Consider the following 72,089-nt stretch of genomic DNA (forward strand, 5'->3'; position numbering starts at 1 on the left):
CAACTGTAGCTACTTTTGTATCTTTTTCAAGAAAGGTTGGCTTAAGTTTGATATTGATGAGCTTATTCAGTAATTCCCACAGTCTGTTGGGTCAGCTTTTCTTGGAATGGGCTTGAATATGGAACTCTTCTAGCCCTTTGGGGAGAAAGCAGTCCAAATCGCTCGCCATAGCCAGTTGAACATGCTCAGAGTAGCAGTCATGTGCTGAAAGAGTTCAGTGTCTGGAGCCTTGCTTTTGGCCAGTGTCTTCAGTACAACTTAGTCTTCTTTCAATACTTCCAGCTATTGATATTATGCAGCTTTCTGAAATACTTGTATATGGACTAATTATTTGAGTATCACTACTCCATATATTTCTTCTTCTTCTTCTTCTTCTTCTTCTTCTTCTTCTTCTTCTTCTTCTTCTTCTTCTTCTTCTTCTTCTTCTTCTTCTTCTATTTGCTGACTATTCAATCTTTGGCTACAGAATCCTTCAATGTTTCAAGTCAAGACTTGAGTTTTTCTTCTTCTCTTTCATCTTCAGAACTAGAAAACATATTCTCCAGTTTTGATTTTCTAGCTCACATTCTTTACACCTTTCTGATTAATACTTGCCTATTGAATTTGCCCTTGATACCTTTTGATTTTCTGTTTAAGCATTTGACCCATTTGTTTTAGCTAATCCCTGTTGAAGAGCAAGTTTCAGAAACTTTCCTGTAATCTTGTTTTCTCTTTTCTTTCATTCCTGCCTTGTTAGTAATCTTTTGTTTTCTTTATGTACAATGTCTGGATGTCATCTCAGACATTTGACTTGGTATATAGTCATTAGTGTTTCACAACTGATATCTATGCTTAACATGATTTTAAACTCAGGAATATTAACTCAAAGTGATGTTTTGGGTCTCACAGGTTTCTTTTATTTCCTTATCTTTGACTTGAACTTGTTCTTACTGATGATCCTGAGCTCCCCATTGTCTCTTTCAAAGAGGTAGTTGATGGCTGATAAACATGGTTGGTAGTTGTGATTCTAAATGAGATGAAAAGAAAAACCCAAGTCTCTTGTTGAAACATTGAAGGATTCTGTGAGCAAAAGATCTGGGGCTATCTATGTGTATAATTACTCTGTTGTTGAAAAGAGCTATTTCAATGAATAAGCCTTGATCCTGCAAAATGTTTGGCCTGAAATCTCCAGTTATTTCTATCACCATTCCTAAAGTTGTATCTTCCAACAGCTGATACTTTGTTTGTTTTTAACTTTCACATTCAAATAACCAGCAATTATCAATGCTTCTTTATTGCATGTTTTATAAACTTCAGACTGGAAACGGCAGCATAATTTTAAAATTTCAGTCTTTTGTTTTAAAGGTCGGTGTGTAAATTTAAATAATTTGAAGAGTAAATGAAGGCTATGATCAGGTGAAGCCCTGGTTAAAATAGGAACAAATAACTATTTTAAATGAATTAATACACATTAAATTGGCATGCAGATGATTTAGGCTAAATGGTTGACCAGGTGTACATATAAACAAAACCATAGTGAAATTTTAATAAGTATTGAAAAATTTAGCATACATAATTAAATAAGGATGCCTGAGGGAAACTCAAGCTGGTATTCTATATTTACTATAATTAAACCAGTTCTTACATCATTCTAATCAGATGGAAAGAAGCAAATTAGATGTCATATTTTCCTTTTTCTGAAGTTAATAGTACAATCTCTGGAGTCAACATAAAAAACTTTAATAACAAAAATTGTAAATGAAAATTATGAAATAATTTTAAATTTAATTGAATATTAGAAAAATGATAACATTTTTATTAATTTCTAAGTAATAGGTAGTCTCTCCTTATCCTTTCACCTGTCAATGATATAGCTAGATATCAGCTAAGAAATAAAAATTATGGAATTTTTTTAATTATAGAGAAAAAATGCAATCTATGTGCCCTATAATTATTATTTTTAAATGTTGGCTTTATTTTATTCTAGAAAAATACCTCAAATATTACTGTGTCCTCCATTATTACAAATTTTACCCTGTTGACTTTCACTCTATCTCTATGAATTATTATGCTGTTTTCAGTTTAGTCTTTCCTGGCCATAAAAATTTAACTTTTGTTTTGTTTTTTGTAGGAACCACCATTACATTTCTGCTGGTGCTTCTTTTTGTCAGATATATGTCTCAATAGAAAACTGTAAGTATGATTTATTGGGTTGCACATGTGAAACAAATCATTCATGTTGGAATTCTAAATATCTTAGTAAGCAACAATAAGGTCTATTCAGCACTGAATCAAAACAAACCACAAGACAAATATATGTGGTACTTAGCTTGCTCTCAAGAACTATCAGACCATGATGATAGAAGAAGGAAATATTCATATATTTGTGTATTGTTTTAATTAACTTTCCACTATTGTTGTCCAAAGTAGTCTCTCTAAATTTACACAAGTAACAAACATTCTAATTTACATAAATATGTTCACAAAAAAACCCTTTTGTAACTTATATTGCACAAGACAAATAACCTATAATATCTGTCAGTGTTACAATCATCCCAATTAAATGAGTGACCTCATTTATTAATAGAGGGACACCAAAGGAGGGTGATTTATGCTAACTGAATTTTCAATAATGTTTAAAAATAGATTTTCAAGTTTTATAAAAGGAAAATGTTTGTATATTTTTGCAAAAATCTTCCATGATAACTTAGATGTTTCAAACATTACATTTTGCACTTATTTTGAATAAAGGTAAATCATTAAATATATATATATACAAATATCTTTGGCTTTGGCTTTTCCTCTTTTCCCCTGTACAAGAATGGAGGGTGAAGCGGTGAGGAGCCAACATGTATTTTTAAATGGTGGCAGTTAGAATAATTATTATTCGACTGGAAGAAAAGTGTACAACCAGGGAACATGATAGAAAGAGCATTGCAATGTCTAACAAATACAAGAAAGAAAGAACTCTTTGCTCTGTACCATAGTGAAATAAAGTCAGGACTGAATGAAAATAGATGTTCTGTTCAAAAAATCCCTGGGCAACCCTGGAATGGTAAGTACGGAATTATACTCACCTTTAAGTCAATTATAGAGTTTCACTACAGCTGGCTACCTAATTGGTCTGGTTTTAATACTGCTGTTACTTCCCTCAGGATGTGCAGAATTTGATAAATGGAAACTCAGAGCTTTTATTAAATTTTAATTGTATTTTATTAAGCTACATAAAAAAGACATTTTTGTAGTTTTATTATTTTCAGGGTGATTTGCCAAGAGAAAGACTTCAATGGTTTAAATACTAATTATTCAAAGATAAATTAAGCTCTACAAAAGGAAAAATGGGTTCTCTGAGAGTTGGACATGCCCAGGAATAATGGGTACCATTTGATATAACAACCCATGCTGATCCTTTAAAAAGCAGTTGAAACAAGAAAAATACTCAATTCACTAAAGGCCAAAGGAATAAATAGAACTATAACAAAGACAAATGAATATTCATTCATTCAACAAATGTTTATTAATTGCCTACTCTATGTACCGGTAACTTTTGATCACTGTGTATAAACTTAATGTACACATACTTCTGTCCCTGTAGGAATGAGGGGGTAGGTGATGGAGAAAAGTCAATCAATAGTACTTTAAGTACAGTATTGTAAAGTCTTGTAGTTTTATAGACTTGTAAAGAGAGGAACATCTAACAAACATTGGAATGGTTAAGTAGTTTCAGGGGAGTTTCTGTAGATACAGTTCTATTTGAAGTAAGTTTTGATGCAATAAACAACCCCCCCCCCCCTCAACTCACCAAACAAAATCAGTGCCATTGAGTTGATCCCAACACAGAGTGACTCCATATTGGGTTTTGGAGGCAATAGATCTTCATAAGGGCAGCTAGCTTAAGAGGTAGTTCAATATAAAAGAAGTAAAAGTATTCTGGGCACAGTGTAATAAAGCAAAGAAATAGCATGACCTAGATAATTAGGCAAGTCTAGGTATCAAAAAGTCTTATTTGCTAAACAAAGGAGTTTAAATGTCACCCTAAAATTTATATGGGGCCACTAGAGAATTGTTCTATCTTCCTTAAGGTTAAACTTACATAAAGTCTAATATACAGGAAAAACAGGTAATCCAGGACAGATAAACTCTTCTGGACCAATAATGAGAGTAGGGATATTAGGAGGGTAAGGGAAAGGCTGGGGGAGAAAGAGGGAACTGATCACATTGATCTACATATAATCCCCTCACTAGAGGACGGATAACAGAAAAGTGGGTGAAGGGAGATATCAGTCAGTATAAGACATGAAAAAATAATAATTTATAAATTATCAAGGATTCCAAAGGGAGGGAGGGGGGAAATGATGAACTGCTGACAAGGGCTCAAGTAAAAAGAAAAGGTTTTGAAAATGATGATGGCAACATGTTCAAATATCCTTGACACAGTGGATGGATGGATAGATTGTGATAAGAGTTGTACAAGCCCCCAATTAAAATGATTTTTTAAAAGTCTAATATATTAATATGATGATTCTTAGTAGAACAAGAATTTAGTATTTTACATATTTCTACTAAATTTGAACCATTAAAATGCAAATAGAACTATGTAGTACCACTTGATTTTATAGTAGTTATCTTCTATGTGTTTCAGCGACATTTATTACTCACCAAACAGATATGTATACTGATGCTTTCTCCAACCCTTTCATTTTGGCAAGTCTATGTGACTAGTTTGGGCCAAATGACTTGGTCTAAGGATATAAGATTTGTCTAGGACTCAAGCCTTTTTCTCTCCCTCTTGCTATGTAAACATTAACCCAGACATATTGAATGATACAACCTCAACATTGTTAAGCCTGATTCTCTTAATAATTATGTAGAACAAATTTCCCTTAAGCCCTTCTTTATCAACCACCCAAATACCTGGACAAGTAATGTGAAATGTGGGGAGAGAAAGTAACTGCAATATTATTTAAATTAATTTGAAAGTGTCAAGAACTCTTGGAAAAATGGAGGTAAAAGAGAATAGAACTTGTCCATGGACTTTTTGAAGTCTTCTCAAATATCCTACTCACTTTCTTTATTCTTTGAAGACTTCAGCCTCTGCCCCTCTCTAACTACAGGCCTATCATGTTTCTTGGTCGTTTCAACAACTTGGGTGTTTGCTCTTCTCATATTTTAGTCAATCAGTTATTTGACTTTCTCTCACAAAAATTATCTAGTCCTCAACCCTACCTCAATCATCTGTGCCCATGATTATATGTACTTACATATCATTGCCAATAATTTCTATGTCAAGTCTCTTACCTTCTGACGCTATCTCTTATCTTTGAGTGAACGCTATATTATTATTCTAATTCCTAATTTCCTCAATTTGTCTGGGACTTACAGCTATTGATCCAGCTTTACACATGTCTTACCTTCCTTGTGCTTCTCCTCCTGACCTAGCAAAAATTCTATGATCACCAGTGTGATCATTCTCTTTCAAATTCTTGCTACTCCTGTTCCTTTCTTGTTTTCTTTTGCATCCCTGGAAAAAGCTCCTGTCTACTTCTCTTCAGCTCTGCCTCTGTGCAAGTGAGCGCTTGGACATGAAAGCTACTGGAAACAAAAAAAATAAAATAAAATAGCATATTTGTTTCCCTCGCCCACGTGCTCTCTCATTCTTATGAATTACTGTGTTAAAATTTCCCCTCTTTTCTCAAACCTCCAAGATGTGGCTTTTGTTGTTATGTGGATCAAGTTGGTTCTTGTTGAAGGTCTTCCTCTTTCTTATTGTTCTACTACTGTATCCAGCATGATGTCCTTCTCTAGGAAGTGGTCTTGCCTGACCAAATATATGTCCAAGTATGGGTACCCTGTCCAAAGTATGTGAGATGCAGTCTTGCCATCCTTCCCTCCAAGGAGCATTCTGGCTATACTTCTGAGACAGATCTTTTGGCCATCCATGGTACTTTCAATATTCTTCACCAACATTATAACTATAATACACCGGTTCTTCTTTTGTCTTCCTTATTCTCATTCATCGTTGATGGACTTGCTTGAAACTTCCTTTATTCTACCACTCATCCGCATGTATGCCATACATTCTGTATTCAATCCTATTGGTATATAAATTATTTGCTAAATTATCCACAATAAATGTCTTCACATTTGCACTTGATTTAAATCATTTATTATCCACTTGCATAACACTAGAAATTATCCACTTTTAAATAAATTAATGTAAACTCTAGTTTACTTAGTCAGGTTTCCAAATCAGATAGATCTTTGAATTGTGGCCTATGATTGGTGTCGTATAGCTCAAAAGGACAGATTCTAATGTCACAATTTTCTATAGTGCGTGGCCTGGATCACCAAGAGCTGAATAGAAACTAATTCAAAATGGACGAACTAAGAACATAATACCAGGCATATTCTCCCTCTAGGAGTTCGTATCAGTAATATTAAGCATTTTTCCTTGCCTGGTTTAACTACCAACCTACATGAAATCGTATTCTCTGAGACAAAACATGTTCCCCTAGTCTTTTCCCCACAACCGCTGGGCTTTGGTTTCCATTAAAGTTCAGTGAGAACTCTTGTAGGAATGTTTGTTGACTTGGACTGACCGTAAAGCAATGTTATACGCAGGAATTAATTTTTCTGTTCCTTCCCCCATCAACATGAAAACGGACCACAGCTGAGATACATCCTCCTCCGTCAAAGGGGTTACTAAAATATACAAATAAGAGGGTGATATATGTTGGCCATATTCCCTGAGCCTCCTATATCTTCTTATCATCACTGTCCTATGTCTATTCAAGCAAATCTTCTAACATTTTATTTATACTATTTCTCTCCTATTCCTCTGCAACAATTAGTATTCTGTGTCACGATGACTAACTCATTTATCCAAATACTAAACAAAGGACTAGCATAGATGTTGATTTGATGATATTTTGTAAATGGAATAAACATCTCCAATCAGGATACATATTGTGATTCTTACTGAGTAGGTAGTGTGTATCCAACCAAAGAAGTTTCCCTGAGGAGAAGAAATCTGCCCCAGCATCACACCATCATTACTTGAGATTCCAGCCCATCAGCCTTTCAGATCTCAGACTTTGAAACCCCATGTGATAAGTAGGTTTACTGTGTCCAACTGGCCAATAGGAAAATGCGAGATTAATAAAGTCACAGTTTGATTTGGAGGGAAAAAAGACAAATGGCTTGGGAAGCCCCACCTCTCTTTCTTGCTCTCTAGTAACCTCGCTAGTGTGTGGCTGTTAGCTCTCTGCGTCAACTTGTGAGCTAAACTACCCATAGGACTGGGAATCTGTGAGCCATGTCGCTACTGCTTAAGGTTCCTACGACATCTACTTCACTATGCTGCTAGTGTATACATCACTTGAGCTTGGGCCTGTTGGACCCTGTCATTGTGATGAAGGTTGGTGACCTGCTACCTTGCTGTTTGCTGCCTGTGGCCGGACTGCCTACATTGTCCTAGGGAAGACTCAGCTGTCTGCTTCCTTGACCTTGGACCCAGTAGCCTTCTTGAGGTGAAGGACCTAGTATATTAACTGTTCCACGAAAGTGAGTTGAACTGAGCCCTCTGTATTTCTCTGCGGATTAATTAGCTATTATATTCCTTCATGCTGTATATATATATATATATATATATATATATATATATATATATATATATATATATATATATATATATATATATATATATTACCCTCCTTTTGTTTCTCTAGAGAACCCTGTCTAGCATAACTGGCACCAGGAATGGGTCTAAAGAAACAAGATCATAAATATGGGCTTCTCAAATTGGCTTTCCATTTTGATTTGGATTAGCAGGGCAGATAATGCGATCTCTAGATGAATCTGCCACTCTTACTACAGTGGATGGTATTAATGCATAGTGTGAAGTAGAAAGCTAATATCCAAAATATCATCACCAAAAGATGAAGTTTTGTTGAGAGGAGAGGCTCTGAATAATCATGTGTTTCATATTTTCAAGCAGTTTTGTCAGGAGGAGAAGTATAGGGAAGCTGGTTGGCTGGTCCTCCTTACAATAGAAAAGGTGATCAAGGAAAGGGATAATCTCAGAACCTCAGAAGCACTTCTCAAATGTCAAATAACAGACCTAAAAGCTTCTGCATGTGCTACAATGGAGAGTCGTCTCTCCTCTAGTAATAGAGCTGACATTGCTGAAAACCAAATCCAGGGTCTCATCAAATGAGTAGCTGAATTACAGCATCAGCTGAATTATGTCTGATATTAAAGTAAGGTCATTAATCAGAAAGAATTGGGACCCTGAAACATGGAATGAGAACATATGGGCTGATGATCCAGACAAGGAGGACATGAGCCTCTAGAGTCGATTGAGCCACCGCAATCAATAGATCCACCCCTCCCACCTGAGGGAATTAACCAACTCTCAGTAATACAACCTACACATGAGCAGATTAACCAAATTATTCAATCTGAAATACCAAGTGGGGCTGCACCTAGAGCATTGCCTGGGGGAGAGGTCTTATAAGATACCGCTGTGAGCCCCAGGAAACACCCCCACTAGCCATTATATCCTCTAGACCTGTAACTAGAATTAAGTCTCAGAAAGTACCTAAAGGTTTGGTTCAAATGATGACTCAGGAAGAAGTGCTGTATACTCATAACCATCTGCTCAAAATTTCTAATATGTACAATCAGAAGCCTGGGGAATCTCCCTGGGAATGGTTACAAGGGTGTGGGGTACTGGTGGAAGGAATGTTACATTAACCAGTCTGCATTTCCTGATATGGGGCATCTAAGCAAAAATTCTTCCTTCAATGTCTCTGCGAGAGAGCCTAAGAGAGGATAAAATTCCTTATTTGGTTGTTTCACTGAAGTTGGTCTGCCAGATGGCCTAGATTAGACTAACTTGAGGTACCTGACCTACATTGGTATATCTTAGAAAAAGATCCAACAGTTTAGGGAAATTGGTATGTTGGAATGGATCTATCAGAATAATCCCATAGACCCAAAAGGAGAGTGCCTGAGGATATACACTTCACCACAAACATCAAGAACAAGTTTATGAAGTGGGCCCCAACATCTCTTAAGAGTCCTGTAATTGCTATTTTATGCACACAAGGATTAATAGTGGGAACTTCCCTAAGTGAACTTCAACATTTGCCCACAATGGGGCTGATTGGGCTCCATGGTGGTAGAGGGCAGGTGTCAGCATTGAAGCAACAGAGACAGGGTGGACGTGGTTATTGTAATGGACAGCACGATTTCCGTATTAATCAAAGCAACCTCTCTAAAGTGGACTTATGTCATTGACAGTGTGAAAAACATGTGAAACCTACTAAATATTTATGTGATCTATATAGCCAGAAGAATGCTAGATCAGGCAAACAGCAGAATAGAAAGTCATTACCACTCAATCAATTCCCAGACCTGAGCCAGTGTACAGACCCACAGCCCCTTGAATGAGGGGAAAGCCAGGTCCCTTTGAAGGAGGACCCTGCTACATCACTGAAGGTCTATACTGTTAGTCTTTCTTCCAGCCTTCCCCAGAGGGACCTGCGGCCTTTCACAAGAGTGACTGTTCACTGGGGGAAAGAAAATATTCAAACTTTTCAGGCATTACTGCACATTGGCTCTGAACTGACTCTCAGTTCAGGAGACCCAAAGTATTTGAAAGGCCTGCAGGTCAGAGTGGGGCATATGGAGGTCAAGTTATCAATGAAGTTTTAGCTCAGGTGTGCTTTACCATGGGTCCAGTGGGCCCCTGAACCCATCCTGTGGTACTGGCAACCCCTCCCCCCATATTGGATCCCTGAAATGTGGAATAAGGGCTATTATAGTAGGTAAGGCCAGTGGACACCATTAGAACTGCCATTGCCTAGGAAAATATAAACCAAAAGCAGTATCACATTCCTGGATAGATTGTAGAGATAGATCAGTGCCACCTTCAAAGACTAGAAGGATGCAGGGCTGGTGATTCCTACCACATACCCGTTTAACTCACCTATTTGGCCTGTAAAGAACACAGATGGAACCTGGAGAATGACAGTGGACTATCGTAAACTTAACCAGGTGGTGACTCCAATTGCAGCTACATTCCAGATAGGATTTTATTAATTGAACAAATTAATATTTCTCCTGTTATTTGGTATGCAGTTTTTGATCTGACCAATGCCTTGTTCTCAATACCACCAGAAGTAGTTTGCCTTCAGCTGGCAACTTTCACAACTCTCCCCAGGGGTACATCAACTCTTCCACCCTGTGCCCATAATTTAGTCTGAAGGGGCCTTGATTGCCTGTCTCTTCTGCAAAATGTCACACTAATCCATTATATTGATGATATTATGCTGATTGGACCCACTAAGGAGGATGTATCAAAGGTTCTAGGTACATTGATATAACATCTGTGTACAAGAGGTTGGGAAATTAACCCAATGAAGATTCAGGCACCCTCCATCTCAGTAATATTTCTAGGGGTCTAGTGTTGTGGGACGTGTTGAGACATTCCTACTGAAGTGAAGAATAAGCTATTGCATCTGCCCCACTCCCCCAACAACTGAAGAGGAGGTATAATACCTAGTGGGCCTCTTTGGATTTTAGAGACAACATATTCCTCATTTGGCTATTCTACTTTGACCTATTTATCAAGTGACACGAAAGGCTTCTGATTTTGAGTGGGGCACAGAACAAGAAAGGTTCAGGCTGCTGTGCAAGCTGCTTTGCCACTGGGACCATATGGTCCTGCTGACCCAATGGTGTTAGAGGTGTCAGTTGTAGGTAGAGATGCAGTGTGGAGTCTTTGGCAGACCCCCTATTGCTGAATCACAGTGTAGACCATTGGGATTTTGGAGTAAAGTTCTGCCATCCTCTGTAGGCAACTACTCCTCTTTTGAAAAACAGGTGTTGGCCTGTTACCGGGCCTTAGTGGAGACTGAAGGTCTCACCATGGGTCACCAAGTCACCATGAGGCCTGAGCTGCCCATCATGAACTGAGTATTGTCTGACCAACAAAGTCATAAAGTTGGATGTGCACAGCAATACTTCATTGTTAAATGGCAGTGGCACATATGAGATTAGACTGGAGCTGGGCCTGAAGGTACAGGTAAGCTGCATGAAGAAGTGGCCCAAATGTCCAAAGTCTCCATTCATGTCACACTACCTTTCATCTAGTCTGCACCTATGGCCTCCTGGGGAGTTCCTTATGATAATTTAACTGAAGAACAGAAAATTCATGCTTGGTTTACTGATGGCTCTGCTCAATATGCAGGTGCCACTCATAAGTGAACAGCAACAGCTCACCAGCCCCTTTCTGGGATCTCCCTGAAGGACAGTGGTGAAGGGGAATCCTCCCAAATGGCAGATAATTGAGCGGTGCATTTTGGCCATTCAGTTTGCCTGGAAGTAGAAATGACCAGATGTGAGTTTGTGTACTGATTCATGGGCTGTGGCTAATAGCTTGACTAGATCGTCAGGGAATTAGAAGGAATATGGTTGGAAAATTGGTGACAAGGAGGTGTGGGGAAGAGGTATGTGGACAGACCTCTCTGAATGGGCCAGGAAAGTAAAAATAATTATGTCTCACATGAACGCTCACCAAAGAATTACCTCTGAAGAGGAGGACTTTAACAATCAAGTGGGTAAGTTGACACGTACTGTGGAGACTGGTCCTCCTCTTTCCTCTGCCACTCCTGTCATTGCCCAATGGGCACAGAAGCAAAGTGGACATGGTGGCAGGGATGGAGGTTATGAATGGGCACAACAACAGGGATTCCACTCACCAAAGCTGAGTTGACCACTGCCAATGCTGAGTGCTGCATCTGCCAGCAGCGGAAGCAAACATTGAGTCCAAGATATGGGACCATTCCTCTTGCAGAGATTAATTGGCAACCTGGTAACAGGTTGATTACATAGAATCACTTCCATCATGGACGGGGCAGCACTATATTCTTAGTGGATATGGATTTGCCTTCCCTGCATGCAAGGCTTCTGCCAAAACTACCATTCGTGGACTTACAGAATGCCTCATCCACTGGCTTGGCATCCCACATAGCATTGCTTCAGATCAAGGAACTCACTTCACAGCAAATGAAGTGCAGCAATGGGCCCATTCCCATGGAATCCACTGGTTATATCATGTTCCTCATCATCCTGAAGCAACTGGCTTCAAAGAACAATGGAATGAGCTCTTGAAGACATGATTATGACGCCAACTAGGTAGCAACAACTTGCGGGGCCGGGGCAATGTTCTCTAGAAGACTGTATATGCTCTAAACCAGAGGCCAATACATGGTGCTGTGTCTCCAATAGCCAGGATTCATGGGTCCCGGAACCACGGGGTAGAAACTGGCATGGCACCACTCACTATTACTCCTAGTGATCCCCTTGCAGCATTTTGGCTTCCTGTCCCAGCATCCCTGTGTTCCTCAGGCCTGGAGGTCCTGGTCCCAAAGGAAGGAACTCTCCCACCTGGAAACACAGCACTGTTTCCACTGAACTGGCAGCTGAGAATGCCCCCTGGCCACTTTCAGCTTCTCATGCCTTTGGATCAACAGATCAGGAAAGGTGCCACTGTACTGAGTGGTGTGATTGATCCTGATTACCAAGGAGAAATTGGACTGGTGCTACATAATGGAGGTAAAGAAGAATATGCATGGAATCTATGAGATCCTGTAGGCCGTCTCTTAGTACTACCATGCCATGTGATTAAAGTAAATAGTAAACTATAGCAACCCAATCCTGATAGGATGCTTAATGACCCAGACACCTCAGGAATGAAGATCTGGGTCACCCCGGGCAAAGAACCACATCCAGCTGAGGTTCTGGCCGAGGGCAAGGGTCATACAGAATGGGTAGTATAAGAAAGTAGTTCTACCTATCAGTTATGACCACGTGTTCAATTACACACACGAGATTTGTGATTGCCGGTTTACTTTCTTTATATGTGCTTACTGAAAATCTTTCCTTTGTTAATGTATGATGCACCAGATACAATTGGATTCAGTGTGTTTTCATTTATATGTATGATAGATGTATGTTAAGTGTGAGTGTGATTTCATTAATATCTGGAAATTATATATGGCTAAAGAATTGTGTACAGATGCCAACTTGGTAAAAGGTGGACTATGATAGACAGGTTTATTGTGCCAACTTGGCCAATAGGAACATGTGGGATTAATAAACTCACTGATTGATTGGAGGGCAAAGAGATAAATGACTCAGCAAGCCCCACCTCTCTCTCTCTCTTTCTCTCTGGAGATCAGATCAGCATGTGGCTGCTAGTTCTCTGCCTCAACTTGTGAGTTACACTACCTGTATGACATTCAACCTGTAGATCTTGTTGCTAGAGTGTGAGGTTCCTTTGAGACCTCCTTTGTCATACTGCTGGTGTATATATCACTTGAGCTTGGGACTGTCAGACCCTGTCATCTTGCTGAATGTCGGTGATCTACCCTGCTGTTTGCTGACCATGGCCAAACTGCATGCAGTGCCCAATGGAAGACTCAGCTGTCTGTATCCTTGACCTTCGACCCAGCGGTCTTCTTGAGTTGAAGGACTTCAATAAGTATATTAACTGTTCCTTGGAAGTGAGCTGAATTGTGACCTCTGTACTGCTGTGTGGACTAATTAGCTGTTATATTCCTTTGTGCTGTATATATCAATATATACATCAATATATATATGTCATACATATATACACACACACACACACACACACACACACAAATGCCCCGGTTTTGTGTCCCTAGAGAACCCTAATACACTCCATAATAATGTGAGCCATTTATTTAAAATAACTCAATCTTTCTCTGTATATATATAGACAAGTATAATATATATTATATAATAAATACATCATATTGTATATGAATATAATATAATTATATTCAATGTAACAAATAGATGGTATATTTATATATAATGTATAATAAAAGCACTATATTTATTGAATTATAATGCAATATAATACTATTATACTACGTTCATTAAAATAGTAAAATGCCGACTCATAGCTACCCTACAGGGCAGGTATAAGTGTGCCTGTGGGCTTCTGAGGCAGTAACTCTTTACAGGAATAAAAAGCCTCGTCTTTGTCCCACAGTTAGTACTAGGATTCCAGTGTGTTCCTGAAGAAAATGTCTTTAGACATGCCTTCTTTGTCCTCAGTGGACGAATGCAGACTGCTTCTCCCAGTATTACAGTTGTCTTGGTCAACTCGATATTGTTCCCATTGAGTTGGCTCCAACCCACAGGTAACCTTTGCCCCACCAAAGTACAGAGTTTCTGGAGCTTCTGCATGCTTGCAATGGCTTTTATGCTTAAACCCATTCTTGTGAACCTTGCGTGAAACAATATTAAGGGTCGTCCACTCTTTTTGCTTATCCTGGACTCACCAAGCCCAGTGTCCTTCTCTAGAAACTGTTTGGTTGCTTCTGATTAAGTGACCAAAGAAAGGGACACCAAACCTCACTGAAGACAATTCTTGCTGAACTTAAAACAAGATAAAATTATTTTTTTCTTTTGGTAGTCTATGGTATTCTCAATATTCCACACCTATAACACAACTGAAATGCATATATTCTTCTCTGGTCTTCCTTATTAATTATCCATCTTTCATGTATCTTTGATGCAATTGAAAATACCAAGACTTGGGTCAAGCACACCTGAGTCCTCAAAGTAACATCTTTGTTATTTAATACATTAAATAGGCCTCATGATGCAATTTCCCCAATGCAACATATTTTTGTATCCTTTATTTGCTGCTTCTATGAATAATGATTGTGGATCCAAGTCAAACAAAAATCCTTGACAACTTGAATCTTTATTCATGTATCACGATGTTATCTATGAATCTACTTGTAAGGATTGTTAGTCTTCACATGGAGTTGTAACCTGTATGGAAGGCTGTATTATATAATGGTCATAAGCAAGAATGACAAGTCTTTGATTTTCAGCAAACAAAGTTGTATCATCCGCCTACTGCAGGGTGTTACTGAGCCCTCGTGCAATTGGGAGGTCTATTGTTCTGCGTGTAGTCCGACTCCTCAGGGTTAGTTGCCCAACAGACACATTGAATAAGTATGGTGAAGGACTATATAACCTGATGCATACCTTTTCTGATTTTAAATCACACAAAGTATCTCCTTGTTTTATTAATAAACCTTTCTCCAATTGAGTGCTGCTTTCTTGTTCATAAAGCTCATTTTCTCTCGTTGTTTATTTAGCATACAGAATGAATAAGTATGGTAAAAAGATATCCTCATACACACTTTTCTGATTTGGGACCATGTAGTCCCTTATGTTTTTTCCCCAAACATCTGCCTCTTGGTCTATGTACAGATTTCCACATGAGCACAATAAGTATTCTGGAAATCCCATTCTCCTCTATGTTATTTACAATTTGTTATAATACACACAATTAAATGCATAGTTAACTGAATACAAGTAAAAATCTTTCTGATAAACTCTGCTTTTGACCAAGGTCTGTCTGCGGTCAGCTATGCTATCCCTACTCTTGAGAGCTCTTGTGAATCTGGCTTGAATTTCAGGCAGCTCACTGTCTCTGTACTGCTGCAATCTTGGTGGATTTTCTCAAAAGACACAATACAGTCACAGGGACTTCATATGAACAAATTTTAAGAAACTAGTAAGATGGATTAATAAAAGAAAAGGATGGAAAGGTTGCTCTGAGGATAATTGTTTTTTGTACCAAGATATTTCAACTGCTCATTCTTTATTGATAATTGAGTTGTTCTTCAAGAGTCTTGCCAATCTTATATCATCCATTTGGTACTCCTTTATTTTGCCCTTTCTGAATTTCTCCCTATTTTCAATATCAAGGAACAATGAAAATGGACACAATTTGAGTCCCTGGAGGATGCCAAAGTCCAGTTTTGACATGTCATAAATCAAAAAGCTCTTTGGAATAGTTAGACAGATGGAAACACTGCCTTTAAAGATGTAGGAACCTAAATGGAGAATATATTGTGAAACAGTAGCTTCACATTTTCATAATTTGTTTAATAAAATTTTCTATTATTTTGTACCAATATTTTTTGTTTATATAAGGGAAGCTTACTTTCATAAACACAATTCTGATTCATAGGATCCCTATAGAGCAAAATAAAATTGCCCCATATGGAAATCAAGCCTATAATTATTCATGAGTACAGAATTCCAGGAATATTTATTGTAAATGATGGATTCAAAGCAGAGTACCCGGTGGCTTCTCAGCACTTATTTTTGATTAGCAACTCATCATTTAAAAAAACAACTGACCCACCATTGCCCGTGTGTGTATGTGTATGTGATGGGTATTGGTTTTATAAGTTTTGTTGAAGTTGGCTTAGACTCATAGCAACCTCTTTTATAAGAAAGTAAGCATTACATAAAATTATACTTATATTTGCATACAGGATAAGACAGGTATCTGAAGGATAGTCAAGAAAAGGTTAACAATGTTTATCTCTGGTTGGAAAATTTTTAGTTCCTTATACTTTTCTTTTCTGAATTTTATTCCCAGCACATCATTTATTACCATAGTACAAAATTATTTGGTTTTGTTTATTCCCTCCACTAAAATATAAGCTGCATGTGAACAGGGACTTGCTGTTGTTGCTGTCATTGTTGTTGTTTTTGGCCACTATTTTATACCCAGTAGCTCCATGGGAGAAAGACTTGTCCCTTCTACTCCAATGAGCAGTTAAAGGCTCAGAAATCTACAGGGGGGCACTGGATCACTGTAAGTCAGCCTTGACTCTATGGTAGATAGATAGATAGATAGATAGATAGATAGATAGATAGATAGATAGATAGATAGATAGATAGATAGATAGATAGATAAGAGAGATTGTATGCTTTTAATGGTACCTGGAACATAATAAGGTCATGGTAAATATTTATTGAAAGAAAACAAGTAATTTAAAATCGCCTAGTTCTGCACCTTCCTCAAAATTGTTCCTAAGTTTGAGGCCGTTGTTTCAGCACTGTGTCAACACATCTCATGGGGAGTCTCTTCTATTACTGACCTTCTCTATCTAGAATCGTGTCTTTCTCCAATGACAAGTTCATCAAAATGGCATAGCCAAAGTTAACCACATGAAACTCCTCACTCTTAAGGAGTATTCTTAGTGTACTTTCTCTAAGATTGAAATAAATAAAATAATGTATACACATAAACATACATAAAATGGAGCTTGAAAACCATTATATTTTAATTCCATTTCTCTATAAACTTTTTAAGCCCCCTGATATGACACCTGGTGGCATAGTGATACTGAAATTATGTGATCAGCTGCTAATGGAAAAGTTTGAATCTACCTGAAGTTCTTCGGGACAAAGATGTGCCAGTCAGCTTCGATATAGTTTCACAGCCTTATAAACCACACAGACTAGTTTTATTCTGTCCTATAGGGTCACTGGAGTGTGAATTAGCTTCACATTAACAGAGTTTACATTTGTATATTATTGATGTGTGACTGGGATCTCTAGAGAAAATGTACACTGTACTCAATATGAATCTAAAAAATTGGAATTTAAAAAATGAAATGAAACCCATGTATCTTATGCAGTAGTAAGCTGAAAGGTCAGGGATCAGACACTTTGAATCAGACAATCACAGGGTTTTGTATACCAGAAAGACAAAGTCAAGAGGAATGGCCTCATATTCATTGTCAAAGGAATGTTTCATGATCTATATAGAAACCTAATGTTGTATGTGACAGGTTAATGTCTATATATATGTTTACAAAGACCCCTTGTGATATCAGACAGAGAGCGTTGTATATTTTTTTATGACAGATGTTGTTAGGTTAATATGTCATATCTTACCATGTGATCTTCTTGTTGGCCCATTTTAAAGTTGTCTCAGTGGTAATGGTTAACGACTACAGGGGACGTACATTTGCCATAAGCCTCTGATGATTCTGGAGAAGCCATGGTATCATGCAGAGTGCATTGGTAATTTTTTTTTTTTGTAGATACAGTTAGGTTAAAATTTCACACTTTGTCATTTGATCTCCCTTTTGACTCATTTTAAATTTGTTCTAGTTTTTAATTTTCTGATTTCTTTTCAGTGAAGTTTTTCTCTTTTTTACTTTGTTGTTATTGTTGTTGTTATTATTTGATTGTGTTCTATATAGCAAATCCAGGATAGAAAAATCTGCAGAAACGGTAACTGGATTATGATTTCTTGGGATTATTTCAGGGATGGTTGGGGGAAATGGGGAGCTAATAAGAATGCATATAAGAAAGAAAAATATGTACTAAAATCGTGATGATAATTATATAGCTCTTTTTAATTTGATTGAATTATTGAATTATATAGTATGTAAATTATATGCCAATTGAACTGCTAAAATTATGCACCAAATGATAAAGGCATTGATAAAGAAATTAAATAATTCTCCCAACTTCGGTAGTCTGAAGTTGATCAAATGTGAAGATTCATTCATAAATATTAGTGATGAGACTCTGAAACTGGGAATCAAAGAAGACAACAATGACTTCTTTGTTGCCAATACCTTTCTTCAGCAACTTAAATAGCATCTATACACATTGTGACAGTTTGGCTTCTGTGCCAACCTGGCACCTGTAAGAAGATATAGGTGGAGTCCAGCCTATCAATGAGGGTGCAGTCTGGTGATACCTCTTTGGAGATGTGGTCTTTTTATAAGAGAAAAATGAGAAGAACTGAGTCTTCTCTTGCCATTTGCCTTCCTGGTTGCCTGGGTTCTGATTTTCACATCAGGGGCGGGCAGCCCATGTGGCCTGCTGACCATGGGAACTTTCAGCATCCTGCCATGTTTTTACCAAACTTGAATCTACACAACTTTGAACTCACTGGCCTGTGATCACCCGATTTCCAGCTTCAGCTAACTACATCATCCCCTGGTGGATGTGTGTCCGAAGGCCTCCAGCTAGCATCTGACTCATGGACAAGAGTTGGATTGAGCAGGGGGGTTTCCTTGATATAAAATTATTTGGGGGCTCTAAGGGGTTTTCATATATATATATATATATATATATATATATATATATATATATATATATATATATATATATATATATATAAAGTGTCATTGTTTGCTTTTTCCTTTCTTTAGAAAACTAACCCTAGCACACATATGACCATTACCAGATGTAATACCCGGGCATCAAATGGACTACATCGATGGGAAGACCAGGAGTCCTGGTGGTTTGGTGGCTTATGCATTGGGCTAATCTCAATGTGTAGGAGCCCTGCTGGTGTAGTGGTTATGCATTGGGCTGCTAAACCCAATGTCAGCGGTTCAAAACCACCAGCAAGTCTCTTTGGGAGAAAACTGGGATTTTGACTGTGATAAAACATTACAGTCTCAGCAAGATACAGGGCACTTAAAGGTCAGTGTGAGTTGATGTGAACTCAATGGCAGTTTTTGGTTTTGACTTTGAATCACAATGTGATAAGGATGCTATAAATGAGGCATTTTAAGTTATAGAATAACACAAGGATAAAGGGAATATGAAAAATATTGGAGAAAGGAGGAGTCATTGGTATCCAAACTCCACTCTTCTTCAAACCCATCCCCTACGGTATTCTGGGAGTGGATACAGTTGGCCAGCATATAAAGACTCTCATAAACAATGATTTGCGTCCATTCGGTTTCTGTCAACACAATGAATTTCAGGAGAAGTCAAAAGTGTAAACGTTAAGTATAGATGTTAGGATGCCTTCTCTATAAATATATCATATACTGAAACAGACCTGTTTTCTGATCAGCTTTCACATAGGAAGCAATTGTTGATCCACAAAGGTCCATTGTTACTAAAGTTGTTAAATAAATAAATCGATTTTACTTATTTGAAGCTGAGTTTTCTAGAGAAGCAAAACCAGTTACATATATATATATATATATACAAAAAATAGTTTTATAACAAGAAAGAAATCAAGGAAGTACTCTAGTTCCGTCCAACTCAAGTTCACAGGTCAGATGCTGGGGAGCCTTCTGACTCACATTGCTCTGAACACGATGCTGCCACGGAAGAAACAAGAAGATGACGCTGGGAAATGGCAGGCCGGTGGATACAGAGTTGTGTGGATGCAATGTCGGCAAGCACTCACTGACAGTTTCCAGAGTCAGCCTGACACATGGACGGCTGGCCCCTAGCCAAATGCAGAAGCCAGCCAAGAAGGAAGAGGAAGAGGGGCAAGAGAGAAAGAGGCAAGTTCTCCATCGTGCCTTTCTTACAAAATGGCCACACCACCAAGAAGGTATCATCAGGCTGAAATTGGATTGATTGCTTGTGCTCCATCCCAACACTCATACAAATAGTTATTATGGAGCTAAGTATGACACTTTAATAGACAGATAACCTCTCAAAACCTCTCCAAATAAGTAAATACTTACTACCATGGGTTCAGTTGTTTGGGTTATGATATTGATATCGAGCCACATGTTCAAAGATACTATTCCTGTGTTCAGTCCCCACACACTCATATTTAAGATGCTCTTTTACTTGGTTTCTTATCATAATATTTGCTCTGCAAGAAAATGTGTATAAAGAAGAATTAAGAGGAAAACTTGCTCTCTTTTCTCATCCTCCAAGTCAATAGAAACATTAGCAAAAGATAAAAATAATTCCATTTAATTGTGCTAGTTTTAATTTAACAGCAGGTCCCCTTATGTATTTTGCTCATTTATCCCTTTGTTTTCTTCCATTTTTTACTTGAGCTACTTAAAGAAGGGAGTGTTAAGAATTGTACAAGCCCCCAATAAAATGATTTTTTAAAAATGAAGGGAGTGTTCTTACTCATCTCTGTTTTCTCAGTACTGAGAATATTTAGGAGAAAAATGCTTAACAAATATCATGGATGAGTCTAGGTGAATGTGGACTATCTGAAGCACATGTTCAGTCCTGCTGCACAGTTTTAATGCTGTAAACCTTTAAGTTGAAAGTGGATTGAATAATCGTCTCATGGAGCTGCTGAGGGTGTTAAACTACCAAATGTAAAGAAGTTAGCAGCTGACCATTTAATGACTGTGCCATCAGGACTATGTCAAACTCACTGCCACAGAGTTGACAGTCGCTCATGGTGAGCCTACGGCACAGTGTAACACTGTCCTTGTGGTATCTGACAGCTTTACAAATCTGAACAGGACTGGAAAACCTCATCTTTCTCCAATAGAGCAGCTGGTGGTTTCAAACTGCTGACCCTGCAATTACCAATCATAAACCACTACACCACCAGGGCTCCTATAAAACCTAAAATAATTATAAAAACAATAATAATATCAGTAAAATAAGTATTTATTTCACAAATAATTTTAATATGTTATTCTATTATTATGAAAGGTATTGTTCTTTTATTATGAGAGGGGTTTTAATACCAAAATTCCTTGATCCTAGGGTTTAAGATCATTATAAGAATGCATTTGGGGTGTAGAGTTGTAAAGGCAAAAATCATGAGTAACTGGAAGAGGGAATAAGGAAAATGTGGTGCACAGACATGTATGAAAAATAATACATCTATTAATTAGGAATGACTAGATGTATGTCTGGCAAAATAGTTATTAAAAGCAGCGCTGAGAGGAAAACTAAAAGGCACAAGATTTATAACTCAATACCATATGGGAAAATTCAAAATGCAAACAAGTACATCTACATATTGCACAAAGTTTCATGAATATTTAAGATATATATCAAGCAAAGTAGACTGGGTTCCACTTGCATAAGGAGAAAGAGGGTAAAGATGTAGAATGAAGGGGGAAAAGAGCAAGAGCTGGCTTTGCAGACACTTATGTAGCATCAAATCCCTTCGCATGTTTCAAAATTGTACATTTTTATCTATGAGAAAGTGTAACCACTTAAATAGACAATTTAAAAACAATATGACTTATGGTAGGTATTTAAAATAATTGTAGGTCTGAGAGAATTAAATTTAAAAATAAATTTGTTTTTAACATTTTAAAATTTGCCCAAAGTCTTACCATCATTGCTTTCAAAGCACATTCTTGGGGTACTCCTTGCAAAATAGTTTTGTTTGTACTTTCGGCAATCCTTGGTACTTTCTACATCCTCCAAAAGCCCCATAATTCAAATGAATCAATTTTTCTCCAGTTTTCCCTATTCAATGTCCACTTTCCACAACCATACAAGGTGGCTGAATATACCATGGCTTCGGTCAGACACACCTTAGAACTTAAAGTAACACCCTTGCTATTCAACACTTCAAAGATTTACCCAACACAATACATTATTTTATTTATTGGCAGATGCTTCTGTGAGCATTGATTATAGATCCAAGCAAGATGAAATTCTTGATGATTCCAATCTTTTCTCCATTTGTTGTGATGTTACCTATTGTGAGAATTGTTGTTGTTTGCATTGAAATATATACTGAAGGCTGCAAACTTGATCTTCATCACCAAGTGCTTTAAGTCTTCCTCATTTTCAGCAGGCAAGGCTGTGTAATCTGCATGTTACATATTGGTCCTAAGACTTCCTCTACGCATGGTACTACATTCTGTTTCAAAAATTCAATTTCTCTGATTATTTTCTCAGGTCAACGATTGATCAAGTGAGAATTTCAATGATAGATAGATAATTTTTTTCCAGAAAATCTGAGATTTGTCAGTGGAATTTGGTTAGAAATTAAGAGCTAATGGAATTTTTTCCTGAACTTTTTGAAACTGTTTTTTGGTAATTACTTTCCTAGGAGACCTAGATATAAAATGCAATTTTCATCATTTAAAGAATTTTATTTATATGTCTCCTTCAATATGTTATAATTTTAAAACCTTAAGATTGATGTCACTATGAGTCGCATTGACTCGATAGCAGTAAGGAATTTATATTTACTTCATCATATTACAAAATCCAGGATCTAACATATTATATTTTAAATATACTCAGTTTTTTATTCTCCTCAGAATCAGAAGGGAGAGCAAGGAACAGAGTGACGAACTTCCCAAACCCAGAGGAAGGAAGTAAAGATGAGTACAGGAGGCTGGTTTCTCGAGTGGGGGGCCTCTAGGCACTTAATTATGGAAGTCCGGCTTGGTGACTCTTGGAAGTGGAGCTGAGTGAATTTAGGCTAAGTCTCACTGACTTGCTGCCTCGGGTTATTTAATTAAGGGAACTGGGTTTGTTGACCTATGGAGCTTTGGCTGGATACCTTGGGGTTGAGCCTTATAACAGAGTAGTGAGCCCTTTGGGCTTGTTAGCACTTGACTGAACTTTGTAAGGTGCCCTGATCAACCACTCAAACTTGTGCATTTCTGCTGGCATTACAACTTTTTAACTTCTTTAACAGGCCCTTTAATTATATTGAATTACATTTATATATAGTTAATAAATTGATTATATTTTTTCTGTGAGTTCTCCATATAGCTTTCATGAGTATTAAAACTGATATATCAATTGTAGAACACTAATTAAGTCTTCAGAGGCACAGTAGTGAATTTGAACATACCAGTGATCATGAGGATAATTCAGGACCAGGCAACATATCATAACGTCAACATGAGTGGAACTGACAGCTATCAATCTATCATGAATATGAACAAGTTCAAAGGAGCTTATTAACTAAGATGGACAAGGAAGAAAGCTCTGGAACATTAGTTCCCAAAATTAGTAGATCTGTCACAATGATTGAATTTTCCCAATGGTCATGGGCCTGGTGTAAGACCTGGCAGCATTTCATTGCCTTTTCCATAGCCCACCAGGAAAGACTGACTGAACAATACCTAAGAGTAAGTGTAGACTGGAATTACATAATTTTTATGCCAATGTTTTTCAACCATTATCTTTAGAATGTCAGTATTTCAAATTACAAATATATGAATCAAGGAAACAAAATAAATAAATCTGATTATCTTAATTTTTAGCAATTGAAATAAAAATCAGACACAACTTAACTTTGGAATGGAATCGGATCATGGGATTTTTTTTATCACTTGCTTTATTGGCCCTGCTTCCTTATAATATAGGAATGAAAAGAAAGTTATGGAAGAATGAATGCTTGGAAAGTATAATAAAAGAAAATAAAGTTGTTTCTATTTAGCATAGTTACATATTTGTGTCCAAAGTGATAGTGCTTTGAATCTCTTATATACATATAAAACCTAAATAATGCATCATGAAGACCAGAGAAGAAATACTTCATTTTAACTGTGTTGTTGGTGAAGAATGTAGAAAGTCCCAGGCATTGTCAAGCAAATCTGTTTTGCAAGCAGCCCCACCAGCAGTCTCCTTACAAGCAAGTGGAGTAAGAGTTCCCCTGGCCTACTGTGGACATGTCAGGGGAGGGAACAGTTCCTGGAGAAAGCCTCATGATTGGTAACACACACCATCAGCACACAGAACAAGGGAAGATTCTCCAAGAGCGGGGTTGACACGCGGGCTGCGGCATAATAACGATTGTGAGGAGGTGCAGGTCCGGGCAGTGGCTTGCTTTCTTTTGGTAGAGGGGCGGTATAGAGCCAGCTATGTGACGCCTAACCACACTACGTTTGCCTTATGATAGTGTCAGTGACTATTAAAATATTTTAGTTATCAAAGAAACATTTTAAGTTTATCTTTTTAATTTGATATATTCTATCCTATATGATAATAATATATAGCTGAGCAAATGACTTTGGGGACTATGTCTGAAGTGTTCTGGCGACATAAAGGAGGAGACTCCAACCCTGGGCCAGTCTACGAGGCAACCTATGAGACCGCCTACCAGACACACTAGTATCCTATTCTGACACCAACTACTCCAATTCTCGCTCGGTTTGATCATTGAAACCACTGAGGAAACTGGCTCAGCCACATTGATTCAAAACCTAAGTAGGCCAGCAGCTCGCTAGACAAGTCATAGACACCCTCCTGCCGGAAGGACTTCATTTTCTTTGTTCCCCAGACTGAGGCGTCCATGGCTCTGTCTCATGGTCTTAATCTGTCTCAGGGTCTCAGTGCTGTAGTTTCTGGTGCCTCTGGTGCCTCTGCTGCTCCGGCCACTCATTTCTCTTCCTTCTTGATGATTGCGGGATTTTCTGTTCCCATTTCTATGATGATCATTTTTACCCACAAGAGTAGGAAAACTGACCCAGTCATGAGTTAAAGTTCTGTATGCCTTATTTGCATGATCCAGCTCAGTCACTTGGAGTTACAAAGATTAAGGATAAAAGATCCATACCAAGTAGTTTTAAGTCACTGAAATAAGCCTAGTATTATGAGCATTAAGGAAATAGGTGGTTGGTTTTTAAAATCTTTTTCTCTCCTAAATTGTGTTGTGTGGGGTAGGCGCCATACAGTCACTTCTGGCTCATTTAGCCTGAGAAAAAAATAGACTTCTTTAATGGCTACAACAATAACCTAAACGTAAGACTTTCTCTTTTACTGTCCTTCTACATTAATTAGTGTGATTTATTTTCCAGGAACTAGTGCCTCCTCAAAACATGTTCAAAATAAGTAAGATGAAATTTCCCCATCCTCTTTTCTAAAGAGCAGTCTTGTATTTCTTCTAAGACATATTCGTTCATATTTCTGAAAGACCATAACATATATATTCAGTACTCCTCAATAGCATTATCATTCAAATGCATCAATTTTTCTCAGAACTTCCTTATGTATTGTCCAAGTTTCATAAATATATAATACCACTGAAAATATTATGACTTATATCAGGCACACCTTACTCTTCAAACTAATATCTTTGCTCCTTAGAACTTTAAAGAAGCCCTTTGCGGATTTGTCTAATGCACTAAAACCTACTCCCACCGAGTGGATGCTGACTCATAGCAACCCTATCGGCCAAAGTAGAACTGCCCCCCGGTGAGTTCCAAGACTGTAACTCTTTATGGGAATAGAAGCCCATTCTTTCCCCCAAGGAGAAGCTGGTGGTTTTGAATTACTTATCTTGCAGTTAGCAGCCAACACATAACCACTATACCACCAAGCCTTATACAATATGTTGTCTAATTGGCCGCTTCCATATATACTTAGTGTGGATCTAAATAAACTGAAATCTGTAACAACATCCAGCCTTACTCCATTCCTTGGCCCAGTAGATTTGCTATTTTTTGTTTTGTTTTGTTTTATGCTCAGTTAGAATGTATACTGAGGACTGAAGCCTTTGATCTTCATCGATAAGTTCTTCAAGACATCTACTTTTTCAGCAAACAAGGTAGTGCCATCTGTGTATTGTGTATTGTTGTTCATGATACTTCCTACAAGCCTGAGACCATGTTCTTCTTCAGCTAAGCCAGGTGCTCATATTTTTAGCTCAGTATGCAGATCGAATAATTATGATGAAAAGATACAGCTTTGACACACACACCTCCTGAATTCATACCATGCAGTAAGCTCGTGTTCTGCCTTTTGTTCTGCCTGCCTTTTGATATATGTACATACTCTGAACACAACTGAATATCCCAGAATTCTCATTTGTTCTCAATGTTATCCATAGTATGGTAAGATCCACGCAGTTAAATGCTATTGTTAGTCAATAAAACACAACGAAGCATCGTTCCATTAGACTCTTATTTCAGCCATGATCGACCTAATATCAATATTGATAACCTCCTTTCAATGTCTTCTTCTGAATGAGCTTGGATTTCTGGCAGCTCTCTGTTGATGTATTATTACAATGATTTTTGCAATAGTATCAGCAAATTTTATGGCTTATGATATTAACAACAATGTATAGTATTTTTGCATTCCCTTGGGTCGCTTTTCACTGGTCACAAATATATATTTGTTCCAGTGAGTTGGCCGGGGAGCTGTCTTCCAAATTTCTTGGCACACATGAGTTAGCGTTTGTATTGTTACATTGATGTGTTGACGCATTTCTCACGGCGTTCTGGCACCATTCGTTCTTTTGCACCAATGCCTCAGGGAGCTTGGACTTCTTCCCTCCCTGCCAACTCTTCTTGATCATGCTGCCTCTTGAAGTGATTGAAAGTCAACCAATTCTTTTTGGTACAATATTCCTTCTGTCTTCTATATTATCACCTGTATCGTCAAAATTTTGCCCATATAGACCTTCAATATTTTAGCTTGATCCTTGGTGTTTTTCTCTTTAATGCTTTCAGCTTAAACATTGCCCTTATTCCCTTTTGGTTTTCCAACCCCATTGATTTGCATAGTTCATAAACGTAGTTTACACCATCTTCTAGAGGTTCTCTGACAATTTCTCTTCAGCTCTTTTGCTTCAGCATTACATCCATTGGCTTTAGCTACTCTACTCTCCATAGTCAATTTCAGACCATTCTCTGGCATTTATTTCAGTCTTTCCTTTCCCTCCCCTGATTTTTAAATGACAGCTTGCTTTCTTTTGTATGATGTTCTTGCTGTCAAACCACAATAACTCTGATCCCTCCTAAATATTATTATAATGATTATCCATGATTTTTTGCATTGACCTGATAACATTTTTCTTAGTGTATTATCAATTATATTATAATATTAAAAGTAAGTGATTAATATAATTTTCAAACTACATTATTAAAAATGAATATTCTGTTGCATTTAATTTTAAATATTATCTGTGTTAGTCTGGGTAGACTAGAGAAACAAATCCATAGAAACTCATGTCGATAAGAGGTTTATATACAAAAGAAATTGAATATTGAGAAAATATCCCAGCCTAGTCCAGATCAAGTCCATAAGTCCAGTATTAGCCCTGGGTCCAATATCAATTTGTAGAGTCCTCTTCAGACTCACAAAACACATGCAATGACAAGAGGAACATAGGCCAGTGGGTGGGAAGTCTTATGAATCCACTGGTATTGTAAGCATCTCAGCAGTGGCAGGGGTCCACATGGCTTCTCCAGCACTCAGGGCTGCATCAGGGTAGGTCCATGTGGCTTCTCCTGCATCCACGGCATGGAGTCTATCAGTGTAGTGCCATGTGTCTTGTCAGTATAGTGTCTCCAGGGGAGTGAGTAGAGAGTCTCTCCCACCTCCAGAAAGGCAATACCAAAGTTTTCCTAGAATTCTCAGAGGGAGGTCATTGCCCACAGAGGCCTCATTGGCTGTGACCTGATTGACAGACTAGACTCCATTCCTTCACTCTTAATTCTCTCAAGTCCCGAATGACTCCAGATTAAGTAGCTACCATATTATCTAAGCAATCACATTGACTTGGATTAATTTATCTCCTCTTTATACATCAATTGTCCCTCGACTCCCCAGTTTATGATCAAGGTCAATTTAAAATCTTTGGGGTGGCTATTGTAGTTAGATGTCATTGACTGTTTTCCGACTCCTGTGACCATTTGTACAACAGAGCGAAACACCATCAGTCTTGGGTCATATTTTTGAGCCCATTTTTGTGGCTGTTCTGTCAATGCATCTCCTATAGTTTTTTTTTAACCTCTTGATGGTTATTCTACCAAACATGATGTGTCTTTCTAGTGATTTTCCTTTTTCATGATGTTCAAAGTGAGACCCTTGAGGTCTCACCATCCTTATTTCTGGAAAAAAATATCTGGATATATTTTTTCTAAGAAGGAAATTAATTACAGAATCTAGAAATAAATATAAAGAACCCAGGTAGTGTTCTAGTTACACGTTGCAAGGTCAGCAGTTCAAAGCCACCCACTGATCTGTAGGAGAAGGTTGAGTTTTCAACTCTCATAAGAAGTTATGGTCTCAAACACAAAGAGGTAGTTTTACTCTGTCCTGTAGGGTCATATGAGTCAGAATAGACTTGATTGTAGTGAAAGATTGATTTGCTTGTGTTTTTGGTTGTTGAGTAAGTTAGTTTATTGTGCCAACCTGGCCGATAAACACATGTGGGGTTAATTGAAGGGCGGAGGGATAAATGGCTCAGTGATCCTAGCCTTTGCAGTTCTTGGGCCTCTTGCTTTGTGATTGTCGCACCAGGATGAAGCTACCTTAGCAGTTCCCTGCTTCAGCTGGCAAGGCTGACTTCCTGCAAGACATCGCCAAGGAGAAGCCACATGGACCTACCCCAATTCAGCCTTGGGTGCTGGAGCAGCTGTGTGGAGAGACCCCAGCCAGTGCTGAGATGCTTACACATTCACTGACTCAGCTTTCCTCCTGCAGTCAGCATTGGGTCTGTTTTGTGAGTGGAGGAGGACTTTCTGGATTGGTGTTGGACATATGGGTTAATGAGTTAATGTTGGACTTGTGGGCTTGGGGAGCAGTGGGTTGGGATGTTTTCTTGATGTGCATTTAACCTTTATAAAGAATTCTCTCTTATACATGAGTTTCTGTGGATTTGTTTCTCTGAAGTACCCAGACTAATACACTTGTGTTACAATATATAATATTTCTATGGGCAAATTATTGAATGATGCAGAAAGCATCAATAGCAAATGGAAAGAATACACAGTCCCTGTTTTAGACACAATTAAACAACATTCACTCATTCCATGTGGTAGCATGTGATAAAGCACCAGTGTACTTCAGGAAGAAGTGTAAGCTGCACTGAAAGTATAAAGATACAACAAGGTGAAAGAAGATGCAAAATAAAACAAGGCTTTGGGAGTTGAGGAAAAGCATTTATGATGGTATTGCTTGTTATTTCCTTGAAGGAGCCTTTGCGGCCCAATGACTAAGGCAACCAACCGGTGGCTAGCCTAAAAGTGGATTGTTTGACCCACGCGCCACTCCTTGTGAGAAGGACGCTTACAGAGAGATGTAGAACCTTGCAAACTTTCGGGGGAGTTGGAATCAACTCCATTAATTGCAGTGGGTTAGGTTTTGTGGTATCAGCTTGCACTGCAATACAAGCTACATGAAGGCAAAGGCACATTTTATTTTTGTTTATTGCTATATTCTCAGTATCTATGACATTATATTTGGCATGTAGCTGCAGCTTATCATAAGTATTCTAGGTGAACTAGTGATTGAGTAAAAATTTGTATAAATTTGATGTTAAAAAATCTGGACATTTTATGTCTACATTAAAATTAAACAATAGCCTCTGGCACAAAACTTTATAATTTCATTCCATTTCTGCCTGTATTAATTTGTTTTTTCTTAATAATTTTTTAATTCTGGCTAATTAATGAGTTCATTTTGTTTATAATGGTAAAATCATTAAATTTTTCAACTTGTAGAGAATTAGAGATGAATTTTGTTTTATATGAACAAAATGTACCAATAGCTTATTTGTGATTTCAACAGTTTTGCACTTAATAAGATGGCAAGCCATAAACATTGCTGATTTGTTTTCATTATTTCTTAATGTCAGTCACATATTTTCTTTCAAGCAATTAGTGACAGAGAAGGGGAAAAATAGAAGAAAAAGCAAAGTTTTATAATTTTAGGATATTTTTAAACTATTATGCTAAAACTATAAATTTATTCTAATCCTAAATCAGAGTACCGTGATGATTTTTATTAAATAACATGAAGTGGTCACACACATGTGCATATATATTTATACATGTATGAGATTACATACATAAGTAGAAAAACAAAAACAAACCATCCTTGCTGCTCTTGAGTCAATGCTGACCCAGAAGGACCTCTGTGGGTCCTAAGCCTGTAGATGTTGTCTATGGGAGTAGAAAGCTCAGTCTTTCTCCCAAAAGTAGAAAAATAGATGTATTAAATTTGAGAGTCTTGATTTTATTTTTAGTTTGCTTACGCATTTGAAGGGATTTGAGAGTTTTTTTGATTAATCATTTATCTAAAACTGGCTACTCAGTATGTATTTCTGCATCTGAATATATAGCTTCATTTTCTCCCTTTGTTTATGCATAACTCAATTTCTCTATTTTAAGATAAATGTTTAGAGCTGTTTTATTTGTGCCATATAGTTGTGATACACATGTATATATTCACATATAAAACATGTCTGTAACATTATTGACAGTTTTTTTAACAACATTATTGACAGTTTTAACAATGTGACAATCACATTATTTTCACCTGCTTCTTCTGTTTCTATTGACTTAGCATCCCTTCCCTCTAGGGTAAAGGTTGACCATATAGGTGATTGTTAATGGACCATATTGTTTAATGGTGATACTGTTTATTTTATAAGTCAATAGTCATATTTTTCACTCTATCAGGTTTGAAGTAAGGCACAGTTAAATGATAGTCAAGCTACAAAGTAAGGAATTGTGATCACAGTAATTATGTCCCAAAATATGTTTAAAAACCTACTGTTTAATAAAAGTGCAAAACTATAGGTGCTCCTGTCATCTTACTACCAGCTATATTTTAATTAAACCTACTTAATTTATTCATTTCAAAAAATTACAAGTATCCCTGCTTTCTGAAAGTTCTCTTCATATCATTTTGCTTATGTGGAAGATTCATATTACTACCTCTTTTGGTTAGCAGAAGAAATCAAATAAGGTATTTTTTCTTTCAATAAAAAGCTCAAAAACCAAAACAAGTATTAAATATTAATTTTCTATAATTATTAAATAGGTAGTGTTCAAAAATGGCATTGTCAAACTCCCCTGTAAACCATATTCAGTCTGTGCCTGGAGCCTATGCAGCTTTGAACAGCGTCTGTCAGTGCAACTCAATTTCTTTATGTGGTGTTGCGTATGATTTGGTAGGTTATTTTTTACATCTGGGGGTGTTCAAAAACAATTTCCCTGCATGAATTAGTGTTAGTTGCTTCTCTTTGGGCCATTTTCACTTACAGAAGTTGTCATGGCAATGCTGTACTTTCAGATAGCAGGGGAAGCCTGTAACCTTAAGGAATTTTTAACAGTTGGGTCATAATTGAAAACACTCATAAGTCAACTTCATTTTACTGGCAACATATTTTGAATTCAGTGTATTTATGCTTCATTCTTCATCCAAAGAGTACTAGATGATAAAGTATCTTGTTAGAATGCTAGGAATGGGAGTTTATTTTTGTGTTGTTTTCCCTAATGGTAAACGGAATTCTCTTAACAGTCCACTCTGCAGTGACCCCGATCTATTTCTCAGTTCTCATTGATGGGCATCATAGCCCCAAAGCGTCATAGCAGTAGCCCTGGAAGCACTCTGACACCAACCTTGGGGAGTCATCCAGGAATGACAGCACCCATGGGGGGACGAATGGGGAAACTAAAAGCGAGTAAACAGATGTCAAGCACTCCTGATCCCTCTTACCAACAGCTGTCAGTCACAGCATAAGCACAAGCCTCCCCCGAGAACAAAGACTCGCCCTCTCTGGGCCTTGTCATCCTCAGGGAGGACTCACAGCAGGCTGGAGGGCAGCCTCACTACTGGAGAAAACCAGGCTTGGGGGACACCTAGCAATATGAATGGCATTAAACAACGTAACAAAAATAGCTGGTCAATCTCTTCACTGGATAGTTGTTTGGCACACATGACTCCAGTGGATAGGAGAACAATGGTGATCTCAAGAGAATTACCTTCCAGCTTGTAGCAGACTCCCAGTTTAGTCTAAAGCCTGTGCCCTTTGCTTTGCATTGTCAAAAACATCAGAGTTGGTTGCTGTCTTCTGCTGACTGAGACATGCCTTGTTTTGCTTCCTTTTCACAAATAGGATTACAGTGCTATTTGTTTCCTTACTTAAGGCTTGCTTTTTGTTATTGTTGTTCTTGCTTTATCCTCAAATGTTTGATTGACAATACCCTGGGAGATGTCAGTTTCTGTGGCAATCATGTATCAACAGAGTTGTGAAGACTCCCAGGTGTCCACATAGCTGTCAATATACCAGAAAGATGTGTAGCTCCCTTGTCCACCACTTTAACACCAAGTGATGTCCTTTTGATGAACAGAGAAGAGAGAAGACATGAAGTGGTGTAAGAGAAAGTGGGAAGAAAGTTAAGTGTATTAACAGCTTCCATCTGAAACCAGTATGTGTGGAATGTCAATTTAATAATAGAATTGACAGCTCTTCTCTGGTGTCCCTCTGCCACAATAGTTTCTTTGATAATTTATAAAATAGGCTCTTTGTAGATGGTAGTGAGTGGCACGCATACATTTGTGAATGCCCTACATAACTAACATTCTCCCGTATGCCTCAGTTCTAGGATCTGCCCCCAAATTTTTTTCAAACTAACCCCAAGGACTGGTGCATGAAGACCCAGTGAACTCACTCTGCCCCCAGTACCCTACGCAATGTTGGAAATCAACCCTCGTCCTGTCAGAAGGCAGAAGCCACAACTAGCTTAGAAAATACTCATATCAAATTCATCTAATCACTTATTAAATTAGTGATGAAATTAGTAGAAATGAACTGCATCATTTCAGGATATATTTGGCCTTAAAACGGATATATGGGCCATTTGAATGAGTGGAACTTATCAACATTGTAGAAACCCAGGATTAAATGAAGATGAAAAAGAGAGCAAGAAATAGCCCTCACTATAGAAAATAAAGACTGGTGCAGAGAGTCTCAGAACTACTCATTTCCAGATTCTTGGACTTAGATCTATTTTATTGTTTGTCTTTTGCAATTATAATACAAATAGTTAGGGAATCAAACTGAAAAGGACAAGAAAATGCACAAAATGCCTTCCCAAAATTCCAAAATGGAATTTCTTCTCAAAGATCAGCCATGAACTTTACTTCTTGGGAAATTATTTCCTTTTATTTCCTTTAGGTAATGTCATCATAAAGCTTCATTCATCAATGAGCAAATTAACAAAGCAATTGATTTAAAATGGCAAGCATGCAAAATTTATAAATTATTGTTCTCATATGCAATTGCTTTGAACAGACCAATGAGTTTTTCACTGCACTAAAACTGAAAATTGTATAACTAGAATCCATCCACATCCCTTTTTTAGAACAAATGTTTAGTGGTTCATTGATTTTTTTCAATGATCATGACACTTTCCATAAAAGAATAACTAGGTTACAGCAAATTAAGTTATTATAACATACATGAATTTTATTTGCAGATAATGGATACAAATGAGAAAATATAGTAGTTTATATTAGAAGTAATTTTTTCTATTGTAATATTTATTCATTTTATTCAGTAATATTGAACATTTTACTATGCATACACCTCATTTTAATTGTGATTGAAATAAAAAGGAATTCAAAGTAATTATATGATGCATTTATAAAGTTCTAAAACCATGATGAAACTTAAACTCCATTATTTTACATTTCAAAATTTGAAAAACTCAAGTTATAAAGTTAATGGATTGCTTAATTTGGGTACAAAAATCTCAATACACAACAGGTTGGTGAGAAATTGTCAAATCATTAAAGTCTTGCATTACTAATGTCGTCTTATACTGTGTGTTTTAAAGTACATTGTTGTTGCCAGGTGTCTTCGAGTCAGTTCTTACCTGTGCACAACAGAATGAAACGCTGCACGGTCCTGCTCCATTCTCCCCCTCCTTCCTAGGCTCCAGTCGATTCTAGCTACCATGAGTCAACCCCTCTTCCTCTGTTTCACGTCCTCTCCATTTCACCGACATGGTGTTCTTCTCCAGGGACTGGCCTCCCCCACCCTGGCAACATGTACAGAAAAAATGGGACAAAGTCTCACCATCTTTGCCTTTCAGCAGCACTCTGGCCACACTTCTTCCAAGACATATTTGTCTGTTTTTCTAACAGACTGTCTTTCAGTATTCTTCTCCAATACCACAATTCAAAGATATCCACTATTCAATGTCCAAATTTCACACCCTGAGGAGGAAATTGAATACACCATGGCTGTTCTCAAAAGTCATACCATTATTTTCCACTTAAGGGTACTCATGGGGAATCTGTACTATTCAGTATTTCCTGAAGTGGGCAAAACTATACCCTGTGGGATCTTTATGACACAGGGGGACTGAAAAAACAGAGATCTCTACTTTGTCCTAGATTATGGGCTATAGTACACATGTGTTTAATTGCTTGGGAGATGCTCAGTAATTTTTTTTAATGAGGCAGAAAACCAAGTAAGTTTGGGGACCCATGTTGTACATAGACCAACAGGCAGTCATTCAAACAGAATGAGGTATACTACACAGTGTAAAATCAAGAAAGTTGTCCATCAGTGCTGTTTTTTTTTTCTCCATTTCACTGCCATCATGTTAATTCCAATTAACAGTGAGCCTGTAACATTGAGCTTGTGGGCTTCCAACTCTGTAGACCTTTAAAGGTATAGAAAGTGTCCTCTCTCTTGAATAGCAGCTGGTGGTCTCAAACTGCTGATCTTGCAGTTAGCAATCCAATGAGCCAGGGCACTTCATTTTCACCATTCTTACTCAATAATTCCAGAAGTTCAACTGTTAGAAGAAGAATGTAACATCTGGACTGAGGGAACACTCATTAACAATCTGTGGTATGTAGATGACACAACCTTGCTTGCTATAAGCAAGGAATATGTGAAACACTTGTTGATGAAGATAAAAAATTACAGTCATCATTATGTATTACAACTCAGTATAAAGAAAATGAAAATCTTCACTACTAGAACAATAGGAAACATTCTGATTGATGTTGTCAAGTATTTTTTTTTACTTGAATCCACAATCAATGATCATGGAAGGAGCAGTCAATATGTCAAAGAACAGATTGCATTGGGAAAATCTGCTACCCAAAAGTTCTCTAAATTTCTAAAGGACAACGATGTCAATAAAACTGCAGTCCCAGGTGAGACTGACCTATTGTACTTCTAATGACTTCTTATATAGGCATGTGGAAACTGGAAAGTGGAGAGGATTGGATGCTTTAAATTATATTTTGGCAAAAAGAAATTAAGTATCGAAAATGCCACAGACTGTCCGAAATACAAACACATCTGTCTTGGGGAAAGCAGAGCCAGTGTGTTCCTTAGAACAGAGGATAATTGGACTTCCTCTCACATGCCTTAGACTAGTTATCAGGTGAGAACAGTTCCTACCAAAGAGCACCATGCTTAACCAAAAAGAAGTCCAGGGCAAAAGAGGGATTTCTGAGCCAGACAGATTGACACAGGGAGGTGCATCAGTTAGGAGGGTGGCACAAAGCCTGACAGTGTGTCCTTTTGTTGTACAGAAAACTGACTCAATGGAACCTAGCAGCAATGTGTTTGTCATGGGCATTTTTAGCAGTAATAGTCTGAATATACGTGGATAACATAACTTAAATGCTTATAGATAAACAATGGATTTATATCTGCCTTTACTTATATCTAAATGCACACCTGAATCTATATTATATGTAGCTGATGTATATGAGAGGCTATAAAGCAACACCTGGCAATTTAGTTCTAAAAATTAACCAATGATAACTATGGATCACAACAGAATATTGTTTGATATAGTGCTAGAAGATGAGTCCCTACCCTGAAAGGGACACTACCAAGAAAGTGGCTGTCACAGTCGGCTGCAGTAAAGCGACAATGATGAAAATAGCACAGGGCCAGGCAGCATTTTGTTTGGTTGCACATGGTCTCACCACGACTTAGATCTCTCTCCATAGGAATTAACAACAGTAGTCTGTTTATTATGTAACATTATGATATAATGGTTGCAAAAGATGGACCAAATTATGTAAGAAATTCAAACATAATTTCTCCAATATTTCAAAGTCAGTCCCATGTCATTACTTTTATTGCAAAATTAGCATTGTCATTGAGGAAAATGTTGAACCATCTTGAAGCACTTTAATGGATACTGTTCTGGTTTTTAAATATAAATGATTAAAAGTATACAAAATATATAAAATGTCTATTAAGTAGATTCGAATATGTGTACATTTTGTAATAATTGTATTTACTTTAAATGGAAACATTTTTAACATTGAAAATCAAGATCAATTGGTTGATAGAATTTTTGTGGGAAATTCATTAATAAAATTCTAAGACCTTTTCTGGAAGCAGGATGTTGGTTTATGGTATTGATAATATTAAAAAGCATATCCTGAAATCCGAGTTGAGTACCCTCTTCATTACTGCCAAATCTTGATATTTCTAGATAACATAACATAGGTTTCTGCATTTTTGAAAATGATCTCAGTTTGAGAATTTAAATTCGGATTATGCAACAGATTTTTTTGTTTGTAGCACTATAGGAAGATCGCTTGGTCCAAAGTTGCTTGCTGACCACATTGTAATTAAGCATTACAATCTGTGTTCATTGCTTTGCTCAATTAACTTCACTTAGTTTAAATATATAATGGAATTGGAAGTGATAGTTAGAATGTGTTTAAAATCTTGGAGTGTCATAAGCCGAGCTTACAAAATTCTAGTACATAAAAATGTACTTATCATTGTTGAATGATGATTACATCCTTCACACGCCTATTTGTCTATCAGACCAGAGTTTTAAGAGGAGCGGACAGAAATTGACTATAGTTGATTTAAACTAAAAAGTTATATACAGAGAGATGACAGATAGATAGATGACAGATAGATATAGACATAGATTTAGAGGTTAGCAACCCACCATCAATCAGTAGATTAGTGCCAACACCAAAGTCACTGCCACTGGCATCTGGCCTGTCACCTTGCCCACCACTCCAAGCTCATCCTCTGGAGCTAACACTGGGTCGTTTTAGAGAACTGGATGCAGTGTTGCTGTTGCTGTAGCTGCTTTCTCTAACACAGATCCCTCTCTGAGCCATCATCTAACAGGATTCTGACTGCTCTCTGAGTCACTTTATTAATTGATTCCATGTCAAATTCTAGGGAGGACCAAATCTGATTTTCAAAATCTAGAGAGCATGTTTGTATCTTCACTTATAAGGGGGTGCATTGTAAGGGGGTTATTTCTGGTGAGTTATTATCCCAAATATAAGAAGGCTTCAATAATTGGTGACTAGTAAATAACAAAGGTCCACTATTAGTATAAAACAAAAAGTGTAAAACTGTAGAATGAATATAATATTTTAAAAGAGCTAACCTCTTTAAGAAAAAATACATAACAATATTGGTATTGAATATAAAACCCAAATTCAAAGTGATTTTCAACATGAAGCATGATCCTAAATGATATACTCACAATATGTATTTAGGATCCAAAGACGTTTTCATTTTCGTTTGGTATTAGCAAGGAATGTATACCATTGTGTGGTACAAAATTGCCTTGAAAGAAATGCAATATCCAAAGCCTCTACTCTTCCTCTGAGCAATAGAAGTTACAATCTTTAGCAAACAAGTCTTTGGATTTTATTTTAAATACTTGTGAAACCATCCCACCATTCTTTTACACAGTTTATTTGTTGACTTTTCTGGTGATCTAAGTAAGTGTTCAAAACAAATTGTTTTTCCATTTAATAATTCATACACAATTTACTTTTTAATATTGACTGCAATCCCCACCAAAGAACAGAACTCTCACCATTTCCTTCTTGTTTTTTCTCACAGGCTATTAAAATATTACTTTGAAGGTTTTTTGTATTTTGCTTCACTTTGTAGAATTCTTTCAACATTCAGTCAGAATTTTTCTTGATGCTGCTACATTCAGTGAGGTGTGCATTTGATTCTGTTTAGGTTCAATATGGGTTGTAGACAACTCAGTGGTATGTTTCAGTAGTGTTGATACAATTCCTATATTAGTTTTAATTTCCTTGATTTAGAGCGCAAAGAGCCCTCATGGCACAGTGGATAAACTCATGATTGTCAATAAATAGGTCAAAAGTTCAAATCCACCAGCCGCTCTAGAGAAGAAAGATGTTTCAGTCTGTGTCTGTAAAGATGGCAACCTTACATACCCTGTGCACAGTTCTGCTCCATCCTATACAAGCATTATGATTCAGAATTAACTTGTAGCAAAGGGTTTATGTAAACCACAATTCCAGATAAATTTCATGATTAAAAAAAAAAAAAAAGAACAAACAAATCTGTCATTGAAGTAAAGCCAGAGTGCTTCTTATAGGCAAGGATGGCAACAGTTTGTCTTAAACAGTTTGACATATTGCCAGGAGAGACCAGTCCCTGGAGAACAGTGGTTCTCAACCTTCCTAATGAAGCAGCCTTTAACAGTTCCTCATGTAGTGGTGATCCCCCAACCATAACATTATTTTGTTGCTACTTCATTACTGTAATTTTGCTACTGTTATGAATTGGGTGACCCTGTGAAAGGGTCATTTGACCCCCAAAGGGGTCGCGACCCACAGGTTGAGAATCACTGTTGGAGACAGTCATACCGCTTGCTAACGTTGAGGAGCAGTGAAAAGAAGGAAGGTCCTCAAGATGATGCTTAGATTCAGTGGCTGTAACAATGGACTCAAGCAGAAAAACCATTCTCAGGATGGTGTGTAGAGCCTACTGTGTTTCACATTCTTGTGCACCGGGCTGTGCTGTATCTGAGAGCACATGTTGGAGGTATCCAACCGCAATGCTGTTTAGATTTCCCTTTCAAGAATCTCATTCTTTAGAGATCAGAATCCCCTAAATAGTCAATTCCAATATTCCTGATTAAGTCATTGGCATCCTAATTTGTAAATTACTTTATAAATTATTGTTGTTGTTGCTGCTGTTGTTGAGTGCCATCTAGTCAGCTCCTACTCATACTGACGGTACGCACAACAGAACAGAACCCTGTCTGCTGCTGCACCACCTCCCCATTGTTCTTATGTGTGAGCCCATTGTTGCAGTCACTAAGTGAAGTTAGTTTCAAGAGACACTTTCCCAAAATTGAGAGTACTTTTCAGTTTGAGGACTGCACGTTAAAAATGAATTTCTGAAATGTGAGAGGTGAGGCTAACAATGAGGTAACTGAATTCTTTTTAACTTGAGGTTATTGAGTCTGCCTTGATATTTCTAGTTTTAAAAGAAAAATATATTAAATGATAATGGTCTAAATCCATGGAAATTTCCAGGAGCAATTGGCTGTGCCATACATTTCATGCATTTCATGAGTGTGAGGAGTCAGTGTATAAAGGACATTAGTGTTATTACAATGGCCGGGAACAAACCCTTTTATGTGTGTGCGAAGTGCTGAGAATGTGGCATGTAGAATGCTTAAGTTCCCATCATCATAGCCTTGATACAGGATTGAAACGGATCACGAACTATATATTCCCAGTGAATGATGCTGCCAAGTCAAGCATATGTGGAGATAGAAAAGCTCCCGTAAATGTGATACACAACATTAAGTGTAAATGTAACCATGGCTTCCTATTTCACTGATGCTTTTCAATATTCTTCTCAAGTGTTACTCCAGTATCATGCATCAAAAATTCAGACAGAAAAGCTATATAATAGGTAAATCTTCTTTGTCAAAATCATCACACACAAAAAGGCACTTCCTTCCTGGATTATAAAAACAATAGTTTAGGATATTAGAGCAGATGGATTTGCCTTTCACACAGTGACCGACCACCCTTTCCCCTCACAGCGTCACAATATTCGCTTGTGAGATGATGATCTTTCACTGTGTCAAAGTCAAGGCTTATTTAAGGAAAGTCAGGCATCCAGTTTGATGGAATAAAAATATATAGTTACCTCAATGCTTTTTCACCAAATTGATACAATGGCTGCCCGAGCAAATCCGTTCACAGAGAGGAAGTGGTGTAAAATTTTCCCTGTAACTTAATATCCTTTGGGCCTTTACTTCATTATCGTCTATCTGTATTTGATGGAGCCAAGAAAGGCTTTCTGTTTTCAATGGGCTCACGATTAGATTCAACCAACTTTGGCAATCAAAGATAATCATCCTATCCCAAGTTCTATACCTTTTATTGTTTCTGCAATGTCCCTTTTGGCAATAAGGCAATGAGAGATTGGGTGGTGGACAACATTGGGGTGTATTTTGTGACTGTTATGGAGAAGAAACGTAGTGCACACTTACGTCATATGAGAACTGCAATCACACGTGACTGTACTTGCAATCATTTTTCCAATTCTGGTCAGCATTATTCACTGTGTCCTTCCTTTTTTATGTGTTTCATTTACTAAGAAGTTTAAAATGATCTGGATTTAGAAAAAGCCATTCAGATTGCAAAGAAGTCTGCAGAGTTCTCTGAATTGTTCTGTACAGCCAGAGTGTGGAAAATGATCTCCTAAGCCCTTGTCAGTTTTTATAACGGAGAGGTTACTTAGAGTATTATTTTATACTGAGGAGGTCTTTTGCCTTATTAAAAAAATAACATTTTATACTTAGAAGACCATTTGCTTTATTAAAACAAATCTTTTTCTCGTGAAAATGATGCTTTCAATATACATAGTATTCTGTATTGTGTATTTATTGAAAAAATTCACCATTTGTGTAGGAAGAAAGCAGTAGTAGTAATTCTATGTGTTCTGCGAAGTTAGGTAACACCAATAAGCTCTAGTCAGTAAGTTGTGCTTTCTCATTTATATTCTCCTACCCTGTCACAACCTGGTGTGGGGATCAAATATAATTGTGTCAAGTCTTTAAGCAATACATTGTAACACAAAGACCAGTTAATGGTAACATTTGATTCTCAAAGGTCCTTTATTATGTCCACTTTCAGTGAAGACACTATGAACTCACAGGTACACAGATACATGTTAACTTGATTAACCAGGTGATTCAAAGGAGAGTTCTAGAATTTTCATATTTCTGCCCTTCCCTCCAGTGCTTTCCCTTCATCCAGCATTCTTTTTAAAACTTCCAAATACTCTCTTGAGGGATAGCTCAGCTCCAGGATTGGGCCAGGTGTTAAATTCAGCCCTAGGCCGCATGCATTATATTCCAGAGACCCTTAGGTTTGACAAATTATAGCTTTCATTCCCCATTTCTCTGAAACAACTGTTTCAAAATAAAGTATCTCATAACAAATTACAACCTCATAGAGTAAGATTTGATCAAGAAAGTAAACTTGCCTTTCCAGTCTATTTCTGAACCATGAGGTAAAAGGGTGGAGTAGCTAATGTTGATTGTATCTTTTGACTTTTGCTCATTTTGGTTAATGTTTTAGACATTAAAACAATGCTGCTAAGGTTTTGGGGGGTAGAGAAAATATAACTGGGACTTGAATAAATTATCGCATAAATTCCATGTGTTTGGATTTACATAGCACCTTTGCCTTGAGAATGAGGGTACTTGCTCTATTTCTTACTATCCAACCCACCCAACAGAAGCATATAATACTTCCCACAGGGTCCCTAGGCCAGGGGGGCTCAGGAGAAATCCCTACTAGCCAGACAAGTTGGCCTTTATTTTTGGTATTGCTCTGGGCATCTCACATGACATTCCCAAATAAGGTATTGCACCACAAGCCTGCTATGATTGCTAGTAATGACTTAACTGCTAAGGAATTATAACAGTATGAATAACAGTGGTTTGCACTGTGAATGCCCTAGCTACTCTAAAAATGCCAGAGAAACAAATACAAAATGTGTCTCATCTGCCAGTTAGAAAAGAGTAAAATCAGAAGACTGCAGCTGCTGCTAATCTGTAAACATTGATTGTTCATTCAACAGCAGGAAGCAAAGCAAGTGTAAAATGAGTGAAGGCATGAGCAATTCTGATCTGTACACTGACGATTCCTTTCTGGGTGTAAGAAGACAATAACAATAATATTCAACTACAAGATATCTGGATGGGAACCATTTTTACCTGAAACTGGTTAAACACGAAATTCAAATACATTCTGTAATGATCACATTACTGCTCTCCTGGGGCGTATTGACTTTCCCACATTCTCTTAGCCAACTTGATTGATTAATGGACAAGGGTGGTACATTAGCTTTATGTTCTTCATTATGTTAATGTCATGTTTACTTCTAAAAAGGGATTTGAACCTGTTTTCAAAATTAAATATAATTCTCTTTAACTGTTTTAAAAACATCAAACTCTAATGAAAAGATTTGTATATTTAAAATCATGTGGGTTCAAAATTAGTTAAAAAGTCCAACCACACAAGGTACAGTAAATATTACTACAACATAGAAACATTTACAGTAATTGATTTATTTAATTATAGCCCTCTAGAATCATAACCTATAGTTGAAGAACAGCTTACATAACTTAGACTCTAGAATCATGATCCATAGTTAAAAATTATAGATTATTTTTAACCTCAGTAAACCATGACAACTATGTAAACTATGTCTTATGACAGCTAATTTAGCAGTCATTTAATTAACAGGAGGAGAAAAACTACTATATATATATATTTATATATATATATAATATTTCCAGTTTAGAGAATGAATTAACAATGTGTTCTTCTATAAAGATTCATTCTTCTGTAACTTAAAATTGATCATATCATCCAGTACAGGCCTCTTTCATGCTGGATCAAGTAACTTTTAGCTCATAATTATGAGTAAATTCAGTATGCCATTAATACAGGGCAAACAATATTGTTCTGCCAGCTATTTTTAAGCACATTTGGGCTCTAGAATAAAAATTTGGGGATACTTTACATTTTATCATAAGCATTTGTCACAGGCATTTATCTAATCCAGTTACTTTTTCCACATGAAATGACTCAATATCATTGAATGACTTAATTTTGTGGTTTCCTGGGATACCTTTCTGCATAAAATGATTTTTCATTTTACTTTGTACCTAAACTCGGGCAGCGTGTAATTTTGGTAAGCCAGATCAATAAAAACTATAAAGTGTCTAATAATAATATGTGTCTTTCATAATCTTTCACGATTGCAGTTACTTCTTCATATTTATTGGCAACTAGCCCACTAGATGGGTCATAGGCCTGTGGATTTACTTCTGCATCTGTTAAAACTGAGTTTACTCACTCTTCTTCTTCTATAGGTTTGAATATTCAGTTGTTCCCTCATGGGACAAGAAATAATTTACAATGTGGATTCTTGAATGATTGCCAGAAAGGAAAGGACTCTGAGAATTGTGATTTTCCAGGTTCCCATACCATGTGGTTAACCCAAGTACAAGCTGAAAGTTAGAGCTTGGCCTGACATGAACATAAAATTAAACATACAGATGACAATCATTAACTAACTGCATAGTTGTCTTCTAAGGCAGGGGTGGGAGGTTGTGTAAAACAATCTATGACATCCATTTTGGCCTTATTATCAGATAATTAATACTAATATTGACAATAAATATTTCAGAACATTGAAGTCATACAAAAGTTATATCACAAAACATATTTTTCAATTTTTTATATTAGTCACTGCATTTCCAAATTATTTGTTATTCTTTAAATTAGATCAGGGGTAGACTGTGATTCAATCAAGGCCCATGGTTTACTTAAAGATTTTTCAATAAAATAATCAAAAAATACTATAGGTTATGAACATTATATAATTCAAAAGTAAGCCCATACATGTTACTGCATTTGAGAAATTGGAGGAAATGTAGGAAGTACTCAATGATAGTTTCCTCTTGCTTACCTGCAAATTCCAAATACACATACATTTACATATATTCCTCACTTATTGACATTATTAGGTTCCCAAAGTCCATTTATTATGTGAGGTCAGCGTTATGAGAAAAAAAGAGGATGACCAAATTAGGATGAAACACCACCAGTGCCTAACTGCCAAACCACTGAGAATCATGGCTCAGGCAGATAAACATTTCACCTTAATAACGATAGCTAGCTGTGTTAGCCTGGGTTGACTAGAGAAACAAATTCACAGAGACTCATATGTGTATAGGAAAGAGCTTTATGTACAAGAGGAATTGAAAGCTGAGTAAAAGTCTCAACCCAGTCCAAATCAAATCCTTAAGTCTGATGTTAGCCCATACGTCTGATACCAATCTATAAAGTCCTCTTCAGACTCAAAAAACACATGCAATGATACCAATTGAAAGAAGATCACAGGCCAGTGGGTTGGAAGTTTCTGGATCTAGTGGTGTTGTGAGCACCTCAGCGCTGGCGGGGTCTCTATATGGCTTTCTGACTCGGGGCACTAGCACAGTTCCAGGCGTCTTGTCAGTAGAGTCTCCAAGGAAGTGAGCAGAGTCTCTCTCACCTCCAAGGAGGTAAAACCAGATTTCCCAGAATTCTCAGGAGAAAGCCAGGCCCACAGAGTGGCCTCATTGGCTATGATTTGAATGGTAGACGTGATTCCACCCCTGCACTCTTAATCCTCTCAAGTCCCAAATTGATACCAGATTATGTAACCACCACACTAGCATTGCACTCACCTAATACCCTGGAGTTTGTTGATGCCAAACATGTTGTAATATACTAAATCGTCAGGTATCAGACTTCTTTCCTATCATTGTAAATACAAAATGTTGGATAATGAAATTGCTGACCAGTGAGATACAGAGAAGAGGAAGGTGGTCTCAAGAAATGTGGTGGTCTAGAGGAATTTTGTTGTGTGTGAGGAAAGCTCTGAGTTTTCTGTAGGTGGAGAATGGCTGATCTTTGTTTATTATACATATGGAGACCCTTTAGACTTATACTATTGAATGAAATATATTTTAAAAAGTCACAAAGAAAATATTCTACCTTCTACTTTTTTAGAGTAGCAATTAGTGCCTTAAAAGCTCAAGAATAGCCACCTTAAATCACTTCTTGGTCTCTCTCAGCCAGAGGGAAAAGTAATGAGGAAAATTGGAAGACATGTAGAAATATTTTATCCATGTAATCATAGGTCATACAAAGAGCCATTTCCATGACACGGAGACCAGAACTAGATGGTTCCTAGCTAACACTACCGATTTCTCTGTAAAGGATCATATTAGAAGATCCTAGATAGAGCAGAGAAAAAATGTGGACTAGAACTCAAATAATAAAAAAGAACAGGTTTATGCGTCATATAGAGATTGATGGAAGCCCTGAGAATATTTTGCGTTGCTACACTTCCCACTCAGTGGTAGAAAAATCAACCCTGTGATAACAACAGGACAGCATTTACACAAGAACTAGTTACAGATGATTAGGAAGCAAGGAGGGCTGGAACTGGGAATCACAGAGTGGAAGTGGGATAAGTGATGGAAGAAGAGCAAAGGATGAGTTGAAACAAAATATGTACAAAATATGTACTAAGTGTAAAACTGATGATTTTCTCTGTAACTTATAGCCAATTAACAATAAAACATTAATAAAACACACAGTGAAAATAGCCTGTGTCATGATAATCGACTACAGGACAAACATATATTGCACTATTGATTTCCTTTTAAATGCATAATTGGCCTGTAGGTGGCTTTACTATTGTTATAATCATCATCTTATTAACAAAGAAAAAGATACTTAACAAATTTGGATGATGTTTGGAAAGTTAGGAAAGCTAAATTAGAATCCGATCACATATAGACTCAAATATCTAAAAAGCTTTATGAGAATGCCATTTTTATGAGACAAATTTGTCACTGAGGATATGATAAAAATAATTTAATTGCATGGTAGAGATTCATGTTATTCAAAATACACCTTTGGATTCTGATATATTTCTAGAGACCGGCACGTGAAGACAATTGTTCAGGTATTTTGGTTGAAATGGTGAACGAGTGAAAGACTCCCGCTTTTCCGCTGGGGAGATGGAGCATGAGCAAATGGAGACGTACGTAACGAATATATTTCTGGTGAAAATGGAAACTCAATTGGGGGAACTTCAGTTAGAATCATTTTGACTGACTCAGAAGACATTTCTGCTGAGCTTATGCTGAGAACTGAAAGTCTTCCAGATCACCCAGCAATTCTTGGATGGAGTTGAATTTGTCATATACAAGTACTCTTAGTAAAGGTCGCTGTGGCTAAAACGCAGATGCTCAGCTATCAAAGATAAAGCATCTGGGGTCTTAAAGTCTCAAAATTAAACAAGCAGTCATCTAGTAGGGAAGAAAAAATGCCCACATCAAAGAAGCACACCAGCCTGTGTGATCATGAGGTGTCGATGGAAATAGTTATCAGTGGTTCAAAAACAATCAACCAAATCAACATGAAGGAGCGTGGATATAGTGAAGACCCCAAACTCAGCTGTAAGATAATTGGGGGTGCCCTCTTAGAAGGGCCATATGGAAGGGATGATAAATCCAGGTACAGTATAACACTTATGAACCACATAACTATCCTCTAGTTCTTTAATATTTCCTCCCCTTATTATTATGTTTTTTGTTTTACTTCATTGATCTGTTAGATTTGTGTATGTTCATTTCTATAATTAAGATCATTTGATACATGAAAGCCAAAGTAGATAACCCTTCAGAAAATGAAAGAAGTGAGGAGTTTTAGAATTTGAAGTTGGTAAATTTAACAGCATGCACTCTTTTAGCATAAGCCCAGGTAATTTAAGTGAGAGAACTGACAAGGTTTGAAGCAGTGAATAAAATAACTACGTATGTTTCCCACTCTTAGAGGATCTGTGATGGTAAGAATGAGAGTTCTTAAGAATTCTTCTAGCATGAAAGCTGTTGGAGAATTAAAAGTCTCAAAATGTATGTTGGCAGTAACATGAATGCAAATAATGAAAGGTCATATAGAGTCAAATAGCTTGAGTAAAAGTAATGAACACTAAAATGATTTGTTCAAAATGTTGCCATAAAAAAGAATTTCCAGAGCACAGGGCACAAATGAAGGGGAAGGAAGAGAGAGTGGAGCACATCCTGGCCCACCAAGCCTTGAAGATGATAACCCCGCTCAGAGCAGCCAATGCACAGAGAAGACCATATGGCCGGCCCCACTCTGAGACAAGACATCCCTCACTGATCCACAGAACTACAGAGGACAAAATTGGAGACAGTGTGGGGTTTGTGCCTGATCTGACCCCATCACACCGAGGCAAAACACTAAGGGCTTGCAACAGACGAGCAAGGGGAGCAGAGCAAGGAAGTGCAGAAGGAATACCAAAAATAGACCTTGGGGCCACGGTGTGGCACCCCATCAGACTGGACCAGAAAACACTCCTAAAGGTAAACAAATATAACTTGAACTATTTACAGGCTTTTCTTTTCTTGTCATTGTTTTTGTTGTTGTTGTTGCTTTATTTTGTTTTCTTGTGTTGCTTTGTCTTGTTTTTGTGCATATTATTATCTCTGCAGGTCTATCTGGATAAGATAGGAGGGATAAACAATCTGGAGGAGAAAAGAATGGGACCAACAGTCCCTGGGGGAACATGGGAGAGGGAGAGGTGGTGGAAAGAATGTGGGTGTTAACAAACCCAGGGACAAGGGAACAACAAGTGATCCAAAATCAATGGTGAGGAGGGTGTAGGAGGCCTGGTAGAGTATGATCAAGGGCAATGTAACCAAGAAGAATTACTGAAACCCAAATGAAGGCTGAGCATGATAGTGGGTCAAGAGGAAAGTAAATGGAAATAGAGGGAAGAAGTAGGAGGCAAAGGGCATTTACACAGGTTTAAATACAGGCATGTACACATAAAAATATATTTATATTTATAGGTTTAGTATTATATTTATTATTTGTATTTTATATATTATAGTTTTTATATTTATAGGTTTTGTATTAAGGTAGCAGGTGGACATTGGCCCTCCACTCAAGTACTCCCTCAATGCAAGAACACCTTGTTCTATTAAACTGGCATTCCATAAAACTCACCTTCCTGACATGATCACTGATGACAAAGCGGGTGCATGGGCAAAAATGATGAAGAGGTCTGATGGTGCCCGGCAATCAAAAGGTGTAGTGTCTGGGATCTTAAAGGCTTGAAGATAAATGAGAGACCATCTAGCTGAGAAGAAATGAAATTGGCATGGAGGAAACAAACCAGCCTGTGAGATAATGAGGTGTAGATGGGATTAGGTATCAGGCATCAAAGAACAAAAATTCATATCATTGTGAATGAGTAGGAGTACAACATGGAGACCCAAAGCCCATCTCTAGGCAACTGGACATCCCCTTTTAGAAGAGTCATAGGGAGGTGATGAGCCAGTCAGGGTGCTATATAGCATGGATGAAACACACAAATTTCCTCTAGTTCTTTAATGTTTCCTCCTTGTTCCCCTTGCCCCCACACAATCATGATCCCAATTCTACCTTACAAATCCCGCTAGACCAGAGGATGTATACTGGTATAGATAAGAATTGGAAACACAAGGAATTCAGGAAGATAAAGCCCTCAGGATCAATAATCAGAGTAGCGATAACAGGAGGGGAAGAGAGAGGTGGGGTAAAAAGGGTGAACCAATCACAAGCATCTACTTATAGATCCTTATAACCCCTATTTATAACTCCTACGTATGACCCCCTCCTTGGGGATGGACAACAGAAAAATGTGTGAAGGGAGGTATCAGACAGTGTAAGGCATGAAAAACAATGATAGTTTATAAATTATCAAGGCTTCTTAAGGAGAGGGGCAGTCAGGGAGGCGGGGAGCAAGGAGCTCAAGGGGTCAAGTGGAAAGAAAATGTATTGAGAATGATAAGGGCAACAAATTACAAATGTGCTTGAAACAATGGATGGATGTATGGATTGTGATAAGAGTTGTATGAACCCCAAATAAAATTATATTTTAAAAAAGAATTGCCTTAAGTTTACAGAAGAAGATGATTAAATATTTTGTAGGATTTTTAAAGTTTGTGTTTTAAATAAATATAATGTGAGTAATAAGACAGAATTATGGGATCAAAAGACAAAATTCAACTTTATTTCAATTCACAATAAGTTTGTATAAGGAGGAACTGAAGACTGAAAACATAAAGGTTGATAAGTTCTGGAGAAGCCTCTAGGAAAGTCTGCATTTAACACCAGAAATTATACCTGGAAATAAGTGGACAATAAGGACATTTGGAAGACTAATTAGAGATTGATCTGTCAAGAAAGAGGGAGTCCTTAACAGAAGAGTGAGTAATTTATTTCTAGATAGTGAACTGTAGAGATCACTAAAAACATATTTAAAACTACATGAATTATATTTACTACATCAGTAAATATCAATATCTGTACCTAAAACCAGTCATTGAGGCTGAATGTGGAACAAACCATCAGTTGCTCATATGTAAGTTCAAGTTGAGGCTCAAGGATATTAAAACAAGTTCAGGAAACTCAATTTATTACTTTGATCATATAGTACTTGAATTTCAATATCAGATTTGACACATTGAAAACAAATGACAAAAAACCTGATGACGTGTTGGATGACATCAAGAACATCATCTATGAAAGAAGTGGAACCATAAAAAGATAGCAAAGGGAGAAAGGATCAAAGTGGATGTCAGAAGAGACTGAAACGCTCTCTTAATTGTGGACTATCTAAGGCAAAAGACAGAAATGATGAAGCCAAAGAGCTGAACAGGAAATTCCAAAGAGCTGGTCTGAAAGACTAAATTTTTATATGGTTGCAATAAGCAACCATCTAGCGTTAGAAAAATCAAAAGGGAAGGACACACTCAGCGTTTCTTAAATAACTTAAAAATGAAATCCCTGCCTAGAGTGGTAATACTGAAAGATGCTGTGAGCAAAATATTGACTGATGTAGGAAGCATCCAAAGAAAATGGCAAGAATGCATCTAGTCATTGTACCAAGAAGATAGTCAACATTCCACCCTTTCAGGAGGCAGCATGTGAACCAGAAGCAATGATATTATAGGAATAAGTTTAAAAGCTGCATTGAAAGCATTACCCAAAAACAAGACTCCAAAAATTGATGGAATACCAATTTAAATGTTTCAACAAGATGATGGAGCCCTGGAAGCACTCATTTGTCTATGCCAGGAAATTTGAAAAACAGCTACTTAGTCAACTCACTAGAAGAGGTCCATATTTGTAACCATTACAAGGAAAAATTACCCCAAATAATGAGAAAATTATGGGACAATAGCACTGATGTCACATGCGCACAAAATTTTGCTGAAGGCCATCTGATGACTTTGGCAGTAGTACCTAGACGGGCAGCTGCCAGAAGTTCAAGCCAGATTCAGAAGAGGATGTGGGACAAGAGGTAGCATTATTGATGTCAGATGGATCTTGGCTGACAGCAGAGAACACCAGAAAGTTGTTTCCTTGGATTGTGTTGACTATGAAAAGGCATTCGACAACAAACTATGGGCAGTCTTCAAAGGAATGAGAATGCCAGCACACTTAATTGTGTTCATGATGAACTTGTCCGTGATCAGTAGATAGTTGCACAAAGTGAAGAAGAGAATACTGGGGGTGTGTATCAGGGTTGTGTCCTCTCACAATACGTACTCAATCTTGATACTAAACAAATAATCAGAGAAGCTCGATTATATGAAGAAGAATACAGCATCAGGATCAAAGGAAGGCTTCTTAACAACTTATAATAAGCAGATGACACAACTAAGCTTGCTGAAAGTGAGGAGGATTTGAAGGACTAGCTGATGAAGAATTGTAGCCTTCAGTTTGGGTTGCAGCTCAAGGTAAGGAAGACCAGCATCTTTAAAACTGGACAATCAGCACTCTTAAAAGCAACAGTGAGGAGATGAACATCTGCCTTATGTAGAGTAAATCTGTCGCACAGGCCGCATGAAAGTGTTGAAAACCGAAAGTGTTACTGTAAGGAATAGGTGTGCCTGATCCAAGCCATATATTTTTAATTGCCTCATATTTATGTAAAAGTTAGACATTTCATAAGGGAGACTGGAGAAAACTTGATGCATTTGAATTTTGGTGCCGGAAGAGAATCTCGAAAGTACCATGGACTTCCAAAAGAACTAACAAATCTGTTTCGGAAAATGTACAGCCAGAATACTCATCAGAGCTAATTATGGCGAGAGTTTGTCTCATGTACTTTGGACATGTTATCAGGAGAGACCAATCCCTGGAAAAGAACATCATGGCTGCTAAGGTAGAGGGTTAGGGATAAAGAGGAAGCCCTTCAGCAAGATGGATCAACAGTTGCTTCAACAATAGCAACGATTGTGACGATGGATCAAGCCTGGGCAGGGTTTCCTTCGGCCATGCACAGGGTCACTGGGATTCTGGACCAACTTGATGGTGCCTACCACAACAACCGCAGCATCAGTAGATCGAGGTGACTGAAATCATGTGAAGCAGGTAGGGAGGGAAAAAATGGAGAGTACAGTGGGAATGGTGAGGATTTTTTTATTTATCAATACTTTGGTAGTTTTTGTTTATTGTTTTGCTTGCTTTTAGGATATTTTAAGTGGAAAAATCAAACTAAACCAAACACAAACAAACAAAAAACAATCAACAGAGAAAAGGAAGCTTACGGGTAAAGCCAAACCAGAGGAAGGATACGAATGAATAAAATTCTTCAGACTACACATGGAGTAGACATTCCTCTTGACATGGCAGGAGATTAGTGGGAGAAAGATAAGGTCCTCTGATTCTTTAACTAACAATTATTTTTAATTGCATTTGATGCAAGTCTTTATTATATAGAGTACTTGTTTAAATATTTGCTGAGAGAAAAAAAGGGTATGAAGTAATTTAAGGGATTGAGGAAATGGTATGGAATTATTAAACATATATAATTTCATTTGAGGTTTGTAAACATAAATTTAACATCAGATCAGTTGACATAGAAGAAGATCTGTTGTCTTCAGTCATGCATAACTCCTAAGAACACAGATCAGTGAAAGGCTGCTTTAACTATGATGGAAAGTGGGCCAGCAGTAGGTCAGAGAGAGAAGAAAGGGAAGACAAGACACTATCAACATACAGAGAAGAGTAGTGCACAGTGGTCTCACAGAGCTAAGGAATCTCAATTGAGTAATGAGGGTAGTGAGAAATGAGGGGTGAAGTGTGGGAAAGATAGGTTTGAAAAGTCAAAAACAGGGTCAATTGCATGTTGAGTGACTAACGGCAAGGCTAGCAGTTCAAAACCATCAGGTGCCCCAATGGAGAACAATGAGGTTTAAGATTTATAATCTTGAAAGCCCACATAGGCAATTCGACCTTATCCTTACAAGGTCACTATGAGTCAGAATCCACTGGATGGCAGTGAGTTTTTTGAGAAGTGCTAAAACTTAGCTGGTATTACACTACATCACATCAGTAAGTGAGCATGGAAGTTAAAATGTGGTAGTAAAGTGGTATTTTGAAATGCATATTTTTGAGGTGGGTCTGATAGAGCTAAAGCCATAATCCGGAGGGAATAATCATAGTAATACAGATTAAAATGCTGGATCGATCAATGTTGAATATCCAACAATGATAACTTGAGTAGTCATGAAGATATCAAGGTAAGTCAATCACTCACTAACTCACTGCCATGGGATTGATCCTTCCCACAGCAACCCAAGACTGTAACTCTGCAGTAGAAAACCCCATTTTTACCCCCTCGATGCATGTACAAAAGATAATAATGAATGAGTTGCTTTGTATTTTCACTTAAAAGGTTAAAGGGGGAATTATTTCTATTTTAGAATTGTTTCATCTTTTCTGTGGATGAAAAGGTAGCTGCTACTGAAGAAGAACTACTTTTCTCTGTTTAACATCTAACTAAGCATGATAAAGTGAATATTAATGTGTATATAAAATGCCTACAAGAACTCCTCTACTAGAACTCATGAGAATCATTGACATGTGGATCATTCCAAATAGATTTAGTATAATTCTCAGATATACATTCTCCCTTCACTCATTGACTAGCTCATCTAGCATTTTACTTTTAGTGCAATAGTAAAAAATCTATCACCCAACTATTGTGTGCACAAAACTGGCAGGAATGAATGTTAAAGTGCTTGGTGTGAGTAGCAGCACCTGCAAGGGGTCAACTTGACTGTATCATGATTCTCTGTGGTTTCTCAATTATGTCGTTGTGTAAGGTGGTAGCTTTGCATACAATCATCTTCCATTTTCAGATGTGGGGATATCATTCTCCATTTTCTCATCATTCCAATTGTCTTCTAAAGACCTCATCTTTGGAACCTAGCAATGTCTATATGTAAGGAAATATTGTAATCTGATATTGTCATGCTGTGTATACATTTAGTTGTCTAATTAAAAATGTCAAGCAGTGAAGTTTTCTTAAAATGTAGAATGACATTAGAGTCTAAAATAAACATTAGTCTCTAGAGTATACAGTAGATACTTTTTAAAAAGTAAACCAAGGCAAGTAACTCCATGCAATGCAGTCAATAAAGTTGAATCAGAGAGTTTAGAAAACAGATTAGAGGAGAGTATGTTATTTGAGGAGTAAATTGTAACCACATAATTAGCAGTTCATATTTGGGCCTAAAAATGTGATGCAGAATAGTATGAAGGTTGGCCCAGAGATGAAGTGATATAAAACAGTTAATGCTGAAGAATCAAATAGGTACAACAATATTGTATAAGGGACCTTCAGAGCATTCCTTAAGAAGAGTCCATGATATTTTCTTTTTTATTTAATCTTTGAGGGTGTTAGGTGGTATCTCATAGTTGTTTTAATTTGCATTTTATGTTTTAAATCATTTTATTGGGACTCATACCACTCATCACAATCCATACATACATCAATTGTGTAAAGCATACTTATATATTCGTTGACCTCATCATTCTCAAAATTTGCTTTCCACTTGGGTTCCTGGAATCAGTTCTTCATTTTCCTTTTTCCCTTCCCCCTCCCTCCCTGCTCCCCCCTCATGAAACTTTAATAATTTATAAATTATTATTTTATCTTATCTTACACTGCCCAGCGTCTTCCTTCACCCACTTTCCTGTTGCCCATCCCCCAGAGAGGAGGTTATATGTAGATCCCCAAGATTGGTTCCCCCTTTCCCTCCCGGTATCACCACTGGTCCTGGGGGTTCATCTGTCCTAGATTACCTGTGTTTCCAGTTCCCATCTGTACCGCTGTGCATTCTCTGGTCTAACCAGGTTTGCAAGGTAGAATTGGGATCATGATAGTTGAGAGGAGGAAGCATTTAAGAACTAGAGGAGGTTGTGAGTTTCATTATTGCTGCACTGAACCCTGAGCGACATATCTTCTCCCCACTACCCATCTGCAAGGGATGTCCAGTTGTCTACAGATGGGCAATGGGTCCCCATCACACACTCCTCTCATTCACGATGATATGATTCCTCTCCCCTTCTTTGGTGCTTGAAATCTGGTCCCCTTGCCCCTTCTGGATCACACATGTTGGTGGGCTGCTTCTATGTGGGCTCTCTTGCTTCTGGGCTAGATGGCCACTTGTTTGCCTTCAAGCCTTTAAGATCCCATACACTATATCTTTTGATAGCCAAGCATCATCAGCTATCTTCACCACGTTTGCTTATGCACATGTCTGTCTTCAGTGATAATGTCAGAAAGGTAGGTATCATGGAATGACCATTTAGCTGAGCAAGGCGCTCTTGTATTAAGGGAATGCACTCGAGGAAGCACAATGTCCACCTGCTACCCTATTACTAAACCTATAAATATATGCACATAGGTCTATTTCCCCCACAATCATAAATATATTGACATATGTACATGTCTGTATTTAGGTTTCTATGTATGCTTTTTGCCTCCTACTCCTTTCCTCTATTTCCTTACACTTTCCTCCTGTCCCACTTACCTTGTTCAGCCTTCATTCTGGTTTCAGTAATTCCTCTCAGTTACCTTGCCCTTGGTCACTCCCTACAAGTCCTTCCATCCCCTCCCTGACACTGGTTTTGAACCACTCTCTGTTCCCTTGTCCCTGGGTTGACCAACACCTCCTCCCTTCCCCTACCTCCCACACTCTCATGTCCCTCTGAGAACTTTGGTCCCGTTATTTTCTTCTCTCATTGTTTGTCCAGCCTATCTTATCTAGGTGGACCTGTAGATATAGTAATATGTGCATAAAATTGCAGATGACTTTGACAACACCAAAGTGGCACATAAGAACATGGCGTTGATAGCAGCAGCACTGACAAGGTAACCAACAAAAAAGCCACTGATACACAAAATTTAAAAGAGAAAAAAAGCCTGTTAGTAGTTCAAGGTCTGTTTTTGACCTTTAGGAGTGTTTTCCGGAAGAGTTTGATGGGGTGCCACATCCTGGCCCCAAAGTCCATCTTTTATACTCCCTTGGGACCTCCTTGCTCTGCTTCCTCAACTGTTCTGTTGCACGCCCACAGTGTTCTGCCTCAGTGTGGTGGGGTTAGCTCAGTCACACATCCCACATGGTGTCTCCTGTGCTGTGTCATGTAGGGCCATGGGTCAGTTCAGGATGATGCTTCTCATCATGGGGCCGGCTATATGGTCCTCTCTGTACATTGGACCCTCCAAACTGGGCTATCATCCTCTGAGCTTGGTGGGTCCAGGTGTGCTCCGCTCCGTTCTTCCTCCTTGCTTTGCTTCAGCTTCCTTCTGGATGTGGTGTGGTAGGTCAGTTCCTTTCTGACACCAGATGATCTATTTTCGTTTTCTGTGGTACCCCCATGGTGGGGGTCTGGCTGATTCTGGTTAGGGCTGGCGTATGGTCCTGTCTCTTTGTGAATTCCTCCACATGTTAGGTTGACCTCCTCGTTTGGCATGTCATGGTGGGGTCTGTATGCACATTCCAGTTCTGTAGGGACACAACCAATACTCTTTCCCTGGGTGGATTTGTGCCCTGTTCCCCCTGTGTCATCCACTCAGTTTTTCCCCACCCCACTTGTCCCTCCACCTGCCCCCCTTACCCTTCTTTATGCTGGGCTCTCATGCACCTCCCTAGGTGTGGCCTGCCCTCCCTTCAGCTATCTATGCTTCTACCCATTTACTGCAAGATAGATGTTTATTCTTCTATTCCTGCCATGCTGATTATACTTACCTCAGGGGATTCATGTTATACCTGTCCTTTTGAGTTTGCCTTACCTCGCATATCATGATTCCTTCCAGCTCTTCCCACGAAATGACGTGTTTCATGTGATCATCCGTGCTTTTCAGTGCTGCATATTACCCCATTATGTGTATGTGCTAGAGTTAACTAATCCACACATCTATTGATGGAAACTTAGGGTGTTTCCCAGTCTTTGCAATTGTGAATTGTGCCAACATAAACATTGGAGCACAGATGACTGGTCATGTTTTCTCTGTTGCTTCCACAGGGTATATGCCCAGTAGAGGTAATTGAGTCATAAGGTAGATCAATTTCATTTTCTTTAAGTATCTCCAGATTGCTTTCCACAGTGGCTGGACAAATCTACACGACCACCAGCAGTGGAAGAGGGTTCCTACTTCACCACAGCCCCACCAACACATGTTGCACTCTGATTTGCTGATTTCAGCTAGCCTCAGGAGTGTGAAGTGGTATCTCATGGTTGTTTTGATTTGCATTTCTCTTATGGCTAATGACCTGGAACACTTTCTCATATGCTTGTTGGCATATGGGGCTTCTCCCTGATGAAAGTTCTTTTCAGTTCTTTTGCCCACATCCTTAGGAATTAACTGTTTCCCTCTTTTTGAAGGTCACGATGGAGTTGTAGATTTTAGTAATGAGCACTTTGTCCACTGTCACTACTAAAAATCCTCTCCAAGTCTGTAGGCTGTCTAGTCACCCTCTTGGTGAAGTCTTTCAAGGTGCACAGGTGCTTTATTCTTATTAAATCCCATTTGTCAATTTCCAGTTCACATGTGTGTGTACCCTTCCCTATTGCAGTAAGCCTATGAGTTTCCTGGGCCAGTGCTCTGAGGTTAGTTCCAATTCCCTCCTTGATGGTCCTGATGGTTTGGGGTTTAACTTCTAGGTCTGTGATCCACCTTGAGTTTATTCTTGTGCATTGGTCTTGTTTCATCTTTCTACATGTGGATATGCACCACTTGTCAAAAAGGGCATCCACTTCCTACTTGATGGTTTTGGGACCCTTGTCGAAGATCAATTCTCTATATGCTGATGGTTTTATTCTTGGACTTTCTAGTCTTTTCCACAGGTCTGAGTGTCTGTCATTGTGCTAGTACCACGCTGTTTTGACCACTGTAGCTGTGTAATAGGCATTAAAATCAGGTAAGGTGAGTCCTCCAAAAACTGTGTCCTTCTTCTTGAGGAGTTCTCTGCTAATTCTGGGTTTCTTCCTTCTCCATATGAAATTGGTGGTCAGTTTTTCCAATTTTCTGAAGAAGTTTGATGGTGTTTGAATTGGTATGGCATTGAGCTTATAAAGCGCTTAAGGTAGGATTGTCATCTTTACTATGTTAAACCTTCCAATCCTTGAGCAGGGGATCTTCCATTGTGGAGGTGGCGTTTGGTTTTCTGTAGTAGGGTCTTATAGTTTTCCTTGTATGGGTCTTTAGTAATTTTTGTTAAATATATTCCTAGGTATTTCAGTTTGTTCTTAGCTACTGTGAAGGGTACTTCTTTCTTACTCCCCTCTTCCATGGTCCTGTCTGACGTGTATAGAAAATCTACCAACTTCTGTTTATTAATCTTGTATCTGGCCATTCTTCCATATTTCCTTTATCGCTGTAAGTACTCCAGCTGTGGAGCTTTTGGGTTTTCAATGTACAGGATCATGTTGTCTGCAAATACTGATAGTTTCACCTCCTCCTCTCCCATTTGGATCCCTTTGATGTCCTTCCCCTGTCTAATGTTGTTAGCCAGGACCTCCAAAATGATATTGAATAGAGGTGGGGACAGGGGGAATCCTTGTCTTTTACAATTTCCTCAGTGGGATTGTTTATGTCTTTTCTCCATTGACTATGATGTTGGCCGTTGACCTTTCATAGGTTGTTTGTATCAGCTTAAGGAACTTACCTTCTAATCCTATCTTCTGGAGAGTCTTGATTAGGAATGGGTATTGGATGTTGTCAAATGCTTTTTCTGCATCTATGGATATTATCATATGGTTTCTATCCTTTCTCTTCTCGATGTGGTGTATAATATTGATGGATTGTCAGATGTTAAAGCATCCCTGCATCCCTGGGATGAATCCTACCTGGTCGTTATGAATGATATGCTTTATATACTTTTGTATTCTGTTGGCCAATATTTTGTTAAGGATATTTGCTTCTATGTTCCTTAGAGATATTGGTCTGTAATTCTCTATAGCTGTGAGGCATTTACCCTGTTTGGGTATCAAAGTAATGCTGGCTTTGTAAAATGAGTTTGAGAGTTTGCCATTATCTTCTATGTTATGGAATACTTTGTGGAGGTTCATTATCAACTCTTCTCTGAATGCTTGGTAGAATTCTGCTGTGAAGCCATCTGGCCCTGGGTTTTTTTTGTTGTTGTAGTTGTTGTTTTTGTTGGTAGGTTCTTGATTACCCTCTCTATTTCTTCTTTTGCTATAGATTTGTTGAGGTTTTTATCTCTGTCTGAGGTGATCTAGGGAGAAACTGGTTTTTTTTCAAATATTTATCCATGTCTTCCATGTTTCTGAATTCATTAGAATACAGACCTTCATAGTACTTTGTGATTATCCTTTTAATCTCATTGGGGTCTGTTTTTATTGCCCCTGTTTCATCCCTCATCCTGGATATTGATGTTTGCTCCTTTCTATCATTGGTAAGGTTTGCCAGAGGACTGTCAATTTTGTTATTCATCTCATGAAACCAGCTTTTAGTTGCATTTATCTTTTTCATTGTTGCCTTGTTGTCCCACTGGCTAAATGCTGCCCTGAATTTTAATAATTATTTTCTATTGCTATTGGAGGGGTTGTTCTGCTGACTCTGTTACAGTTGTTGGAGGTTTTGTGTTAACATAGCTGTCAGACACCTCTCTTCGTTTTTGATATATAGACCTTTAATGATATCAAGCTACTTCTGATAACTGTCTTCGCTGTGACCCTTAAATTTGGATTTGTTGTATTCTCGTTCTCATTAATTTCTAGAAACTTTCTAATATCCTTTCTAATCTGGGCCTGCACCCATTCATATCAGAGGAGATCATTGTTCATACTCCAATTGGTTGCCCTTGCTTTTCTGGACTTTCTCTTATTAATCTCCAGCTTTATGGCATAGTGATCTGAGAAAGATATCTGGATAACATCTATATGTTTAAATTTACTCAGTCTGGAATTGTGTCCCAGCATGTGGCCTATTCTTGAAAAAGATCCAAGTGAACTTGAGAAGAATGTGAAATCCTTTGCATTTGGATGGAACCTCTATAAATGTCTATCAGGTCCTGTTGCCTAATTACAGTGTTTAGCTCTATGGCCTCTTTTCTGAGCTTCTTTCCCAGTGGTCTGTTTTTCTCTGATAGTGGACTGTTAAAGTCACCTACTATGATTATTGAGTCTGTGATTTCTTTTTTCATCTTTTTAATAGTTTGCTAGACGAAATCCACCATGCCATTATTAGGAACATAAAAATTCAATATGCTAAGTGCTTCTTGGCGTACTGGAACTTTGAGCATTATGTAGTGTCCCTCTTTGTCTGTTTTTATGGTATGGATCTTGAGGATCATTTTGATACAGATTAAGTTAGCCACCCCTGCATTTTTTGAGTTACAATTTGATTGGTAAACTTTCTGCCAACACTTTATTCTTGCATAATCTTTTCTGTGCACTTAAGATGTGTCTCTTGTAGACAAACGATTGATGGGTTATGTTTTCTGAGCCAGTCCTCAAGCCTTTTTCTTTTAATGTACTAATTGAGTCCATTGCTTTCAGAGTTATCACTATCTGTGGATTCATAGTTGTCATACCCTGTTTCTTATTTTGGGTCTTTACCTATCTCACTTCATATCAGTGTGCTGTGTCTGAGTGGGGAGTTTCTATCTTGTCTTCTTTTCCATCTTAGACCCTGTTGTCCTGGTAATTGTTGCTGGCATGTTGGCTTCTAGATGGAGATGGGCGGTATGGTGATCTTCTGTTTGTTCTTGGATGAGGTTGATACTCTGGTCATAGTGAGTCAGACAGTATATTCCAGAGTCGGGTGTTTTGTAGCATATTCTTTGAGTATTTTCTTGTCCTAAAAAACCCTTATCTCACCATCTATCTTAATGGATAACTTGACAGGGTACAGGATTTGGGGGGAGGCATTTTTTCTTTCAGCTTTTGGAAGAAATTTCTCCATTCTCTCCTCTTCATCATATCTGCTGATAGGTCTGAGCATATTCTTACCTGAGCTCTTTTGTATGTGACTGTCTTCCTTTCTCTTGCTGCTCATACAATTTTCTCTTTTCCTCAAAATTGGATATTTTTACTATTATATGTCTTGGCGTGTTCTTCTTGGGGTCTAGTTTAGCTGGCGTCCTTTCTGTTTCCTGTATGAGTGCTTGGTTCTCCCTTGTTAGGGTGGGAAAGTTTTCTTCCAGAAGTTTTCTATCTTGGCTGTTGAGTTGTGTGTTGTGTTGTGCTCTGGTAGACCAATTATTCGAATATTATTCATCTTCATAGCATCTGTATTGATCTCAGGCTATCTTCTGTCTTCTGTTTCTTTAATTTTCCTATCTTTCTCATTTGCTTAGGTCTGCTTGAGTGTCCTCGAGATCACTGATACAGTAATTCTGTGACCTTGGATGTGGCTTCTGCTACCTCCTCTGTTAGCTCCTGCTGTTCCCTTTGGTGGGTGGCCTTCATCCCCTCTATTATGGACTTCATCCCTCTATTGTGGACTTCATCTCCTCTATCACTGCATCCTTATTCTGAGTTGCTTCCCTCAGCTCCTGTATTACTGTGAGCAGACTTCTGAAGATTCCCTTCTGTGGAAGATCTTTATCTGTTTTTTCTATGAGAGACTATGTTTTGTCTCTCTGTTATTTTTGTTGGGGGTGATGTGGTCTGTTGATTTTTCCTTGATCCTTTAATAGGGCCAATGTTTTGGGGAGGCCAGGGGAACCTTATCTGTGTTACTGTAAAGGATTGTTTCAGGTGGCTCTCTATGACCTACTATAGGGCTGGGTCAGACTGCTGTGTAGGCAGAGTTCCCCACAGGCTTAGCGACCAGCAGTGGTGATATGTTTCAGTGACTGAAGAGGGGGCTGAAGCCTTAGTGAGTGCCCCCCAGGCTGCTTTGACCTGGTCTCTCAGGGTACCCTTAGCAGCCTTTTTTGTTTAGTAATAAAAATTAAAAGTTAAAAATTAAAAAAAAAGTTTTTAAATAAAATTTTGTGAGGAGAAAGAAGGAGAAGCTGTAAAAGAGGAGAGAAAGAAGTGATAATAGTGAAAGTGGAAGGAGAAAATACGAGATAGAAGGAAAAGCTATAGAAATATATATATATAAATTAGCCCCCCTTCTTTTCCCTCTAAGCTCTAGTGATGTCTAATAGAAGGCAGAGGTGGGCAAGGTCTCACTGTCACAGGTGCTGATCTGGGCTCGGAGCCCGGCTATGTAGGGGGATGCTCTTCAGATCAGCAATCCCTCCCATGTTCCTGTAGGCCTGTAGAGTTGAACCTGTGGCGAGAAGCTACTCAGGCAGGAGTAGCCCCACAGGGGTGAGCCTCCTGCACCAGCCAGAAAAGGCAGAGGCCTCAAGGGGTGCTGAGGGAGGCACAGGCTGCAGCGCCCGCCTCCTATGCCGGCTGGGAAGGGCTGGGGCAGGCTTAGAAGCTGACACTCGGTACCCCGCAAGGCACAACGGTGGTCAGAGCTGGCTGGAGTGCACCGACGGCTCCTGCGGTTACTGCAAACCTGTGTCCTAGGCTCCCTAGCAGGCGGGCGCTTATCACTTGAGTTGCCTGCCCTCTGAACAGTGCAAGCTCCTCAGTGATGTGGTCTGAGCCAGTTCAGACAGCAGTGACTCTGGCGGGAAACAATGGGCAATGGTGACTGCCCTTCACCCTGGGAAGAATGTGCCATGGCAAGCTTAGAGCTCACAGCTGCCGGCCGCTGGAATCCCCGCTGTGCACTTGGAAGGGCAAAGTAGCTCCGGGAAGAGAGCAAAGCCCTGTGCTCGCAATCTATCTCAGGGGCTGTCCTGGGGCGCCCACAGTTATACCTGGGGCTGTCAGCGCTGGAAGGGCGCCCGCCGCAGGCAGGTTTAGCCCTCCTGGCTGCAGACACAGGGTTCTGCGGTGACACAGGCCAGCCTGAAATGACTCTGGCGGTGGAAACGCAGTGTCGGGGAAATGTGATGGGCTACGACTGCACACTAGTGCCCGCGGGAAGTGTGCGGCTCTGTCTCTGGGTCAGGAGTGGAGCGGGCGATAAGCTGATGGGGGAAGTTGACCGTGCAAGTGGGGTGTCGGTGGAGAGGTCCCAGGCAGCAATGGGGGTGCATGGTCCCCCTTGGTGTCGCCCAGTCAGCCCACAATAGATTGCAGGTCAGTTACCCGGGCCTTGGATGAATGGAGGGAGGGATATGGGCCCAAGGGCAGATCGCTGCCACGTGGAGAGAGGGGAATCCGGGAAAGGGAAGCTACTCTCCTAGTGGGGTCCAGCTAGTGGGCAGCTGCTGTAGGGGTTCCAGCCACTGCTGTACCGTGTCTTTGCAGAACAACCAAGCGAATCGGGGTGCAGGGTTCCAGTCTGGGGATAGAGTGGGGCTATAGCTAGTCTCAGTTGCGGTTGTAACAGCCTTTTGAAATGAGATGTCCCACAAGTCGGGTCCTGTATCACCGAGGCCCTGGCTCAGGACAAATGCATGGGGTGGGGATAGGGTGCTGTCCCAGGAGGATATTTCACTCACCAGACTGCTATCACTCGGCTGCCTGGATACCAAACCTGCCTTGTTCACAAGAGCTCTGAGTATGTGGGTCCCCTGGTCTGCCATCTTCCCAGAAGTCTCATTTATATTTTTATGGAGTTTTTAAGTCCACATTTATCTGTTTTCCAATCAGTTCCGTCAATATAATACTTCTCATTTTAAATAATTTTAAGAAAAATAAACAAATAGAAGGTATTATCCAAAAAGGTAATTTGATGTTGTTTTAGTCTGGGTATTTTAGAGAAACAAATCCACATAAATTCATGTATAAGAGAGAGTTTTATGTAAAGGTTAACTTAAGGTGACCAGATGTCCTGCTTTTGGCTGGACAGTCCTGATTTTTAATAATTTTCCCGCATTATGTGACATTTTGAGAAAGTCGCAATTTTTGGAGAGAATGCTCCATAAGCGAGGGTATACAGTTTTCGCCTGCCATGTGGCTATTTTGCCAGGATATAAGTTTTATCATTGGTGTCCCTCTGGTGTCCCACTTTACCAATGTTAAAATCTGGTCACCTTGGGTTAATAGTACATCAAGAAAAATCCCAAACCAGTGCTGCCCAAATCCACAAGTCCAACATGAACCCATATATCCGACACCAATCCACGAAGTCCTCCTCCATCTCACAAAACACACACTATGATGCTTAATGCAGGAGGAAAGCCAAGTCAATGAACATGTAAGCATCTCAGCACTGGCAGGGGTCTCCACACAGCTGTTCCAGCACCCAGGGCTGCATTGGGGTAGGTTCATGTGTCTTCTCCTCAGGGATGTATTGCAGAAAGTGAGTCTTGCCAGCTAATGCAGGGAACTGACTAAGGCAGCTGCACCCTGTTCCAACCATCAGAAAGCAAGAGACCCAAGAACTCGAAAGGCAAGGCTCACTGAACCATTTATCCCACCGCCTTTCAACTAACCTGACATGTTTATGGGCCAGATTGGCACAATAAACTAACTAACTCAGATGGTATCCAATTATCAGATAAAATAGCATCTTGGATCCAAAGATTGTTTCCAAATAAAGGAACTATCTGCCCGAGATAGGTACAAGGTCCACATTGAACAAGCACAACAATATCAGTGACTGAAGGGTAGCAAATTATATAATCCGAAGTCAAAGGAGTGAATCGTGTCAGAGTCTAGATTGTGCGATTCTGGTTTGCAGAAGGCCATGGATGACAGCAGAAGCCCAAGAAACATTTGTGAGATGGTCCTGGGAGCACACAGCCTCCACTGACTTCCCTCGATCCATAATGGAGGAAGGAAGAAACTCGTTAGCAAAAGGAGTGCATTGGAGAGATGACTACTGAATACCAAAATGATGAACCTTCTTGAATGGTGAAAACCTTGTCGATTGATGCCCCTCTGATGCATGTTGGGCCTGACCTGGTTTGCAACATTTTCTGTTGTTTGTTTGTTTCATATTGGAGTTTATCTGAGATGCAGTTTGTCATTGTATATAACTCTCTTGATTTTGGTTACATGGTTTTCTATTTTTCAGTATATGAAACCCAGGATTGATGAATTTATAGAGACAACAAGTAGAATAAGGGTTCCTGGGGGGTGGGGAGAGGTACGTTGGGAGAGGGGGGTAAAGTGAAGTTGATATCAAAGAGTTCAAGGAGGAAGATGTTGGCTTGAAACTGATTGTGGTAGCAATTGTACAATACTGCCTGATGTGATGGAACTTTGGAATGAGTTATAAATCTCCCAATAAAATGATTTTGAAAAAAAAAGGTATGGTATAAACAGTTTTAATTTGAATTTTGAAACACTAAAGAAGAATAGACAAAGAAAACAGGCAGTGTTAGCCCTTGGGAAAGCATACACAATCTTAAGAAAAAAATATAAACATGGTTTCAACTGAGACTTCATAGGGATGTTATATGAGAGAACTTCAAAAATTTCAGGAAACATTTAAATGAAAATATAATGGAATTTTTCCATGACTGTTTGGAGCCCCTCCCCCCTGTATTTGTTGCTACATAAGGATTCTTACGCAAGAAACACAGAAGGCATGTGTAGAGCATGTGTAGGAATTCCATTTCCTAATTGTCATAAAAATTTCCTTGATTTACAATAAATTGTCATAAACATTGACAGGTAATTGATTAAAAAATAACTGAAATTACACATTTGTGCTATAAAACATAGATGGTTTAAAACCAGTGACATTTTTCTTCACGTCCCAGTGAATGGAGCCTTTTTAAAGATAAGCAGTTTAATCGTCAAACTATCAGCGGTAAGTCTGCCATCTCCTGGTAGAACAAGAACAGTGTAAGAACATTTATGCTGTTTAAGTTATATAAATGGTTTTATGTAAATGGTTTGACTAAATGGCATTTCAAGATACCAAATTATCCTAATTCTGCCCCATCATTGGCTTCATTGCTGTTATTCCACTCACCCAGTCAGGAAAGGAAAGTCGTAACATCACTGCTCGGTGGCAGGATTCCTATGACGTGTAGTGTATGCTTCCGTCCTAGGGCATAATTTCATTTTATTGATGTTTTCAGTTATTTATTGTACTTATTTTTGTTGTGGTTCTGAATGTGAACAGCAAAATGACACACCAATTCAAGTTTCTAGATGGACAACGCAGTGACCTTCATGGCATTCTTTGAGCTCTGCCTCCTTCTCATCCTCTTTGGGGATGAGCTGTTTCGTTCTCATTATCAACTCACTGCTCCCTACATGTCCTGTAGGATCTCTTGAGTCGCTGTTTTCAATTTTTTCTCATAAAATTACATCTTAAGAGAACATAATGCTCAAAGCAGACATTTTTTACCTCATTACAGTAAACTAGATTTAGATTTTTGGAAGACTTGTGGGGAGGTTTTTAGTTTAGTGTCTAAATATTATCTTAGGGCAAGAAGAACTTTGGAGTTTCATTCAAACTCCATAGATGGGTCCAGAAACCTGGATTTGATTAGAATGTGAAATTCTGTTCGGCATTTCCCCACTTTGGGTCAAGATTTCTTGAACAATCTTGGATCAAATGGCTCAGTGATGGTAGTCAGACAACATCCAGTTCTCAGCCCATCACAAGAGAGGCAGTGGTTCAAAGACGCAATTAACCACACATTCCATTCCCTCTGTCAATTTCTGAACCCCTTTCTTCCTCTGTTATGAGGGGAATAATCAATTGTACCTTGGATGGACTCTTGTAAGCTGTTGAAGCCCAGACACCATCTAAAAAACTGGGAGGTAGATAAGAGATGGAAGCACTAACACATTTACTGGCCAATTAAGTGTCATATCCCATGACACCATGCCCCTCAGTCTCCATCTAATGAGTACATCATGGCACATTTGAATGCACATAAACAGCTTAAGCAACTACTCTTTGTATTGTTGTTATAAATATATCTATCACACTTTTGTCAATTCCATTCTTTAAAGGAATATGAGTTATTGGCAGCAATTTCATTAAATCAGATATGTAACAATACCCTTAACTGATGCATATTTACCTCACTGTAAAGCAAAATTCAGTATTCCATAAACATTAAGCCCCTTTTAGCCTTCCTTCCACCACTGCATGGATGGGTTGGTCCTTGTGTTTTTAATCTAAGTGAGTCTTATAATATTTGTCCTTTCAGTATCGCCTTACTTCACTCCACCTAGCTATCACTTTTAGTTTAAGCATTCATCCATTGATAAACAGCTCATTTTTTTATGAGTGGTGCGACAGGAACCTTGCTCTTTTCAAGTCTTTTGACTACGTGTGTAGGAGTGCAATTGCTGGGACACATGGTAGTTATTTTTTCAGTTTTCTGAAGAACTACATCATTGATGTCCACAATGGCTGCACAATTTGATGTGCCCACCAGTAGTGAATCAGGGTTCCAGTTTTCTCATATCCTCACCAACATTGATATTTCCTCGTCATAAGAGTTTTCCTGTCATCTTTCTGGTTGCTAAACAGTATCTGTAGTCAAATTTGCATCATCCTGATGGCTTTAAATACCCACTTTTATAAAATTTATATTCAAGTTAATAACATTATGTTTATTAGCTTTTTAATGAATGCACGGTTATCAAGGTTTTCTCCCAGGTCGTAGTTTGTCTTTTTGCCTTCTTGGTAGTCCTTTAAAGAAAAATTGTTTTCCATTTTTATGAGATCATCCTATTTTTTAGTTGTTATTTTTGCTTTTATTATTGTATTTGATAATCTACTATTACAAACTAGGATTGACAGTTTCCTCTGCATTTTCTTCTAAGATTTCAATGTCTTTTGTCACATGAAATATTAGTGCATGTTGAAATTTTTTTTGTATGGTGTGAGGTGTGAATTTTGTTTAATTTTTCTTTAGCGGGAATTCAAAGTCTCTAATACCATCTAGAGATGAAGCCCTCTTTACTCATTAACAGACCTATTATCATTTTTTAATTTCTTTTGGTCTAAGGAGTGGGAGTTTATAGCTGAACTCTGTATTTTATTTCATTGGTCTATGGGTCCATTGTTATACTGGTACCTGGTTGTTCTGATTACTGAAGCAGTATAACATATTTGAAAATTAGGAGTATAATTCCTTCTAGTTTGTACATCTCTTGCAATATTGCTTTAGCCATTTGAGATCTCCACCTTCCATTTGTATACAATATAAATCATGTAATAATATTAATTAGCCCTTAATTACTTTAAGTTCTAACATTTTGAATATATGATTAAAAGTCACCGTGAATACAGTTTATACAGTATGTTGAATTTTATTCATAGCGTAGGTTCACATAGCTCCTCCTGGAGTTAAACAGAGAAGTCAGTTCACATGGGTTCATACTTGGAGACCATAGAAGTTACACCGTACATTTAAAAGAAGCATATCAATGAATCAGCAAGACAGATTTTAAAATGTATAATTCTATACGTGTATGAGCTATATGATTATTAACTGTTAGTAACCTTTGGCACAAGGATGACTGATTTTCTAAATTGAAATATTTTATTTTTAAGGAGAAATACGTCATGGTTAGGATCGATTTTGGGTATTACTGTTATTTTTAAGTGGAGATGAAAGTGACAACTTTTATTTGAGTCTTGTATGGAAAAGGAATGACCATTTCCTTAAACCATTTGAAAATGGTATCTGCAAACAGGGATGTTTGCCTAGCATTGAGCATTACAGACTATATCCAGCTGATGGCAGGAGAATTTGGTATAGCTTTGGAGAACCAGATTAGTGGCCTTTTAGTAATTCATCGAGGTTTCTCCTTATTTAAAAAAACCAGAAACTCATAGGGAGATTTATACTTATGCTTTAGAACTATTTATACTAATGACTATCTATTAACAATATGTAATAATAGGTCGATGGTCCCTCAGCTCTAAAGAATATAGAAAGTACAGAAATTCAGGCTCTGGGATACTAACACGTATGGTGCAGTCACCATTCATGGGAATTGTTATCCTTTGCAGCAGAAAGCAAATACTTTTGAGAAATCCGCACGCCATCATTAGAAAGAAAACAGAGGGTCTGCATTAGATCCATACCTGAGTATTCTTAAAAGGGACTACTGCTATGCTGTGAGTAGGTTCTGACAGAAGTAACCCTGGATAAAACAGAATGAAACGCCGCCTTGATATGTGTCTCCTTAGAGTGCTAGTTTTGAGGATGCTGGTGCAGCCACCATGTCATTCCATTTCATTGAGGTCTTCTTTTTTACAGCTTTTAAAAATTTTTTACTGATCCTGTACTTAACCCTCTCTAGGGACTAGTACTTCCTAATGACATATCCAAAATTTACTTGTCTCACCATATTCATGTCTAAGGAATTTTCTGCTTGTACTTCTTCCAAGACAGGTTTGCTCCTTGCTGTGCTAAGTGATCTTAATTAGTAAGATAATCATTTACACTTATTATACCTTAGTCTATAAAATATGTTAAATCTTATACCCTAGAGATCTGCACTAATCATTTAATTGTTCTGAAACATGGAATTTCTGTAAGATACAATAGTACTTACTTATAAAAATAAGAAACACAAGATAGACCAACATAAGACATACTGAAAAAATTTAGGGGAAAAAATCTCAGAAAGGAAAAAAAGACGAGGATATATCTGTGATATACACATTTTAAATTACTTTAGCATTGAAATTGTATCACTTTAATGATTTAGCCATAAAAATGCAAACGGATTATTAATAAGGATCCTTACAATAAGATTCTTTGGGGGGGAGGAGACAAGGGAATGGAGTTTATGAGGTGGAGATGAAAATATTTACAAGACTCTTGAGTCTGTACACACATGTTTCAGCCATCAAACTGAGCTTGAGGTATAGACACAGTTAATCTCTGTCTCTATGTGTCTTATTCATTCTTTTATAATTGAAAACATATTGTTACAAATATTAGATTGTCAACCATGGCATAAAACTAGAAATACAAATATGTGTAAGCAGTATCATTTCCAGCATTGATAATTAACAAGAATAAAATGAGTGGTGATAAAGCAACAAAAGTTGAACAATTCATTTTTTCATCAGATTCCAGTACTATATGCTGTATACATAGCTACCTCAGGAACTGAAGTCCAGAAGTTCCTTTATTTCTTCATCAGACCCATTTATTTGGCACCTGTTTGCAATGCTAAATTGATCATTTTATTTTTCATTCAACCCAATGTTTATATTATGTCAGCATATGTGAATACAGGAAGAAATAGATTATCACATAACAAAAGTATTTTTGATAATCAATGGAAATATAAACATTTCCATCTAATTGTATAGCGGGCCAAATAAATACATATAATTTCTCTATAATATGGATTATCTGAAGAAGAATGTGGCACCAGAATTGAGGGAAGGCTTATTATCAACTGGCAATATTCAGATGGCAATCTTAGTTGCTTAAAATGAGGAGGATTGAAGCACTTGCTGATGAATCTCAAAGAATGCAGTCTTCAATATGGATTACAATTCAATGTAAAGAAAACCAACATCCTCACAACAGGTGACATCATCATAAAATGTTAAAGATTATAGTTGTTAACAATTTCATTTCCTTAGAGCCACAATCAATGTTCATGGAAGCAGCAGTCAAGAGATCAAAGGCCATAGTGAATTAGGTAAATCTGCTGCGCAATACCTCTTAAAAGTGTTTATATTACAGCATAGAACTTTAAGTTAATGAGCAATGTGGATTTTTGTTGTGGTCATTGTTTTTTTCTTGAATTACATCATTGTCTTCACAGGACGGTTTTTTTGTTGTTGAACTTGATGTTGCATTTGAGTGGAGGGCTTTGGCTCTTCTGGTTAATATGCCTGCAAAAATAAACAAAACCAAATTAAACTGTTATCTGGAAAAAAAAAAGTGTCATCAAGCAAGCATGTCACTGTGAGGAATCAAGTGCACCTGATCCAAGCCACTTTCAATCATTTCATACACATGTGAAAGTTGGACATTGAATAAGGAAAACCAGAGAAGAATTTATGTATTTGAATTAAGGTGCTGGTAAAGAATATTGAAAGTATCTTGGACTACCAAAAGAACAATCATATATATTCTACTTGGAAAAAGCACGGCTGCAATGTTCCTTACAGGCAATTAGGGGGACATTTTGTCTCATGTGCATTGGATAGGGTGTCAGGAGATTCCAGTCCCTGGGAAAAGGACACTTGGTAAAATAGAAGGTTAGAATGAAAGAGAAAGATCCTGGACAAGTGGATTGATCCAGTGACTGCAGCAATGGATTCAAACATAAAGGAAATGGCGCAGATGGTCCATCATGGGGCCACATTTCTTGCTGTTGTGCATAAGGTCACTCTGAATTGAAGCCAAATCCACTGGCGCCCATCAACAACGAAACTGCACGATGACAATTACCCAACCTTTTGAAAATTGGAGCACTGACACAACCCGAACTCTCATGACTTCCAGAGCAATGGCCTGCATTAAAATACCCAGTGAGTGAGCAAATATAAAATATTCCATCTTCCTAAAACTATATTTCAATAAGGAAAACAGATATTTCTAAAAACACACCATAGAAATTTTAGATATTTAATTCTTGCCACCCAACAAATACACATGTGCAAATTATACCAAGAAGTGAATAGAAAAAGACATTTGCACAGATGCCATATTTCAAATACTATTTTGGAGGCATGACAGCCAGAAGCAGGTGTGAAGAGATAAGAGGAATTTATTTCCACATACTCACCTCTCTGAACAGGACTTATAATTAGTTGGATGTCTATTTGCCTTCTGACATATTTTCTTATCAAGTCTGCTTTTCTTGCAACGATACTACCTATGCTCCTGAGAAATTGGTTATTTAAATTCTATAATTTCAAGTACTTGATAACCTTTTGAATAAATTAACTTTTAAGTCAAAACTCATCAGCTGTTTTTCAGTCTGCTTTTTTTTTTAGCCTCATTCAGTTGGTCAAGAAAAAAAGATCTCATGTTTTCAGACTTTCACGCATATTTGTAAAACTGTATATATCCTTACTTCAGGGTAATGTGCAGAACGGGAATCTTATATCTGTCTCTCTGTCCTCCATGTGCCAGGTTTCACAGTTCATCTGAAGGCCAGTTTAGGTTGGCATGTCAATGAGAATTATTAGCATAAATGTGAGATAAGGGATAAAAATATCAAATGAGGTTAAGAAAAATCTGAAAGCATTAGGGACTTTTCCCAAACTATTTTTTCTTCTCATATGAAAAATATGAAATAAAATTTACAAGTGAGGAATTCGGAGAAACAGGTTATCAAGTCAATTTCCACAGTATTGGGGAAGGAAAAAGTAGAGGTGAGTAGCAAGGAAATGTGGGTGAAAAGGAGATTTTTTTTCTCTGCTAAAGCGAATTTCACGCTCAGCTGCCTTTTGCAGTGCTAGTTTAAGAATTACATGGGATGTAAAAGCCACCATACATGAGAAAATAGGTTGTGCAATTGACTAAAACACATTTAAAAGTATCCATGGCTTCCAATCCTTGCTTCATAGAAATGTTTTAAATCATTTTATTAAAGTCCAAATGGATTTGAGCCCCTTCCTTCAGAAATCCAGAACTCAAGTG

The sequence above is a fragment of the Tenrec ecaudatus genome, chromosome 2 (genome assembly GCF_050624435.1).
Source record: "Tenrec ecaudatus isolate mTenEca1 chromosome 2, mTenEca1.hap1, whole genome shotgun sequence".
NCBI lineage: Eukaryota > Metazoa > Chordata > Mammalia > Afrosoricida > Tenrecidae > Tenrec > Tenrec ecaudatus.